The sequence below is a fragment of the Terrapene carolina genome, unplaced genomic scaffold, assembly GCF_002925995.2.
Source record: "Terrapene carolina triunguis isolate 2854851 unplaced genomic scaffold, T_m_triunguis-2.0 Scaffold130, whole genome shotgun sequence".
NCBI classification, from domain to species: Eukaryota; Metazoa; Chordata; order Testudines; family Emydidae; genus Terrapene; species Terrapene triunguis.
The window spans coordinates 7,292,092-7,364,180 of record NW_020664481.1 but is presented as its reverse complement, the minus strand read 5'-3'; the positions used below and the strand labels follow the sequence as shown (position 1 = coordinate 7,364,180).

Here is a 72,089-nt window from a genome sequence, read left to right as displayed (position 1 = left end):
CTATTTTCACTAAAATTGTGTCATTTGATATTTTTGACCCACATCAATTATGATGTGTATTGTTGTCTTTTTGCTTAGGGGAATCAGTATGTCATTGTGCTAGGGGATGTACAAACACCAGAAGAAAAGATGGTCCCTGCTCCAAAGAACTTCCAATCTAGGTATAAGATGAGAGACCACAGGTGGGGGAAATGCGATTTCAGTGTGATAAGCAGTGATCACAGTACAGCAGCTGCCAAACCATGTTTCCAAATATACTTTGCAAGGCTAGTCTGTTTGTTGGGATATTATTAATCATAATTATGTTCATATCATATTTTGCATTCCTGAGATCTCAATGGCATTTAGCATTAGCAACGTGAGCTCCACATTACTTCCAGTGAGGTAGGTTAGCATTGCTATTATCACCTTTGTACAGATTGTTCATTTTCACCCAGGCATGGGGATAGCCCAACATGATCCTCAGCTTTTTTCATATCTTGTATACATTGCCGTGTTGGACATGAATTTATGTTAAAAAAAAAACCACCCTTTATTGTGCAGAATCACTCGAGTAGAAAGGGATACAAGTGAGCCCTGTATATATACTGCATATATCTTGGTAATCAGCAATAATGGAAATGGAAGAATGTGTCTGGGGTTTTGGCAAAACATGGTGCTGGGCTGCATGCAATGAATGTATACGTATACCCAGGGCTCGGTCCCGCAGGCTGCTGAGAACTGCTGAAAGAAGTGCAAAGCCAAAGCGTTAGGACTCAGCCCTCAGAAGTGCTGAGTGGCTTCCATGTAGTGTAGGACAATGGGCTTAGCAACCCGAGTTGACACCTGCGTGTGCTCTGAAATGAGAGCTGGTGACTGGGGTCGGGGGGAGTGGGCATGCTGGGGAAGGAAGGTTTGGATGGAAAGCCAGATCTTCAGCTGGTGTGACATAAAGAAGCTTCTTTGATGTCACTAGAGCTACAGTGATTTACACCAGAAGAGAATCTGGCCCATAGGGTGACCATGGCAAAGAGGGAGAGTGCAATCCCGTGAGTTCAGTTTCCATGCATAGCAGCTAAGATTTTCAATCTCTCCTACTGCCAGCCCGGAGTAGTTGCTACTGCCTCAGAGCTGCATTTAGCAGAGACATTTAGCAGAGACTGTGTGGGGGTCAGTCATTGATGGAAAAGCACCCCAGGGTGCAAAGAAATTAGCATCCAACCACTCAGTGCTGCGTGATCTTAGATTGCAAACACACCAAGGCAAGCTCTGTCTTTTTATTATGTGTGTGTACATCACCTAGCATGATGGGACCCTGGCCTGTGGTTGGGGCCGCTAGGCACTACCGCAGCACCATAAATCAATCAGAATGATTGCTAGAACACAGGGCACTCTTCCCATGCCTAATCCACCCCAACACATCCCCTAGATGAATGAGGGTGGAGTGGATGGCATAGCCATAGCGCTTTAAAATGATCTCAGCTGATCATACTCTTTTGCCAAGCCAATACGTGGTGGTGATCACTCGATTTAATCATGGATTTCTCCATAAAAGTGCATTCTTGTTGGTTGTTATAACCTTAATACACCTCTACCCCGATATAACGCGACCCGATATAACACGAATTCGGATATAACGAGGTAAAGCAGCGCTCCGGGGGGGTGGGGGCCGGGGCTGCGTACTCCGGCAGATCAAAGCAAGTTCGATATAACGTGGTTTCACCTATAACACGGTAAGATTTTTTGGCTCCCGAGGACAGCGTTATATCGGGGTAGAGGTGTACATATTCTTCACAACTCTGAGATAGATGAGACCCAAACTGGGTCTCGTTTATGGCCTGCTGCCATTATAGGTTTTCCCTTCTAGTGAGAGAATGGTATGGTAGGTCTCAAATCAATGAAGGCTACACTCAGAAAGACCTCAAGACTTCTGGAATATGCTGCTCAAACAGTTTCACTTTTGTTTCTACTGCCTGTCCCACCCTTCTCACATTTATCTCCAGACTTCTTCTCCTTGTCCAGATCTATTTCGTCCCCAACAATCTTCTATTCATTGAACTTTTTGAAACTTTGCACTTCTAGAGAGAGGTAAGGGATTGACTCTGTGTACACAAATTTGAAGAGGGACAATAGGGTTGAGGTCTGTTATTTCTCACCTCTATATATCATTTATTTATTTATTTTAAAACATTTTTGCTGTTAACAAGCATGTTATCTCTGGAGACACAAATCCACAGTTTGAGAACTGCAAAACTAAGCATCTCTGATGGTATCTTCTAGACTTAGCACTGAGTCCCATTGGGTAGATAGAAAGATTAACCTAAATAATCTATACAGAAGTCCCTGGAACCCCATAACATTGGGTCCCTAATCCATGAACTATTGGAACTCATTTACAAAACTTTTCTTAAACATTACATGAATATATTGTCTTATACTATAGAATTAGAATTTGTAATCCCTACTCCATGATGAGATATCTTTGAGCTATAATGTATCTTTAGATAGGTTTTTTCTTCAAAAAGCATTTTATAAAAAAAATCCAATTTAAATTAAAAAAAAACGATTGTTTTGATTTTTTTTTTAAATCATTGATTTTTATCCACCCTGATTATGAGTAACAAAGCCCCATGCTCAGCAACCTCTCGCTCTCTCACAAGACCTCCTCCAGACCCTGCGGGAGTGAGTCTCTACTGTGCAGGCACAGTTACTCTAGGAATACAAACTGAGTATTTGGGCGTTGTCTTTGAATTCTGTATCAGTAGCATGAACAGAACACACTGGGGTAGCATTAATAGAACATTGACTTTTCCAGTTTGTTCCTTAACCACTACGCCATCTTCCTGTCAGTGAGGTGTGGAGTAAGATTATTATGCAATGAGAGAGTTTTTCCATCACGCAGAATTCTGGTTAATATAAGAATATAGTAATGCATAGTGAGATCCTGCTATGCAAATATTTAGCAAAGAGCTGACACTGTATTTATTCTAATCTGAAGAATCACAATGCTTGTATTTAGTTTGTTGCAGGCTTGGTGGTTAGCCAAATAGAGTCTGATATCAAAGGAAAGGTTCCCCTTTTAATGCTGTCTCTCCCTTCATAGCCTGATGCCTCTGCAGCCTTTACCGTATGTAAGATCATGTCCTTCCAGTGGTAGTAGAACCAGGCCTGTCGTGTGCTCCTTTAATATCTTTGAACCACTTTCTCTTTCCTGTTTGTTGTTATTCTTGTTGTTATTAAGGCAATTTAGAGCCAAATGCTCAGGTGACATAAATTGTCATAGCGCCATTCTGGCCTTAGTGAATTTAGAGCCTGTGAAAGATGCTGGAGTGACAGCATCAGAATCTTAGTCCCAGATCCTCAAAGATATTTAGGCTCCTAACTTCCACTGATTTCAAAGGGAATTAGGCACATAAATGTCTGTGAGGTTCTGGGTCTTAAGTCCTTTATCTTCAGAGTGAGATGTGCAAAAGCAATGACAATTCAAAGCTCCATACACTGCCCTGCCAATGTACCTCAGCTACCATATTGGGCCTAATCCAATGCCCATTAGTGTCCACAGAAGGATATTGGATCAGACCCATTGTTATGATGGTTTCTAGATGTGGACATCTGTCCATTATAAATTAGATGGAGCAACCCCCCATCCCCAACTCTTTCATGCAGGCCACTGAAGAGCTACTAGCTAGCCATGATATTCAGTCACTACCATATTCATCACCATATGAAACAATGACCTACTAGGAGTCAAAGATTCCATCCCATTACAACGCCCAACCAAACATGTCCATCCTACTTTGGCGATCGTGATAGGAATTGTAAGGGGGGAGGGATAGCTCAGTGGTTTGCACATTGGCCTGCTAAACCCAGGGTTGTGAGCTCAATCCTTGAGGGGGCCACTTAGGGATTTGGGGCAAAATCAGTACTTGGTCCTGCTAGTGAAGGCAGGGGGCTGGACTTGATGACCTTTCAGGGTCCCTTCCAGCTCTATGAGATAGGTATATCTCCATATATTATATTATTACTGATTTGACATAAGAACTGATTCAAAGACCGCTGAAGTCCATGGAAAGTCTGTAATTGACTTCAATGGGGTTTGCACTATGCCCCTAGTTGCTACAGTGGCCATTGCATTGGAAATACCTAAGAGAGAGGTAAGTAGGTAGACTGTTTAAGCAAACTATTTACACAGAAGAGTTTTTCTGATGTTAAACCTCTGTTTGGACAGAGGCTGGCTAACCTTTTTCACAAGATTTCCATGTTGCTGGTGTCAAAAAGTAATGTCATTATATTTAGCTGTCTCTTAGGGGTTTAATGAAGTTTAAAAACTATTGTGATCCGTAGTTGGAGCGCAATATAAGTGCAAAACATCCTTTTATTCTAATTTGATTGTGTTTTACTTTTCAGTAAGATGGCAAGCATCTAGATTAGTCTTTGAAATTCCCATTGTAATTAAACACATTAAGCCAATTCCATCCTTTGTGTAATTCCACTGATTTACATAGAGCTATCCCAGGGATGACTTGGCCCCTAATTTTAAAATATAATGTATATTTTATATGTGGCGTGAACAAGTTTTTACCATGCAAACTTGCAGAATGGCAAACTGAGGGAACTGAATACAGTTTCTTCTGAATGATAACAGGTCTAAGCAGAAATGGGAACTTGTAACACTTAAGGGTTTTTTTAATTGATTTTAAAGGAGGTAGGAGGTAATTGTACATGTTGAGAAAACAAGACCCTATTTTGTTTTTTCAAAGGAGATACATAAGGATTTGTTATGGTTCGTCTGAAGAAATTCCTAGCAAAAATATTTTTCTATATTTCCAGAGATACAATTTCACATTTGTGAAATACATCTCTCGGGACACACTGTGGCAATGAGATAGGACTTTTAGTTTGCTAGCTGTCAAGGATATAGAAACATAAATACCAACTATAGAGGTCTGATAAATGAGCATAGCACCTGATAAAGAAATATAAGGGCTCCCAAAAGTGCTTACCATTTCTGTTCCTACATATACCCATCCCAGAAAACTACCTCAAGTCCAAATTTAAAACATTAAGATATTCTAAAAATTGTTGTTTTAAAATTTCTTCCATTTTGGGGGCCACATAGAGACCATGGACTCAACCCTGATTCGTGGTGCAAGTTAGAGCAGGTGCAGGGTTGCTCTAACTCATATCAGCTGGAATGGCCCCAGAGGGGTCATTCTGCTGGCCCAGAATTGCTAACGCATAGTGCATTCTTCCCATGCCTAGCACTGCAATACATCCCCTAGATGAATGAGGGTGGAGTGGGTGCCATGGCCCTTTTTGCTACCAGGGGATTCCCCTATAACAAGGGGATGCCTAGCAGCCTCCTGAAGGCAGCGTCAGGCCTCTTTGCGCTGCTGAAGTAGATTTACTCTGGACTGAGGATCTGGCTCCTTGATCCCAGATTCTGATTCCAGTTACACCAGTGTTGATTCAGAATAACTCCTTTGACATTAGGGTAACCAAGATCAGGGTGTGACCCATTTGGTTGGACTTTTTTTCCCTAAAACCCGAGGGAAAACATTGAAAGAAGTATTTTAGGAGGAGATTTTTCAAAGCTACCTAAAAAAATCTGAATTACAATGAATGTAAATTAGGCAGCTGTGTTCACTAGGCAGCTTTGAATATCTCCGCCTTAATTTTTTTTTTAAACAATGCAGTTTTTTAAGTGCAAGTTTTTCTCACACTCCATCACATAGGGGGCCAGATTCTTTCTTCCTTGAGTATTATTTACTTACTGTGAGAAGTTGCATTGACCTTGACTGGACTTCTTGTGTGAATAAATCCTACTCAAGGTGAGTAAGGGTGGCAGAATCAGACCCATAGTCTGTTAGGGAGAAGGAGAGTAGACCAAATTTTGCCCTCCGTTACACCCATCCATGTTCATAATTGAGGGCAGAATTTCTTCCATTGTATTCATCTTTAACACTCTAAAGGCTAAGGGGGCTGGCAAGATACAGACCGGCCCTTTGTGGACAACAATACAATTTTCTCGAATCATAAATGAAAATCACACGATTGTTTCATGGAAGGCAAGAATCCTTTAAAGGCAGATTTCAGATTTCCAAGTAAACGTATCCTCCAACAGCTGCTGTGTAATACTATAATTTCCCATGTGTGAGAGAGAGTGGAGACTATGAACTACAGGCTTTCTCACTGCCACACACGGACAACAAACCACTCCGAATTCCAGCAGATGTTTCGCTTTGACAATGAGAACATTATACACTCGTTTCTTCCTCTATCTCAGGAAGAAATACCATTTGGCAGCAATTTGCTGGCTGGCCATGGGAACGAATCATAGATCTGATCAATGGCTCCGTGACTTGAAAATGCCCTCTGAGAAGCAGGGAGGTTTACAAGCCATCTGGGTTTGTATCTTTTAAGCCAGTGTTCTAGCCCCTGGAATAAAGTTTATTGTTTGTTTGTTTGTTTGTTTGTTTAAATCATGGATCTGTGTTTGCATACGGTCACTGGTTTATGTGAATTTTAATTTCTTGGAAAGGTTTAACAACACAGCGTCATAATGTGCTGTCTGCTCTCTTCTTTGAAATCAAACGGGAGTTCTGCTACAAAATCGATGGTCTGATTTTTATTAATTTAGACTCAGACAACCATCCATTAAGAAAGGGCAGCTAGCAGAGGGAGAAAAGGGGCATGCAGGGAGATGAAGACAGGGTATGGCCAAGTCAGAGTGCCTATGTGCAACCCAATGAATGCATTGAGACCACACTTGGGATTTCCAATGTCTCCTGCTTCCAGTCCAGAGTCACTGTAGAAGCCTACAGCTGAGGCAGTCCTGAGGCCAGCCACTGACCAAAAAGCACCCAGGGCTTCTATGAAAACCATATTGTTCCTGAGCCGCTGTTCAGTGTCTCATGATATGTATTGGCCACACTGTTCTTGTCATCCCACTCCTCTCTTTACTCTACTTCACCCTATGGTATTGTGACCACCCAAATGTCATGCTGAGCAGCCCCTATTGCTGACTCAGTGCTACTCTGTCACAACTCTCACCCCTAGCTCGGCAGGATGGAGTTCCTAGTGTCCTTGTGCAACTGCTGCAGCTGTGAATGCAACCCGGGGATTTGATATTTGCATTCGGAGTCGGAGGCTGGACTACACCAGAGGTTCGGATCCTCTCAAAAGCCTATATAATAAGACAATTATGCAATATGTAGGGGGGTTTTCGGGATGCAGAATTCTGGCTAATGTAATAATGTGGTGGTGTGCAGCAAGACTGCAGTGTTCAAATTAGCCAAAAGCTGACATGGTATTTCGTGTAAGAGGAAGAATCATAAAGCTTATATTTAGTTTGCTTTTGGGGAGAGTCAAGAAGAGAGTGATGAAAGAAGAAACTGGTTCCTTTCTGCACATTGTTTGGAAAGCAGTGTACTTACAGTAAAAACAATGTTAAAATAATTTTAAGGAACTGATTTAAGCAAAGCACGACTATTTCAGCTGGACAGCCACTCCTTGTGTACCTTGCTCCACTGCAGCCTTTATGGCATGTAAAGATCACACCCTTCCGGCGCTGTTTGAAAGCGAGATAGACCCGAAGAACCCTGCAATCCGATCATCTGATCTACATAACTCAGGCTGTAGGCTTTCATGCAGTGATTCCGGAGTCTAGCCCAACAACTTGTGGTTGAACTAGAGTATCTCTTTTAGAAAGTCATCTAGTCTTGATTTAAAAACTCTCAGCAATGGAGAGTTCATCACAGCCCTTGGTAGTCTGTTCCAAAGGTTAATTGTCCTTTCTGCTAAAAATGTCCATCTTATTTCTTGGTTGAACTTTGTTGACTTTAACTTCCAGCCATCTTGGAATCTTGGCTCTACGTAATCTAGTACCTAAAATGCTTTAATCGTCTGCTGTGGCTTTCTATTGATATTGGGTGAAATTCACCCTACTTAGAACAATTAAATATGACTTAGCATAGGATTTTTATGCACGGGGCAAATTTCCCACACTGTGGTCAGCAGTTCCATAGCTACTAATAGATCCATGTGTATAATTATACATGATTGTTGCTCCTGCGAGGCCGATCATGCAGAGGCAGTGGACTCCCGCTTGAGAGCCAAGAGACTTGGTCCCTGATCTTGCAATGGACTGGATGTGAGCAGACCTCCACTGATGTTTCACCCGGGCACAGAAGTCCATCCACACAGAGTCTGTTACAGGAATGGGTATTGGGTTTCATCCCTGGCTCAGCCACTGTCTTGCCATGTGACTTTGAGCAGGACACTGAACCTCTCCATGCCTTGGTTTCCTTCTCTGTAAAATGGGGTAATAATGCTTCCCCACCTTTCTAAAGCATGTTGAAATCTACAGATGAAAAACCACTATCAGTGTGCTATGTATGATCATCAATTAAAGATAATGGGCGCTTTGCCCACATAAGTGTTTCAAAACTAGGGCCTCCCTGCTTGCTAAGATTGTCTCCTCCATCTTCCAAACGGAGCACATTCTAGACAATGCTGGGAGGGAGCTTTTGCAGCTGGTGACAGCCCAAGAAGTGGGAGTTCAAGAATGTGATGAAGGGTTGAATGCTGACCACGTTTCCCAGGCAGCCAGCGGCCGAAACTTGGAGGAAACTGTGGAGGTCCCAAAATACATAAATCCTGGCTTTGCTGCATGTACTGAGGACCACAGTATCAAATAATAACAATAGAAGGGGAAAATTAATGTAAAGAAAGAAGACAGAACATGATTCTGCTGTCAGCTATTGTTACCCGGGGTTCTTGCAACCCAAAGCGCTTGGTAACTTTTACTCTGGGCGAGGTGGTGTCAGGAAATAAATCAGGGGAGACACAGCCATCCGACCGATAGATGGCTGGCACAAACAGGACAACACAAGAGTGCTTTCACTTAAAGCTAAATTTTACTTATCTCAAGCACTTACACACTCCCAACCCTTGATAATTACGGAAGCTGAGTGTGGCTCTCGAGTGGCACAGTGGCAGCCCGTCTGCCAGTGGGGAACACAAGATGCATCCAGAGGGAGAGACCAGTCCCCAAATGAATCCCGAAGAGTCCCCCAGAGGAGTCCACTATCTCAAGCTTTTCCCCCTTATTTATACATTAGTAATAGAATGACATGTCCCTTAAAGAAAACTTATTAAGCAAGCATTCCAATGGTCAAGCAAGAGGCTCCTTCTGATTATTGATTAACCAGGTGTGGGTTTTTCCAGAGTTTGCAGCCTTGAGACCCCAATAGACATTCCTGGGGCACATCCTGCTCTTCTAAAATGTATCAGCAACTTCAACACAATTCTTATCAGGAAGGACGCGGGGTCAGGCTGCCCTTTCTGTGGCAGCCAAAACTCCCTCCCCTCCTGCCTTGGTCAAGCTGAGTTTGCTACATGGCCACTTTACAGCTTGCTGACTAGGCTGCCTTTAACAATAAGCCATAGTGGTTTCAAGCACTTTACTGATTTGCCAAAGTCTCCCCATACACTATAGAAAAATATTGGCAGACCTTGACACAATGTCCAGTTCCGCTTATAGTCCTAATTTGTGTCCAGTTTACACATACTGAAAATACCAGTGTTTCTAAAGATCACTAATGAGCTGTTCCTGGATAATCTTGGATTCAAGAAGGACCTGGATCCCTGCCATCTCCAGCCTTCTCTTTTGATGCATGGCTTAATTAATTTTATATCAGTGGATTTAAAGTCGCTGACCCCAGCCGGTAATTTAACTTTTGATTAGGTCCCACATTTAAAAGAGATTTATATAAAAAAAAATCTTGGACCGTCTCGCAATTAGCTTTCTTCTGAGCTAGCAATAATTGTAATTGATAGAACCTATTGGGCTTGATTCAGTGACACCTGCATAATGAGTCACTCCACTGAAGTCAATGCAACAGTAGCAAGATAGTATAAAACCAGTGGAAGTAATAGAAACGTCTGGCCATGTATTTTTGAACAATGAATAAAGCGAATGAATTTGCTGAATGCTTTCATGGTGAACGTATTTCTGACCTTTTCTCTCCATTCCAAGATAGACACTGGAATTTAATCATTTCTTATCAGTGTGAAACTTTGCTGCCCTGGAGGAAAGCAATGGAGGTTAAAGATTTGAAAATATGTAACCTAGTGGGAATGACTATTTGTAAGTTTGCTTTTATCTGAGTCTTGTTAAAGACACAGAACATTAAATATCCAGCAAAAATAAAAAATAAATAGACTTTATCCCAATATTCTGCTTCCATCAGGTGAGTCCCTATGCATGGAGCTAATATGCCCACTGTATGGACAAAACGGTAATCACTTTTGCCTAAGCCACTAATGCAATTTAATGAGCCAGGCTTGTCAAACCACAGCATTCAGGGGCCTGATCTTACTCCAGGATTGGGCCCTACAGGAGATGGCTAATAAATTGTTACTTGTACAAAAAAGTCCTATTCACAAAGAATTTGAAGAAGTCTGAAGTTCTTTATCAGTTGTTGCTAAGGTAGCTACCTGGATTAAACTGATGTTTGTAGATGATCTGCAAAGATGCCTGGTAATGATATTTCGTTTTACTAATGTTGAATTTTTTCAAAAATGTAAAGTGTGGGAAACAATGCTAGAGTTCTTCTTACTACTACTCTTTTGAGGTTTGATGTGTCTACTGAATAGATGTGTACTTTCAGAGCAAGAGAGAGAGAGATTTATCTATTTTCTGCTAATCCATGTTTTTTTTTTAAAGTGGTTGGCATATAGTTTTTGGAGTCAGGTTTCTACTTTGGTTAATGAATGTACAGAGAGGGTACAGAAGTGAGAGATATAGTGGTTGGCATTAAAACGTCAGCCACAGTCGTATCCACATTGTGATTAATATACTTCCCCCTCTCCTTAAAAAAGGAGATATTCACAGTTACACTGTGACAACAGTTTGGAAAAGCTGATTTTGAAAGGTTTATGCTGCAATTTTATTCTGACCAGTGAACTTATCTAGATATGATTAAAGAACGGAACTGCTTGAAAACAATAATACTTAGCTCTTTTTCAGAAATGCATGTGCACAAAAGTCCATGTGCACTGGAGTGCCTAATTTTGCATGGGCAATTATCTTGCAGTGCACTCACTTAACATCCAACTGGCCACATTTGAGCACCATTACTGTACAGGATGGTGAGCACAACAACTGAGCACACACTTTTCCATATATTTGCTCAAACTTTTGGGGAGAAAGGCATTAAAAGAGGAATGGTATTAATGAGAGAAGCTTGGGTATTATATTACTGAAGGCCAAACTTTGTTTGAGTAATGTTTTCTCTGCCAGAATGAAAGTTATGCTGTTAAATCTCTTCCTTGAATTGAAACTGTGTGTTGTTAGAGTCTGTCTAAGACACTTAGATCCATGCACAGGCACTTTTATAGTTGCATGGATAAACTGAAATAAATAAATACACTCTGAAAATCTGGGTTGATTCATCTTCAATGTGTTTTCAAGTAACTAATTGAAACCCATCAAAACACATTATGTGAGAAAATAGTATTATTACATAAATGGTGTTAATGATTGCAAAATGCACTGAAGAAGTGCAAAGTGCTCTGTAAGTGCTAAGCTTTATTTATTAATAATATTTTATTTTATTATGGAGCCTTGCTAAAGTGATCATTTAAGATCAGATCCTACTAGTCTTACACTCATTGAGTAGTCCCTGCTCCTCAAGTGGTGCTATAAACTCCAGTGCAACTAATGAGGGAGGAAGGGACCTCGCAATATGAAGCAGAAGATGGGACAGTTGTGATCATCCTGTCTGGCCTTGGAATGGAGTAAATTCCATTCATACAGAGGGCCAAATTTTGCCCTTGATCACACTTGCACAGCCCCAATGAACCACAGTGAGGCTTTGATAAACTGGGGGGGAGGGAGGGGAGTTTATCTGAAATATACTATTAGCTTGCAGTTATTAAATGGACTATATTTTCTTGAGGCGAGCTCTTACTCACTGTTTCCCGGACTGATTACGAAGTAAAAGATCTCAGGCCCTTAACCATTTTAGGATAGTGAAATTATTTACAGTGTCACACGTACCAGGGAAGGATCCCAACATAGTCAGTATATTGTACATGTTCTTTTTTCCCCATCTTTTAGCTAAATCAGCACTCTCAGTGCAAAAGCCAGTTCCCAGAAGCATCATGTGGATTTGTGACACAACTTGGGAGGCTTTGCCGTTCATAAACCAATGAGTGGATTACACTTTATCCATATGGAGTTTATTATCTGTGACAGAAATAATATGGATAATCCTCATAACCCAAGTAATCCATGAAAAATTTAATACATGTTACTAAGATAAATTAACCAGATGGGGCCAGAAGAATTTGGCCTGTTCTTGAGTGATGGATGGGTCTGAGATGCAAAATTTGGGTCAAGAGCTGAACTTTCCTAAAGTCTGAGGTGTTTGGGTTTAGGATTTAGGTTGGGCACCATATCTTGTCGTCAGTTGTTTTAACTGGTTCAGGACACCATGCATAAGAGAACAGGACACAATGACTATCACTCATACACCGTATGAGAAGCACTGAAACCAGTACAGTACCTACTACTCTAATTAACCATATTTTGGGGCTATACATACTCATTGAATGTTTGCTGTATGCATCGTATTTCCCGCTCAGACATATGTTGACTAATATATTTGGAGCCTGCAGCAATGGAGATTTCTGTCTCACACAGGAGCAAATACAACTACAGTTTTACTACCTGCGGGAGAACAGGTGAGGGGGAGAGGTTACGGATGTGCAGAACCCATACAGGAGGGGTTGCTATAGAGATCAGCTCTCAGCATGCTGTCATGAAGGTGAATTGACAGCCAGGCAAGGGCAGGCCTGCAGGGGGAAGTAAGTGGTTTTGCAGGTTGGTTGATCCACAGGCCATTATTCCCCCAGGGATAGGCTTTGCTGTTGCTATGAGGCCTGGTCTGACCCACCAAGCAGCTCAGCCACCTGGCTCTGTTTTCCCCAATCTAACCTGAAAGAAAATGATTTGGAGTCATGGGTGCTGCTAGGAAGCCATGGGACCAGGGAGTCATGGATGGATGGTCAGAATCAGTAAGCCTTCCTCACTCATGAAAAAGGGGCTTGGTTTTTATTCAATTACTCAGCAAATATTCCTTACGACACTATGGTGTTACACAATACCTCAGCGTCTACCCACATAGCGTAAGCCACTTTCACTGATGGGAAAGCATAAATTGTGAAAGAATGTCATTTGCTACAGTAGGACCCTATAAAAGTCCAACCACCACAGAGTAAAAAGGAAGATTAACTATTGTTGGGCATGCTTCAGCAAAGCGGATTATGTCAGATGCCAATTATCAGGTAACTCATTACATTCGTCTAACTGAGGTCTGCAACTGAGCTCCAGAGTATTTTTAATTGGTCCTGTGACTTATTGTGCTATATTCAATGCTAATCCAATGAAAACCTTTGCCATTTTCACTATTGATATAATGCCAAATATTTTTTGGAGGGGCGTGGGGGGATCTTTTATTAATCTCATAATCAAATGCAAGCCAAATACTTTTGTGGCTTTGCTGCTTTTGCTAAATTGACCATTCAGGCCTGGCTGTACAGAAAGTTTACAAGAAAAGAAAGTTTACAAGCATAGTTTGGCTGTAATCTTTCTGAAAGATGGGTAAATGTATAGTTTACGGATAGTGTAATCAGTATGCAAAGCAATCTGGAAGTATTTAAAATAATCTGGAAATGATCAGCTGAGTCATTAAAGATCGAAATCAGTGAAAAGCGATACTTGTGTGGTGCCTATAAACAGTGACAATTAGGAATTGTATGTAGTTAAATCAAGCTCTCTTTTCTAAAGGTTGTATTCTGTCCTCTGAAGGAGGTGCACTTCCCTATGGAAGTGAATTGCTCCTACTTAATATGGCCCTATTTTTAAAATTACTTCCCTAGGCAAAAATTGGTTTGCTGGACATTATATTCAAGCAGTACGGTTTTCCTTCATGCGGCACGTAGGTGCAAATTGAGTCAGTCAGGATATGACTACAAAGGCAGTTAGTGCTGACAGTTTAAAGAATGAAGTTTCTCTGTGGGGGAAAAAAATCAGATAAAACATCCTGTGACGGTCCTCTCTCAGGGGTTGGTCAGTAGGGTAGCATTGCCTAGTGGTCAGGGTGTAGGCCCATGACTTACAGGGGGGTTGTTGGTAAGGGAGCCCGGAGCCCTCCCATGCCACTAGGCTCCAACCAAAGCTCTTTGAGGGCTATGAATGATCTGACAGCTTGGGCAGCTTATGGCTGCCCTCCCTGGGCTGCTTTCTGCCTGCCCCTCCCCCCGCCCCCCCGCAATGGTCCCACAGTTGCCATCTGCATTTAGGCGGAGTGAAGGGTGTCCACAAACCACAAGGCAGCTTTGGGCGGCTGTGTGTAGCTCTCTACCTCTCTCGGGCAGCAACTTCCTCCTTCAGCGGTATGGCCCACCCACCCTCCTGGTACAGCTGTGTCCTAGGGCTTTCCTCTGCTGGGGTCATTGAAACAAAATAGAGGGGAATGAACAAAACTTGGAGTCCCTATGAGAGGCAGAGGGAAATGCTTCCCTCTCAAGCTGTCTCAGCAGCAGGGCCTCCCTTTCCTCCAGGAAGGACCTTTGGGCAGTTGTTGTGTGGAGAGATTCTGTCTTGCCCTCAGCTCTCCGCTGCTGGAGCTACAGGGCGCAGGTCTGCTCTCTTCTCTGGTCTGCCCCCAATTGAGCTGCTCCTCTGCCTTTAACTCCTTCCCCATTTGGAGCATTTCCTACAGGTGTAGCAGGCGGGGCTGGCTGAGCCCAGAGCAGTTCTTTAACCCCTGCTTGCCCAGGGTGGGGGGTTTGTATACCACGACACACATCCATAGTTTAAGAGTTTATTATCTTTAGATTATTAGGAGCACGTGTAATGAGAATACCAGAAAGATGAGCTCACAAAAATGATACACTCTGAGAGACTGATTTTTTTTTATGGCTTCATGCTAAAATAAACTTCAGTAAAGAAACTGGTGCATAGTATAGACGGTCATCTGAATATATTTTCTAGCGTATAGCCTAGATTCTCTCAAAGCAGTAGCCATGTTTTTACTTTAATGTAGATAGAACGTTGATGCATTTTTATTTATTGCTTCCTGTTCTATATTAAAAGAAGTGAAAATAAATGAAGGGTGATGGCAGTACTAAGGCCACTAGGTAAAAAAAAAAAAATCACAGATAGCTTTATATTTATGACATTACCGTTTTATGATGATACTTTTTTTTTAAATTAGGCCCTGCACTTATATTTCAAAGTTTCTGTGTTAGCACGTGCTAGCAGTAGCCCGGAGGATTTAGAACTGACAGTTCATGACGAGTACAAATTTTATCTTGGTGAAAATGACTCATGAAATGTGAATACATTCTTAGATTAGCAGCCTGCTGACAGGAGTTCAACTGGGAAAACAAAAAGAATGATTGTTCTGTATTCTGGTCACAAATCCACACTCCACACACAGTCCCACAGTAGCTGGACATTCTTGGTAAAGAGCTCGGTACAGAAAGTTGCTATGCACTTTCTGCTGTGATCCAAAAGCACTTAAATTTAAGCGTGTGAGTTCTTGAACTACCGAAGACAGGATTGGGGGCCACAGTGCCTAGCAGCTTGCAGGATCAAGCCCCAAATGATCAGCAGTGAAATAGTTAATAACATTGGCATAAGGTCCATACCTCTCATAGTACCATAGGCCTGAATTTTCCGAGGTCAGCATTTGTTTTGGCAGTGTAAAATTGCACACTCAGTATTTGCACCTGTACGCTGCAGCCACAAACTCCTACTTTGCACACAAGTTGGTCCCAGTGGTTTTCTGGATGTCAAATTCTCACTCACACAGACACACAGAGCTGTGAATCTATACCAAGCTGGTGCAGCCAGTATATATATATGTAGATATAAAGAAATAATCTATAAGTGTTTCCAGCAAAATGCAGCTTAATACTAATTGGTTTGCCGAGTGCTGCTGCTTTCCCCCTGGGTTAAGATGATCAGAAAGTGTTTTTGTTTTAAAGGGAAAACAAACAAACAGTTTCCTCTTCTCCTTCACCCCTGCTCTCTGCAAGCCCATGGCACTGTTGGTACAAGGTTTATTGCAGTCTAAAGGGAAACATTTTTATAGGAGCTTCTTGTGCAAGTGTTGGCAGCACGTCACAGGTTTATCAACAGCCTGACATGCAGGGATTGAAATATGGATGATTTGAAAATATCCTGCACTAAACAATTCAAATATCTTATTTTCTAATGTATTTAAGACCAGTATTGAATGGGGTTCCTCACTGTCTCCATATATTATAGTTCAACCAGTGTATTTCACAACCAGTTACGGGGGAAACTGGAGCCACCAAGAGTACCCAGCCCAAGAACCTCTTTGAGAGTAGGCAATCCTCATCAGTAATCAGTTTATAGTCAGCTATCTGTGCCCTCTGGCTGGCTGTAAAATGGCACGTACAGTCTAATGAGCTATAGAGAGGACGTCACAGAATAATTGCAAATAGATCTCAGGGCCTGAAATAAAATTGATCCAAGTGTGGAAAGTTCTCGTGATAGTTACAATCTGTTTTTAAACAATATCCAAAAAATGAGCACATGGGACCTTTTACAATATGAAATTCATGGTTTCCACATAGCAATTGTTAAAAGTTTCTTAATACAGAACAGGGTTTTGCTGAGATCACATCTGCGTTGATTACCAGGATAAGCTGTTCCTCTGTTGCTTTACGGCCACTGCAGCTACCAGCGGTTTAGAGCTATTCAAATGATATGCCCTCTTCCGCATCAGAGTCACGTCTTTGAAAAGGACTTTCCTCCACTGCCACGCCTCTGCTCCTCTCCCCAGAGACGATTAAAGAGTGACTCTCTTCACACATTAAAACAAGTACAAATGGTGGAAATGATCAGACGCATGCTGACTGTCACCTTGCAATCCCTCTGCCTTTGCTGCGTCACTGTTCTTTTCCTGTACATTATCTATCAAGGGTAAGCAACTTGGGCCAGATGCTGATTTCACTTACCCCAGTTGTAAACTTAGGGCTTGTCCACACAAGGGACATTGAGGAAAATTAATCTGAATTAACTAAATATATGGCTTTAAAGTGGATTAGTAAAATTGCATGAAACCTCTGTTCAAACTAAACTGAAGAAAGGCCACTGTAATTCTGACTGAACCCACACAGAGGTTTAATGCAGTTTAACTAATCCACTTTAAAGTCACACCTTTAGTGAATTCAGATTAATTTTCCCGAGTGGACAAGTCCTTAAAGTAATTCCACTGCAGCCAATGGAATTAATTCAGATTTACACTGAGAAGAATCCTGTCCTGTGATTCGGAGCCACTGCAGAGGTGCCCCAATGAGACGTACCACTGGCCTGGAAACCATATTTGTCTTCAATAGAGATGGCACTAGGCCTGAGGAAACCTAACCCCAACCCTCTATTATTGGACTGCCGCCCTTCCCAGGGGCCCAAATAGGAACCACTATTGTTTTACCTTAAATTGCAACCATAGGCTGCTCAAGACAATCTGAATTTGTCCATAAGCAAAACTTCAGTGTGCTGCCCCCCCTGTAATGGTCCCTCGCTCTCCTGCTTGGAGGGAGGCCACTCAGTCCGGTCCTGTCTGGCCAGGACCAGAGTCCGCAGGACAGCCAAGAGCCCACAATAGGGCTGGGCGATCAATAGTCACAGTCAGGCTTTAGCCTGGGTTTGGGCGGCTTAACCTGTCAGCCCTTAAACAGAGTCTATAACTGAGCTGGGAGCCTGGGCTTGAGGAGGCTCGGGCAGCCAGCAAACAAACTGTCTATCAGGGCTGGCTTTAGCCTGGGCAGGGCTCAGGCAGCCAGCAAACAAACAGTCCACAGGTGAGCTGGGGCCTGGGCTTGAGGAGGCTCAGGCAGCCAGCAAAGCAAACCGTCTACGGGTGCTGGTAAGGATGGCTCCTTCTTCAGGTCTAGAGCTTCCTTGCACAGTGTAGGGAGTCAGCCACCCCGGGGTGGAGTGGCAGGAGGACGTGGGCCCACCCTACTCCACTGCATCCCAGCCCAGGGCCCTGGCAGGGGCAGGATTGGCTGCCCCTGTGTTGGCGGGGATCCAGCCGCAACACGCCGACTGAGCCATGCCGGGCTCTGCAGCCGGCTGCTCCGTGGCTGCCCCGGGCCACTTCCTGCCTCCCCGGGGTTCGGTACCTGTGACCTCCAGGCCTCTTCCGGCTCCTTCGGGGACATGGCAGCAGGCACTCCGGGCCAGTTCTCGTCAGTGTCTGGGGATCGGGAACCGGCAGGCGTAGGTTCCCCTCCGGGATGCTGCAGAACAGGCAGAGCATCCTTCGCCTCCGCAGGCTCTGCCCCAACTGTGCTGCAAGGCCGGACTTTTATACTTCCAGCCACGCCCCGGTACTTCTGGCGAGAGGGGTGGGGTGATCTAGGCTCCGCCCTCCAAGGGAAGTGTAATGGTCCCTCGCTCTCCCATTCGGAGGGAGGCCACTCAGTCTCACTACACCCCCCCTTCATAGGCATATGGCAGCATATTTGGCCCCGCCACCCCTCCATCATGATGGAGAAGTGGCCAGGTCAAATTTGAGTGAGTGGCATTGCGACCTGGCCACAGTCCACTCAAATCTGCTGCCCTAAGCAGCTGCCTAGTTTGGCTATAGCTAGAACGTCTCCCTGATTGCAACTGCTTAAGCCACTGTACTGAGGATATCTGCTATCGTCCCCTTTCTGCCAGTTCTAGTATAATACCTGTTCACTTTAACCATTAGCGGGACACCTGGGGCTAGTGCTTATATGGCCTAGCAACTGAAGCACCTTTAACACTTGCCTCTAAGTCATGGTACACCTGGTGCACTGCCTGAGAGGTCTGGCATACCACAGCACTGAGCCGCTGTAATACTTGTACCTTGGTGAGGGGGGTTGGATTGTTATGGCTGGTCCACCTGTCAGGTCTTGCATCATAACGAGTATTATTTATTATCTCTATTATCGTAGTGCCTAGGGACTCTACGATAGGCTCTGGGCCCTATTGTGGTCAGTCCTGTACAGATGAGTAACAAGGAGGACAGTCTCTGACCCAAGGAGCACGCCACCTACATGGCAGACAGGACAAAACAGGTGGACAAAACAGACAAATAGGCTGGGCATGGTCTGAGTTTGGTTCTATACATTGCAGCATCTGTGCTGAACATTTTCAGAATGACTAGCAGCTGCATTCTGCCCTCAGAGTCCATGGAAGTTGCACATGTGTATCTGAGAAGAGAATTTGTCCCAATAGCCCCTGGCATGAGACACACTGAGATACACTTTCAGCATAAACTGTTGTAGTAATAAGGGAAGAGGGAGACATTGCTGCTGAATTAACGTAGAATCCCCTTGCTTTTGTAAGAATGTTATGTTGCCTGTGACTATCATTTAATGTACAGTGGGTTTTCTGATTCCTTTTTCAAGGTGACTCTGCACATTTCAGTCCATTGGCAGGATTAGGCTTTGGGTAAATCTGAAGTCCTCACTGCAGCTTGAGTGTTTTGCTAAACTTGGAGGGAGAATTGGTTCAGAAATGAAGGTTTGGTACAGAAATCAGTGAGAATGGTGAACTGCTTGACACGTCATGTTTGCTAACTTCTTCTGATGTTCTTGTCACAGAATGAAGTGGTCCAGAACCTGACATTCACCCTCTGCCTGCTTACAACTGGCCACAAATTGCAATACACTGGGAGCCAAATCGTCTCTGCACCGTGTAAAAGATCCTCAGCCAGAAACAGCCAAACAAGCCTTTGGTTGCCCATTGATGGAAATGTCTTATAATTCGACAGGAGAAAATGAATTCAATTCCCCCCAGAATTTAACTGTACCCAGCGCATCCAGTCCAGTTGAGAACAGCGTAAAGGAGCCTTGTACCACACCACTGAGCAATGATACTTTATATTCCAACACAAACAGCCCTTCAGATTCTTGTGTGAAACCTCTCTGCGATGCAGCATCCGAAAAGAAAAGCCAGTGCAACGAAGGAGTTAAATATGTCTCCTCCGAAGGAGTCAAGTGTGGGTGGGGGGCTTTCACGCCTGCTTGTTTACAGTTCTTCAACACACCTAAGGGCGTCTTGTTATTCCTCTGTGTGGCTTCTTTTTTGCAAGGGATGATAGTGAATGGCTTCATTAATACAGTCATCACCTCAATAGAACGGCGCTTTGACCTGCACAGCTACCAGAGCGGACTGATTGCAAGCTCTTATGACATAGCAGCATGTGGCTGCTTGACGTTTGTCAGTTACTTTGGGGGCAATGGGCATAAACCGCGGTGGCTGGGATGGGGAGTGCTCATTATGGGAGTCGGCTCCCTTGTCTTTGCATTGCCCCACTTCACCACCAGCCAGTATGAAGTACACCTGCCAAAAGAGAACGGCATGTGCTCTTCCAACCAGAGCATGCCATGTGCGGAAAGCGTCTCGATCCTCTCAAACTACAGATTTGTCTTCATGCTCGGGCAGTTCCTGCATGGTATTGGAGCGACACCACTCTACACTCTTGGAGTGACCTATTTAGATGAAAATGTCAAGTCTAATTATTCCCCTGTGTATATTGGTAAGTCAAGTAGCCTACTGAGGAAGAGCCTTCTGTTCTCTTCAGTCATGTTGGCTGAAGAGAAATCAAATGCATCTGTGCTGGCCCGGAATGTAAAGTGCCGGAGGAGCTCACCAGGGGTAATCCAAGTAATTTGTTCCAAATATCAGAAGAGATGAAAATAGGAGAGGGGAAGCAACAGGCTGGAAGATGTTGAGTTTTCCCTCCAGTTATTTACAGGCAAGAAGAATGTTGTGAGTTGCCTGAATATTACAGCAACTAGATGCATTACTTTAAATCTCCAGGTTCATCCTCCTGCCCACCCACCCCCCTCACCCCCATATATATCTAAACATTGCAGAGCTCTGACATCTGACCAAGTATATGAATTACAGGTCTGACCTCACCTTCTACACTTAGAACACAATCCACTGGTTCTTTGTCCTTCCCCAAAGCATGCGATAATATCCTCAAGATCGCATTTCTCCTTTTAGTGCTACAGCATGACAAAGGCATTGATAATAATAAAGATCCTCTTCTATGCATGGCTAATCATATGGCAACGGCAAAAGACCTCTAATATAAATTGGTGTGATAGGGAACATGTTCACTAAGGGCCTAATCTGGAGTCAATTGAAAGACTCCAGTTGACGTCAGTTGGCTTTGGATAGACCTGTGGGCCTGAGCTGTAATACCGGAGGGCTGTGGAGATAGAGGAAGAAACCACAGGGGTCTGTTCAGGTCAGTGGTCCATGTCACTATTCTGATGGCAGTGATGGGTAGAGCAAAACATAGGCTCCAATCATGCAGTCACTACCATGCAAGTTGCTTGCCACGGTCAGTAGTGAGACAACAGGAGTATTCCCAGTAGCAAGCATTATGCCCAGTAGTCCATGCTAACAGGATCAAGCCCTTGACTGGTAAATAATAAAAAAAGTTGACTCCAAATTACATAGTAGTTTTTCTGCTGAAACCAATTTAGGCTCCCATCTGACAAACACATGCACGGGCATTGCCTCCAAGGGTACTGGGACTAGTCCCACATACATGATTGTCCATCTGCCTATGTCACAACCATGGGAGGAATAAATGGAAAAGGTGTGACTTGGACTATACGCCCATGCAAGTCCGTACGAATTCAGGTCTGCGAGCCTGCTTCCTCCTTTGCTGGAGCATGTGGGGAGGGAGGGTCAGGAAGGAGGCAGAGTCGCAGCTCATCCCTCTACTTACGGAGACAGTGTGAGGAGTGTCATGATTTGCTGCTGGTAAAGACGTGCAGGTGTTAGTCTTTAAGGTGCCACCAGACTCCTTGTTGTTTCAGGAAATTACTGTCTTCCCTGACTGAAAGAAGCAGGGGGTGGATCTGGTTATTCTTTTTACCACCCAGAGAGCTTGGATTTAATAACAACCAATATATTTTCATCTAAATGTTACCTGGCACCGCTGTGAGAACCTGCTCTAAACTACAGCCAGCCAGGCTCTTCTGCCCCCTACAGTCCAGAATCCCGCCTTGCAAAATGAAGGAGGATCTTTGCGGGCTGCAGTCCATAGCCTCCACAGCACTGACCGTTACCCCACAGCGGAAGGGAGCTGAGACACCAGAGCTGTGTGTGTGAGTCCAGAGCTGTAACTACCCATTTTAGCGCCCAGGGTGAGCAAGCGTATTTGCTGCCATTTTTTTTTTCCAGCATTTGTCCGGTCCATTTTTCTGCCCCTGCGGTTTTGCACCCGGGGCAGCTGTCCTGCTCACCTCACCGTGGTTACGGCCCTGTGTGAGGCACACTTCCTTCCAGAGCTGCACTTGAGACCATGGCACTTTCATACCACTCCCTTGCCCAGGGCAGTGCCTACTGTCACCCGAGGATTTTTTGCACCGTTTCATTTGAGGGCTAGCTTAAAGGAAGAGCAGAGTCAGGGCTTTCAGTAAAATGCAAAGGAGTCTGTAACACTGATTGTTTTCTTTTTCAGCTATTTTCTACACTGCTGCAATTCTTGGGCCCGCAGCAGGTTATCTGGTAGGAGGAATGTTTCTAAATATTTATACTCATATAGGCAAACAGTAAGTTGGTAAAAATAATCTTGTTCCTTTTCCTTTATGCTGTGCAGTTCCTTTAAAAAAAAATGAAATGAAACCTTTAGCAACTTAAATGGAAAACTATCCATAGTCTTCAAAGGGGTTGTGTCCAGCAGTGAATTTGTAAGTGGGCTCTGTGTGGATATGAAACCAGAAAGATGGGTTTTCATTAATGGAAAAGAATGACTCACAAGCCTTATTTTTCTAAATCCATCAGCTTTGTGGTTTGTCATGTGCTGGAGCTGAGCTGTGGTGAGCAAGAGGATTTCTTGAATGAGTTCCCCTGTGTATGCAGCATGTCACCTTTTCCAGTATGCCTCACAATGATTCTGCAGTGCCACCTAGTCACTCTTTGGTTTACTGGGGGGAGTTTCTTTTTCATTTGCAGCAAATGAATGATCCTTGCAAAAGTGTTTTAAGCCTGGCCTGTCATTTTGCTGTGACATTTGGTAGATTAGTGGACAGGATCATTTTGTTTTGTTGTTTCTTTTGGCAACGAGCCTTGTAGCAAAAGATTGATCTGCTATTGAACCCAGGCCTGGGTGACAAAAATAGAAATGAAAATGGAACCCGGAACGGATGAGTGCTCAGAGATAAATACAGTGTTAAACAACTCTGTTTTCAGGCTCATTGTCATGCGTGATCTGTTATAGTTGCCAATAGGGCTGTGGGTCTGAAAGGAAGAATGGTCCAGTGATTAGGGTGCTGGCCTAGAACTTGGGAAACCTGGATTCAATTGCCTGCTCTGCCATGGCCTTCCTGTGTGACCTTGGGCAAGTCACTTAGTCTCTTTGTGCCTCAGTTTCCCACCCGTGGAATGAAGATGATAGTACTCCCCTATCTGACAGGGGTGTGGTCAGGATAAAGACATTAAAGATTATAAAGTGCTGAGATTAGGGTGACCAGATGTCTCGATATTATCGGGACCATCCCAATATTAGGGGCTTTGTCTTATATAGGAAACTATACCCCCCCAAAGTGTCCTGATTTTTCATACTTGCTATCTGGTCACCCTAGCTGAGGTACTACAGTAGCAGGGGCCATATAAGTACCAATAACAAATTGTGTTGGCCAAGATGGTGGGGTGGCTTACAGTAGCAAGCTCACATTTGAGCATTAGCGTAGGTAGCCAGGTGTAAAAATATCTTGTTTATTCATTCAGAAGCCTGCTTGTATGCACAAATCATAGGGGCACCACATCAGAGCCCTGGTTGCAATGGTTTCAGCACCTCCATCTCCCAGTTTTGCACCCAAAAGAAGCAGCCAGATTTTCAGCAGAGCTCAGCTCCCATTTCGGCATCTAAATGAAACAGGCAGATTTTCAGAAGTGCTCCCAGCAGCGCTTGTTGCCAAAGTGGTGGGGTCTCCATAGGTCTCAAGGGGACCTGTAGAGTGCTGGGCACGTTTGGAATTCAGCTCGTTTTGCTCAGCTGCCGAGACAAGAACTGGGCTCTCTTGCAAATCCGACCGCAAATGCTGAGCACTTTTGAGTTCGTCTGATGTTATATTCTCAGCTACGTTTTGTGCTGTTTCCACACACATTGATCAGATTTCAGCTCTTTGGTTACATACAGAAAGGGGTGGAAAATGCTGCAGTACTTCACTTCCCCTTTGATTCCAATCATGAAACCCAAGCACTAAATTTACTCTGCTGCTCTCTCCTGTGATAAGACACACCGCTGACAAACCACGTAGGTGTTTGGAACATCTGAGCTTGGAGCAGCTTTGAAGCGGCAGCCCCAGGGGTTGTGGCGCCGATGGAACTCACCTGTGCCAGCCTTTGAATTTGCCTTTAGTTCAGAAGGATTATTTGTGCAGTTTATTTGCGAATAAAGAGCCCTTTGGCAGAGCTTCCATTGCACAGTTAGATGAGGGTTCTGAATACTCAGGCTTGTTCAGCCTTTTGTACTGGGTTTTGTTATGATTGACTTACAGGAGAATGCCAAGAGCTGACAGTACTTTTCACACTGCTATTGAGCACTGACTCCAGGCTGGGAACACCCAGCCACACGTCGTTTTTCTTGCCACAGTCCTTCCTCAGCCGTACAGGAGAATATGGGGGATAAAGCCCTGTAATTCCCCTGCTGAGCCTTGGCCAGATTGTTATTGCAGGGACAGCAGGGGCTACTCAGCTGCTGGCAGCGAATGAGTAAGAAGCGCTGGGAGTGGGAGGAGCCCTAGTTCTGTTCCCCCCCACAGAGTAGCTGTCTGGGCACATGGAGGAGAGAAAGCTGTTCTGGGAAAAGGAGGGAAATATTGTATTCCAAGTTCCCCAGAGGAAGGAAAGCAGGGTGGAGCTGTGACTCTCTGGGTCTGCCCCTGGGACAGCACAGCTCCACACAGCCCCTTACCCAAGGCAGGCTGTAAAGTTAAAATGTAGCCCATCGTGAGGTTTTAATAGTAAAGATAAGTCTTCTCTAGTTCCTTACAGCACAGAGCCCCCTTGGACAGTGGTTTTATTTTTCAGTAAGAAATAAAATCCAAGGACTAAAATCTGCTCTCAGATGCACCAGTATAAATCTGCTATCTCCATTGCCGCCAGGGGAATTTCTTCAGATTTATACTAGTGTCAGGAAGAGCAGAATTTGGCTCCCAAGTTTTCAGTTTGTCATGTGCACAAAATATACTTGGGGGCAGATTGCCCTCCGCCTTGTGCCAGTTTTACTTTGCTGACTTCACCTGCTACTCCTGATCCATGCCAGTGTTAGGGTGAAGAAGCCTCTAGTGTTCCGTCCCAGTTAGGTAACTGCCTTCCCCCCTTTGTTCTTTTCCAGAATGGATCTAACCCCAGATAATACTCTCTGGGTTGGGGCCTGGTGGATAGGATTCCTGGGGGCTGGAGCTGCTGCCCTTCTCACTGCCATTCCCATTCTGGGTTACCCTCGCCGGCTGCCAGGTATACGAAGAATGAAATCCTGAATAACTTCGGGTAGAACACTTGGGGATCTTCTTAATGGAGGACGGCTGCCGTGACTCATTAGCCTGTGTTTCAGTGAAGCTATTGCCTGAGCCTTGCTGCTGCTGTGATACAAACCTTGTTTCTCATTTCAGTGTCACAGATTTGATAAGTCTATGGACGAGGCCATGCAAATTGGCTGCTTTAGGTTGGAGCGGAAAGAACTTAATCATTAGATGTTAATTACTCCAGTGGGGCAGAACCCTGTTTCTTTGTTTTGTTACTAGGAGCCTGCTATTTATGCTGTCCTTTATGCCAGTAACACTTGCATTCAGGCAGTTATCCTCAGCTTGCATGCTATACATCTCTGCCTATACACGGGGAAGGAACAGGATACAATTTCACACATGTATTTTGTTCCCCATTAAGGTCTTTTGTTTGCTTCTCTGTCCTCCCCTCCATCTCTGTCTTTTGTTCCCATTTGCTGAACATTTGAGATAATGTGACATTTTCTGCCTGTCCCGCAGATGTGCATAATACTTTGATTGTCATTAACGCCTACGGGCTGACTCCTCCTATTTTGAGATATGCCTGACTAAATGTTGCCCTTCTGGATGAATGCCAAGGAATGAGGAAACAATAGGCTGGGAAAAAAGTTCTTGTATTTTAAAGTGTAATTTATACATTGATTTCACACCTTCCATTTCACAGCCACCTGTCTTCCCAGTGTTTCCTTGTCTTTCTCTGTTCCGCCCCTTTATGCTTCTTATGAACGAGTAGAGAGAAAGTGGGATAAATGTGAGACAAAGGAATTGGAGAGAGGGAGGGCTTCAAAGGAATAAATTGGAGTCAAGCACCCAACTCCCATTAACTTTCAAAGCTGCTCTTCGTTGGGCTGGTTGGGAAGTGGTAAAACGTTTGCACAAAAGTGTCCAATGGAAAAAATTTTGCAGGAAAAAAAATCCTCTTTTACGTGGAAACATTTTTGTTGAGCATTTTCTGACTAGCTGAGTCATATTAGCATCAGATTTATACTACCGTGCTTTTTTCCATCATGAATTTGCTACTTGTGTTGCACAAAACCCTCCTCTCATATAGTCTCTATTTCCTACATCAATGTTTTCAGGATCCCAGCGCTACATCATCATGAGAGTCTCTGAGGCTCATCAGCTGAAAGATGGGAGCCAAGAAATGGCATCGGATCCCGCCTTTGGGAAAACAGTTAAAGACCTTCCACGGTGAGTACCTTTGCGTGTGCATGACATTCAGAGAGCTCTTCCCAAAATTAGGGAAATGGCCCCAATTTCATCTGGCTTTCTACAATAATAATTGAAATACTTTGCAATACCTGGGGCTTGATCCTGTAGGATGCTACTGAAATCAGTTTGTGTTGATGACACTCCGCATCTTCCAAGATCAAGCCAATCGTCCCCAAAGCACTTTACAAACATTAATACTATAATGCTCCTGTACAGATAGGTATCATCAACCCCATTTTACAGATTCAATGGTAGAGCCAGGAATAAATCTAGGAACTTTAGTCACCAAATGCAGCTCCATAGTTGACATGGGGACAGTTTACATTCCTGGAACTGTTTGTGTTTCAGCCTTTGAAATAAAACCCAGTTCAATGATGGTCCAGTGCATACAGCATCACAGTGTGTTACAGCAAGTGTTACCTGTGAGATTGTTTTCATAAGCACAATTTTGTGCCCACAGAGACCCACATACCATCCGGGATATGTGACATGGTGGGTTTTACAGCAGGTGGCTTAATACCAATCACCACTGTAGGCTAAACCAGTGTTTCTCAACGACCGGTACGTGGACCGACACTGGTCCCTGAGATCTCCCTGACACAGTTTAGGAAGGAGCAAGCTGGTCCCCGGTACCAAAAAGTTTGAGAAACACTGATCTAAACTACATGCACAGGCACTATCTTTTGATTCTTCCCCTTAAATTGGTATTATTGCTTATAAACTGCTCACTCTGCATCACTGCTCACTTGTTTATTGTCCAGTGTTTCCTCATCTTTGTCTTCTCTGAGCTTTTCTTATTTTCCTCTTATTTTAGTCCCATGTTGGCTTCCTCATATGTCCCTATAATGTTCATCTTTGTTTCCTTTTCTTGCTCATAGCAAGTCTAATACAGTATCTCTGTTTCGAATCTACTTCCTGTTGTCCTAGTTCTATCTCGGTTTCCTTTCTGTTTTATTCCATTTCCTTTCTCCTCTGTCAATCAGCTTCTTTGTGTTTTTCCCTCTGTTCTCTCCTTATGCAAAGTAGCCGTGGCAGAGTGCAGGACCAGGACTAGGACCAGTCTTCAGCTCTCTGTGTAGGCACACACACAGGTTATGTCTATACTATGGCCTAGGGGTGTAATTCCCCTGCTTGTGTACACATATACTCGCACTAGCTCTCATCAAGCTAGTGTGACTATAAAGAGCAGTGTGGCCAAGGTAGCATGGGTAGCAGCAGTGGAGGCAGGGCTGAGCTGTGCCTCATCCGCTACTTCCCATGTTACCGCAGCTACACTGCTATTTATAGTCACAGTAGCTTGATGAGAGAATCAACACCCTGAGCTCATAGTGTAAACGTAGCCACACACACACAAAATCCAGTTTAATTGGAAATTGTTTTCTGGAAATGTAAAGCAGGAAATGTCAATGAACAATTGACCTAAATAAGATACAGGTAACATCTTATTACTGAGAGTCAGAATTTCTCTGTGCTGTTTTCAGTTAGCATTTAGCTGGAGGCGTGTGGGAGACAGAAAGGGCCATGATACCAATTGGCAATGTTTGGGAGTTACTGAATGATGCTATTGCACGTAACGTTTGAAGTTCTGTTTTAACTGAATGTACAGGAGTTGGATCTTGGAGAAATGCTCTGTGTTAGTTGTGATGCACTTTTTTGTAGAAGCTGAGTATAACACCAGCAACTATATGTTTACTTCCTCAACCTCTCCAAGTATCATTCTTAGATACAACTACAGTCGACAGGTTATACCCACACAATGCAAACAAAAATAATAGCTGCTGCAGAACCATAATCCTGTTGCTAAGGGTCATTTGTGAATTTTAGAATCATTAACTTCCTCTGCACATGAAAAGGAGGATTGAAACAGAGATGCACAGGAGAATTTACCTCATACAATAGCCAACTTTGATTGACTCTAAGCAACTATTCACACAGGGCAACACCAAAGCAGTTCACCAGGGGTTAAGTACGTTTTGTTAAGAATATTGCATTGAACCGATTTCCACCTTGTTATTAAATGAAATTCTTGACCGAGTGCCATTTTTGGAGGTCATGACTCGCCACACGGAAATTAAATTCAAAAACTGCATTTAAATAATGTTAAGGGAGCTGTATCTAAACTTCAGTGCTTCACACTCCACAGGCCTCACCGAAACAAAACTCTGATTGACCTCAGGGGAGCTTTACCTCAGTGAGGGCTGCAGGATCAGTTCATTGGCCTTGAACATTCCTTAATGTGCCTAGTCCCTGGAGAACATATGGCAAATAATTAGAGGTGGGCAAACCAGATCATATAAAGTAAGAGCCAGTCTAGACCTGAATGTATTTTTATGCATCTTAAAAAATGAGTCAGTTGTCCCTTTTATTAAAAAAAAAAAAACCCAACTGTACATGCTTCTGTGTTTTCTGGTTTGCTTTGAGAGAAGAGGAAATGCCCTAAAGGGAAGTTGTTTTAGAGGAATGGATCACATCTGTAAATGAGGCAGCTTTGGATGAATGGGCTGATGTGCCAGTTACAAGGGCAAAAGGCAGCTTAATTTTATAGGAGCACTGTTCCAGTTTTATGTTAATTAGGGGTGGGACTCTGGCACATTTACTCATGTTCTATAGAGTAAGAGGATTCCATTGAGATATGTGGAATTACCTGTAGAAGAAGGTGCCACTCAGTGAGGTCCAAGTAGCCTGATTCTGCTCCTGAGAAAGCATGTACTGCTTAATACATGATGCTATTCTCGCAGCCAGCAACAACCAAGAATGAAGCCAATAGGATGAAACAGTCGATCAGTGAATTGCGGCTTGATTCCTGGTTCAGAAAGGCTTGATAAAAGTAGCATTTTTTTTCTACTTCCCTCTGCCGATTTCTATCGCATATTCCACTTTGGTAGTGCACATGAAAAAGTCCACTGGTGTCAATCCAATAGAGATTTAAACAGAATATACAAGAGACACGCTTGATAAATAGTTTGCTGGGGCCGATCAGAGAAGGGGAGTTTTATACAAAGTTGATAAACATCTGTTTTATGAGGATTGCTCATTGGTATATCAGGCATGTACAATGCACTGATCTCCAAAACAAAGAGCTGAGGTCAATATTACATTCCTGCCCTTTGGATTACCTGGCAGCCAGCTTTCCGAGGAGTAGGTAGCATGGAGTGGCTGCTGCTCAGGGAACCTGGGAAGCAGCTGCCCCGGGAGTTCAGAAGCTGCCTGGGAAACATACGGAGGCTGGCCCACCTACCTGCCTGCCTGGTTTCCATCGAAAGTTTTGACAGACTCAATACACTCCCACATTTTGATTTCATCTAATCAGCATTTTCCAGCAGAAAAGCGTTCCATCCGAAATGTTTTGACCAGCTCTACTTATGTGACATCTAGTTTCATGGCAGTAGTTTTGCCCCCATTCCACATTCTCTCCAAAGCAATAAGCAACTGTCAAGTGATTTTGACATAAAACACACACGCACATCATCTGTCTGTATGGAGAGCTCTGATGAGTCCATCACTCACTGTCATTCCAGAGATAACCAGTATGTTCCAAATTGCTTTTGGCAGGACTTTTCATTACACATAACAGCCTCAGAGGGGAGCAATTGGAGTAGGCTAATAGAGTTACATGACAGAATTTCAAGCCAGTTAACAAAAGAAATCCCAGCAAAGCAGTGTAGATTTCTAATTCAATATCCCAGGAGAACTGAGACTATCAAGCAAGCCTGGGGCTTTTTCTGTATTCAGCAGAAGGATCACTGCTGAATCATCTTTGTGCATAAATATGGCACATGGCAAATTGTCTGGAATATCTGCTTTCCCCTAATAAATTCCAGTTACTTGCTAAACATACTAGTTAAACTTAAATGGTGACCCACTTTGTCTGGCCTGTGGTGATTGCTGCTTTACAGTAGGACAATAAGGTCTTTATGAAAGTACTTAGAGCAAGAAATAAACTTATTAGGTTTGCATTGTAGAATAGTAAATGTGTGAAACACAAGAGTGCTGGTGTGAGACACAGTTTTATTTCCTGACCCCAGTCACCTGGTCCAGATCAGGGTTACAAAGATTAAGATCACTGCTTACTGGTATAATTCCCATAAACTGTAATGAGAATTGAGTGTATTCAGCAGCGAGCAGAATCAGGATCTAACAGGGTATTTATTGATATGTTGTCCTTCAATTCTGACCCAATTCTGAAAGGTGCTGCGCACCCTCAGATTTTATTGCCCTGAATGGGAATTGAGGACACTCAACACCTTGCAGACACAAGCCCCGAATTTGCAAAACTCACCATCTAAATTGCACCCACAGAATTTGTGATTTCACCATTTGTGTCTGCAAGACCCACATTATTTTGTACCTATGATGTCAATGACTGCATATGCGACACCCGTTGTGCATATGCAGGTCCCTGTTTACTTATGTAAATATCAGCTAGGTGGGCACAACAGATGCATTCGCAAAGTCTGCAGGTGCAATCCAGGTATTCAATTTGGAAAATCATCATTCTACATGAATAGGCAAGTGGAAAAAATATTGAGACACCCCTACAACATGGATCAAGCTCAGTGGACAAACTCACGATTTTCCACTTCCAAAGGAGGAGACTGCTGACAGGGGATGCTACCCAACAACGTTCATCCAATAGTCCCCATCCTGAGTAGGTGGAGAGGGAGTGGTCAGAGAGGGGTGCTGCTCCTTGGCGCCATGGCTGAATCAGCATGAGGAGAGAAGCGTGCTGCATTTTTAAAGAGCTGCATCAACTATTTCCTTTCTTTTTTCTTCCAATGAAAGGTGGGGCAGCTGGGTACCACCCTTATGCAAGGATGAGCCTAAAGACCCCCCTCTAGCCCTTTAGATTCAAAGAGACAATAACAAAGTAAAACTGCACCACCCAATGCAATTGCATCATATTTGTCTTTTCTGTATGCCTCTTGGACTCGACAGATCATTATTGCTGCTTCTGAAGAACCCTACCTTCATCTTCCTCTGTTTAGCTGGAGCAACTGAAGCCACGCTCATTGCGGGAATGTCTACTTTTGGACCCAAGTTCCTTGAGTCACAGTATAGTTTAAGTGCCTCTGAAGCTGCTACCTTGTTTGGTAAGAAAAGAGATTTTCAATAATGTCCATGTAAATTTTATATTGTCTAAAAATACTAAAATCTCATGATCAAGGAGATGATCTCTTTTATCAGAGTCAAATGCAATACTGACACTATGCGGTAATTACACTGTGTGTATCATGTAAAATGTGGCTGCAATCTTAGATATAAATGGCTCTTTCCGACCCAGCAGACCTGCACCATGTGTGTAGTCAGTGTTATATCTACTAACTTTAGTGGGAAATGTTTTTCCAACTTTTACACCAGTTGGTCCTGCCAAACCAGCACAGAGTGAGCTGGGGTTTGTTGCTTTTTGTGCACCATCAAGAGAACTGTCAATAGTGGTATCTAAGTATTTACTCAAGTGCAAATGAGGAGAGCATCTGAGCTGCAGAACCTGTATTACTGGTAACATACAGCTGGAAAGAACCCAGCTTCACTCTCAGACCCCAGGCTGAGTTTGCAGGCCAGCCAATTAGAAAAAAAATATATATGTATATATATATATACACATACACACATAGGTTAATACCTTTAAATTGGAAAACTGAGCAAATTTGATCTGAATTCAGTGGGATACAATAAACATGCTATTCTTGGAGAGTCATTTTTCAGGGCAGAACTGCACTATATGCAGAAAATATTTCCTTATTTTCTCAGATTTTCCCAGAGCTGCTACTGAAGGCAGAAGGTATCTTTTCTTTTCTTTTCTTTTCTTTTCTTTTCTTTTCTTTTCTTTTCAAGTCCTATAAATTCCTATCAAGAAACAAGCATAGGCCAGTGGCACAGAAGGAGTTACAATTGTGCCAACTCTGTAGTGTATTTATTCAGACAAATAGAAACTCCCTTCCTGATATTTATAGGCTTGGTTTTTTCCCCCTAGGTTATCTTGTTGTGCCAGCGGGGGGAGGAGGCACATTCCTGGGAGGATTCATCGTGAATAAGTTTAAGCTTCGCTGTTCCAGAATCATCAAGTTGTGTTTACTTTGCACAGTGACAAGTCTCCTGGCTGTTTTCATATTTTTCATTCATTGCCCTAACATGCCTATGGCGGGAGTAACGCAGATGTACGACCGAAGGTAATAATAATGATCACAGTGTCCGTCAGTCGTGTGTTGTGATGGTACAGAAACACAAGGATAAACCTGAGTAATCAACACTGAGATTAATATTAATGCAGTACAGAATAATGTCGCTGCATGGTTGCAAAGCCAACCTTATAGGCATGTTCCAAGTGTATGACTACACACAGCCTAGCACCTTCCAGTATCCCACTACCTTAGCATCCCCTCTCACACACCCCTGTGCCCTCCTTCTCCTCTTAGGTCTGATCTACACTTGGGGGGGGGGGGGGGGGTTGATCTAAGTTACGCAACTTCAGCTACGTGAATAAAGTAGCGGAAATCGAGGTACTTAGATCTACTCACCGCAGTGTCTTCACTGCGGTGAGTTGACTGCTGCCGCTCCCCCGTCAACTCCGCCTGCGTCTCTCGCTCCGGGTGGAGTACTGGAGTCGACAGGAGAGCGCTTGGCGGTCAATTTATCGCGTCTAGGCTAGACGCAATAAATCGATCCCCGCTGGATCGATCGCTGCCCATCAATCCAGCGGGTAATGTAAACAAGCCCTTATTCCACCCCACCCAGCCCTGGAAGATATGGTTAAAGGAACATCTGCTGACTAATCCACTGTTTCCTTTAGAATCTTACTGGAAAGCAGCCTAAACCTGACAGCAGCGTGCAACACCGAATGTGACTGTCTAAGGGAGATCTACAGTCCAGTCTGTGGAAGTGATGACATCATGTATTACTCTGCCTGCTATGCAGGGTGCAAAAAAAAAAAGTCAATCCTCGATAGTGGCAAGACGGTATGGTTTGAAGAACCCAGGTGTTAGCAAAGAACATTAGTTAGCACATCCGCCTTCATAAATTCTGGCCAGCCTTGATGAAGTTACATTAAGTTTATTCAAGTTTTGAGTTTTGCTTTAAAGCTGATATAAACTGTAGAAGGACCCCCTGTGAATACATGGCATTTGTGAGCGTTGGGCACCACTGAGATGCAAGTACTCTGGTTATGCCTCTCTGCTCTGCACTGACCTAGTCCTGCTGTTCCATTTTGGAGTTTGAAGTTCCAAATGTTATTACTTAGGGGTCTAGACTCCATGCAATGGGTCAGATTCTGCTCTCAGCTGCACTGATGTAAATCCTGCATAACTCATAGATTCATAGATTTTACGGCCAGAAGGGACCACCATGATCATCTAGTCTGACCTGCACATCGCAGGCCCACAGAACCTCCCCCACCCACGCGTGTAATAGACCCCCAACCTCTGGCTGAGTTACTGAAGCCCTCACATCATGATTTAAAGAACAGAGAATCCACCATTTACTCTAGTTCAAACCCACCTGTGCCCTGTGCTCCCTCGCTGCAGAGGAAGGCTAAACCCCCCCAGGGTGTCTGCCAATCTGACTTGGGGGAAATTCCTTCCTGACCCCAAATATGGTGATCAGTTAGCTCCTGAACATGTTGGCAAGACCCACCAGTGAGACACCTGGGAAAGAATTCACTGTAGTAACTCAGAACCCTCTCCATCTGGTGTCCCATCTCCAGAGGTTGGAGATATTTGCTACTAGCAGTTGCAGATGGACCACATGCCACTGTAGGCAGTCTCATCATACCATCCCCTCCATACATTTATCAAGCTCAGTCTTGAAACCAGTTAAGTTTTTTGCCCCCACTGGTCCCCTTGGAAGGCTGTGCCAGAACTTCATTCCTCTGATGGTCAGAAATCTTCATCTAATTTCAAGCCTATATTTGTTGATAACTGAACTGAGCTCTGAATTTACATGGGTAGAACTGGGAACTGAATTTGTCCCATTATGTGCACCTAATTCCCATTATCAGAGCAAAGTTTGTCCCATTGTGTGCTCTTAATCCCCTGTTAGTATTTTGTGCACATAGGGGACAGTGTGTGTAAGGGTGTTCACGCTATGCAATAACTAATGTTTCCAGAGTTCAGAGCAGTCTTGTGAAGTTCATTGCCACCCGACCTGATAATATCTGCACTGGAAACTGGCATAAGGCCAAATTCTTGGCCCTGCTGTGGTTGCCTTATTCTGCTCCAGGAGCAAAACCCAGCTGTAAAAACAGCTGATCTGACCATGTGCAATTCTAGTTATGGGCCAAATGATGCCTATAGAAACGCTGTCTCTTTGGGAAATTGACGAGGTGTTTGTTTCCCAGGTTTACTATGAATGTAGCTGTGTCCTGGAGAATGATCCCAGTGGTTTTGCCCAAGCGATTCCAGGAAAATGCACTTCCTCCTGTGAGAGAACTGTCCTGCTGCTTTTCATGTTTTTTGTGATTTTCTTTACATTCCTATGCAGTATTCCAGCGCTGACCGCAACTCTACGGTAAGCAGCGGAACCTTCTCTTTACCGTACAAAGCCCCCGTTTCAGCAGAAAGTAATTGAACGCAAACGTTTTCATTTTATCCTAGCAATTGTGATACAGGGCCTGATGAAAATGGCCCAGTTTTCAGGGTGTCGAAGATATCGAGCGTGATTCTCCATTCAGTCCAGTTGTGAGCACAATCTGAGCGCTTGCGCCTGTATGTAGCTCATTTCTGCCCTCAGTGAGGTAGTTAGATGTGCAAATATCCAGATTTGCCCTCACAATTCCCAAAAGCCTGGACACAAATTTTGCTGGTGCACATTATGTCCACAAAAAGGGAGAATGAGCCTCATTCTGGCTGAAAATATATCCCTTTATCATCAGAGTACACTGTTTGATGGTATTATGGGGTGTGGAGAGGCTCTTCTCTTTGGTGCTGGTGAGCTGCTACTACTTCATGTCAACATTTTAAAATTCTAACTTTGTGTACTCTAGGTGCGTCTCCGACCGACAGAGATCATTTGCACTAGGAATCCAGTGGATTGTAGTAAGAACTCTAGGTATAGTATGGAGTGAATGTGTATGTCTTTCCTATTGTATTTGTAAAACACTTATCACAGGAGTGTCCATGGGCCAAATACAGATAGTTTAAGGGCAGGGGAATGGGGATACGTGATGTTTGAGTGGAGGATGTTTTCTCTCACCTACCTACACTATTCATAAACATCCAATACTGTTTGCATGTAATTTGCAAATAGGAAAAAAAAAGAGCTAAATTTTGCAGCTAGATTGTTCACCGTGAATAGCTCACCCAGCTCTAGAGATAACTTAATACAGAACAGCAAAGCTTCATACAATATCATTAGCTTGAGTTTAGTAAATTCAGGGCGCCAGCCAGGACACCAAAAGTTCCTGGGGGTCCTGGTGGGGATGCAATTTTGAACTCTTACCAAGTGCCATGTGCTGAAGTGAGATCTCTTGTTAACCATGTAAGCTGGCTGTTGGACAGAAAACTAAAACTCCCATAACATGTTTCCAAAGGAGTAAACAATAGCAGTGGGCAACTGCTCATTCCAAGAAGAAAATGGGCTGTGTTGTCCAAGGCCCTGGATAACTACATAAGTCATTGCTGAGTTCATAGGCTGGGGTTTTCAAAGGAGCTGATGGGCATTAGTCACCCAACTCAGTAGGGTTTGGGTGCCTAACTCCTTTAGGCTCTTTTGGAAATTCCAGCCATACAGGTTGCAGTGTTAGCTTACTCAAAACCTGCAAAACCTGACACATTGTTTCGAAAGTGCTTTGGGCTACCTTGAGGATGATAGATAGAAGTTATATCAACTGATGTTCCATTCTGTCTTCATGCAGGAGCCATTCCCGGTCCTATTGCCTTTGGCTCAATGATTGATCTATCATGTCTGGTGTGGCAGGACCAGTGTGGAGAACAAGGTTCTTGCTACGTTTACCAGAACTCCGCCATGAGCCGATACACTCTGGTTGCTGGAATTGTCTACAAGGTGATGCCCAGTTACTATTTCACTTTCACATCTCCTAGCCTGTGCTTTTTGCTGATGACTGGTTAGATGAGCAGCGCCAACTGTGGCAGAATTTTGGAAACCTCTGTTATGCTGTTCTGATCACAGCATGAATCCTATCGTCACGCAACTTTGGTGTGAAAACACAGCAAAGTGTTTGTTACTACATGCAAATATTCCATTTATGATTCACAATTTAACAACTCTCTGGGTACCATCATTCTCCTGACTTCATATTATTTTCCAAGCTAAATGTTTTTCCTCTAAAATTTTTGGGGGAAGACTCCACAAAACCCACATTTTATTAAAATCACTCACTCTAGAAGTGGAGTTGAGTATATAAATGCAGTCTGTTAGCTAGTGTGTCCCAGGTCACTCTGCTCATGCTGTAAAGAAGAGTAAATAGCCATTCTCTGATCACTGCTCGAAAATGTCAAGAGGGTGAATGTTTCAGTATTTAGGAGCAGAAAGCATTGTTTTAGCTCTGTCCAAATTGGCACCTAGCTTGCAGGTCACAATAGGAATCAGCAGCTGTGGTGAGAAGGTATGTGTATAGCAATGCTAGTATACATGGCAAAATACTATAGGTCAGATCCTCAGCTGCTCTAAATCCATGTAGCGCAGAGCAATGTGGTTCCAGGTGTTTTAAATGGCTGGAGCATCCCTCTAAGGTCCCAGTGCACTACTGTCATGGAGTCAGGTGATCAGAGAATCTAGCCCCGGCTACATGCAGTACCTGGGCATGCAGGGTTGTACACTCCCCAATCCAGTCTTCCCCCAGCTACTCAGCAAACATACCTACTGGTGACAATGAGGCCTTCGAAGCCATGGAATTGCCCCTTGATGTATTCACAATCTCGCAAGCTGGGAACTTGAATCATACATAATTGTCAAGCACAAGGTAAAGAGCAGACCTGCCCCCCCCAATCCAAACAGTCCTTCATTTAAAAACAAATCCCAGCTGCAAGAAAACCAGTTTGTTTCCAAAATAATGGCACGGTTCTAGCCACGGTCCTTTTTACATACAGGGTTTGATGCTATGTGATGATAGGTCATGACTGCAAAGTTCAGCTTCAGAGCTGAACTTTCCTGAAGCTGCAGTGGTTAAAATGGAGGGTTTGGGGTCAGTCTGTTAGAAAGATGACAATGGGAGGCCATGTGTGAAGTTTATATGTGATCTTCATCATCGTCAGGGATTGTTTGATGTGGATGAATCCCCCTCCATAATGCTAATGGGTAGTCACTACCCCCTACAGCATAGTACAGTGTCGGTCTAAAAAGTATGTCCATAAATTGTGTGTGTAATGGCATGAACTTTTACTTGTAATTTGCATCATGCTAAGCACTACTCACCATGGTACCAAGAGCTTCTAAAATAAGGCTTTCGGGCCTCACCCTTATGCAGTCTTGCTTTGCTGCCTCTACATTCAAGGGAACTATGCGGATTAACTGGCTGCTCACTGAGGTTTCATGCATATTTCTAAAAAGTAGGCATGCACACCTGCTCATAATCAACTGGAGCATATTCCCAGAGCCACATACTAATATATTTTCCCAGCTAATCTCTTCCTTGTCTTTATAATCCAGCCAAATCCTCCTGCACAGCACACCTGCATGTCAGATTGTCTTTATGACTCCCTCGGAACATGTTCAAACTCTTTGAATCTGGATCTGGGAAGCCTGGAGGGAGCTACTCAGCCGCTGTTAATTGACGTAGCTCCATTGGCACTAGCAACACCACGGTCTTCACGGTTGCTATGCTGATTTACATCCGTTGAGGATCTGGCCCTGGGTTTTTAAATAAGTTAGAGTCATGCTGGGTATTTAAAGTGGCTCTACCAGTAACACAGGATGTCTTGATGATTACAGGTGGTTGGAACAGTCTTCTTCCTGCTGGCCTGTTTCCTTTACAAACCGCCTCCCCCAGAATCCCTACCAGGGAGCTCAGATGCATTGGAAAATGGGAACTGTGTCCTCCAGGAGAACAAATCTTCTCTCCAGACCCAAGCTGCTGACTAGCACTGTAAATACTGCAAGGGACTTTCTCAGCCTCAGAAATACCATGTCAAGATATTGTTCTATTCCTGTTTTTATGATTACTATTATTATTACTATTGCTTTACACTTTTGTGTTTCTATTTAAAGAAGGATATTTGACGTAAGTTCTGGTTTGGCATAACATTTTCTGAATGGCAGAAGCACATGAGAGGATATGTACATTGATGCCATATGAGGATCTGTGCATTGGTGCTAGACACTGTTATTTTACTCACTGGTAGCTTTATAGCACTTCTGTAACAAACCTGAACCACACTAAAGAAGCCAGGGTACCACTGTGGGACCAAATTCTCAGCTGGTGTAAACTGTTGGATTATTAGGGGGTAGCCGTGTTAGTCTGTATCTACAAAAACAACAAGGAGTCTGGTGGCACCTTAAAGACTAACAGATTTATTTGGGCATAAGCTTTCGTGGGTAAAAACCTCACTTCTTCAGATGCATAGAGTGAAAGTTACAGATGCAGGCATTATATACTGACACCTGGAGAGCAGGGAGTTACTTCGCAAGTAGAGAACCAGTGTTGACAGGTGGATGTCATCCACCCTGATTGAATTGGCCCTGTCAACACTGGTTCTCCACTTGCGAAGTAACTCCCTGCTCTCCATGTGTCAGTATATAATGCCTGCATCTGTAACTTTCACTCTATGCATCTGAAGAAGTGAGGTTTTTACCCACGAAAGCTTATGCCCAAATAAATCTGTTAGTCTTTAAGGTGCCACCAGACTCCTTGTTGTTTTTGTTGGATTATTTGTGGTCCTTGAGCTATTGTGCTGTTTGACACAGAAACACATAAGATATGGATCTATGCAATGTTTTGTTTGTTCTGCTCTGTAAAGACATTGTTTTTAAGTACGCAGAAAAATCAGAACTAATTTAATTTTTCTTAGACTGCTAGTTTAAAGAGAAACCTAACATAACGACAGACTTTACTGTATGAAGCTAATGAAAAGATCACCCAGATTCTCAGCTGATGTAACTAGACATAGCTCTGTTGATTTCAGTGGAGCTACGCTGATTTGCACCAGATGATGATCTGATCCATTGTTTGCAAATAAACTGGGCCACATTTTCAAAAATGCCCTTTAAATATGCACTGCAGTATTAACCATATGTTGTTGGCAAGGCCAAGCAATGGATTTTCAGCATCTGATGGCCAGATTTCTGGGTGGCTGTCTCACCCGCACCCACGAAATCAGGCAGGTGTCAAAATCTTATTATTTGGCTCTTCAAATGGTTGCACAAGCGAAAATTGCAGGTAACAATTCAGCACTTGGATTGAGGCCCCTCTGAAGATGCAGGCCCCTGAAGTCCTTACCCTGCATAAAACTGTAGTGAAGAATTCTAGGACAACCACTAACGAGCTGTTTAATCAACATGTAATGGTCACTACAAAATATTTAGAAAGATTTTGTAGCTACTTTGTATATTTTTTTATATTTATGTTTTTGTAAAAGAGTGAAGAAGGTTGAAAAACTGTTTATAGTTTTTTCGCAAAGGACCAAACTTTCCCGAGCACAGCCGTCACCATTAAACACGGCCATATACCATGCCTGGTGTTTCCCATTCTACTGAGGGTGATACTGTGGTGGAGATACGGGGTTGAAGTAAAATGTCCGTTCTTTCCTTGACACTCACTGGGAATGGGCTCTGAATAAAAGTTCCTCTGCCATCCGTGAATCCTCCTCCTCCACCAAGGCCATGGATTTACTATGCAGAAGCAGCCATTAAAAGGCCCATATTTACCAACCGTTGTCACACCACAGTGTCTAGGGATGTCTACACAGCATTTTGGAGCAAGCCTCTCAGCCTCAGGCTAGTTGCACTATTGCTCTACAAATAGCTGTATAGTAAACAACACATTGAAGTTGTGGCATGGGCTGGAGCTTGGGCTCTGAATCCCCCAGCCCCAGCCGCAACTTCAGCAGCTTCAGCCCGAGCTGCAAGTTTAAAGCACTGTCTATACCGCAACTTTTAGAGGCATTGATCTGGGCTGAAAGGCTCACTCCAAAATGCCATGTACACCTACCCTGAGAGAGAATAGCTAGTATTGGGAAACACTGCAACGTCTCTGGTATCATAGCATGGTAACTACTGCTGAACACCGACATTCTGGAAGGCATCCCTGCTCAGTAGCTCTGGGTAGTCATGGACCCATTGGTAGTGCCTGCCCAGAATAAACCCCTACGCACTGGTGCATACAGAGCCCTTGCAGTGTTCTGGGTGTGGTGTCCCCCTCTCTGCTGCTTGACACCCACTCCCCATCTTACACACCTGTGGGGGTTTAAGGGGAGTGACTAGGCCCAAAGAGATTAACCTTGACCAATAGTAAATGGTTTTTCATGCCCGTCAACAGTTTTCTCAGGCGCCTGTGAGCAAGACAACCACTATCTAGAGGAGTCTGCCACTCCAGTACACTAGAAACAAGAAACTCTTCCCAACACTTTGGGTACAAGCAGTAGCCTGGTGAGTTGCATGATGTAATTTTGGGGAAATATTTTGTGCATAATGTACTTATGATGTTAGAAGTGTTTATATATATGACATGCTTTAGTGGTGTTTATAAAATGAAATTTGTTTGAATTTATCATTTCAAGAGCAAAAGAATAGTGGTGTTTTATTATGTTAACGTGGGACTGAAAATCCTTGATTTTAATTAAATAGCAAAAAAACCCTGTTCCTATTAGGGCAATATTTGTATATAAAAAATATGTACGTGCACATGGTATCTGACAGGACATTTCCCCATCTCATGTGAAGTATTGTATTCCTATGATTTCACAGAAATATAAGCAATATTTAACAGGTCCTTGTGTGTGTCTTGATCAGCTTCATTTCATTCTGAATGGTGCTTTTGAGGTAAATGGAATGAATTAGCTTAGCCATAGCTATAATGGAGTCACAACTGGAAAAGTTGGGACATAGACACCTGCACCTCTCAATGAAACCAGTGAGAACTGTGGTGCTAAGCAACTCTCTGGACACAATACTTTTTAGTGCCAGATAGCTCTTTGGATTGTGATTGAAGTTTTGATACACCACCGCTTTGGTTCTCTTTTTAACTACTAACCCTTTCTTCCTGCGCTCATGGAGGAAGGTTACACAAGTGGGAGTAAGGGAATGGTTGGGGTTAAGGAATGTGATCCAACACAGATTGAAGACAATGGAAAGCCTCCTGTTGACTTAATTGGGCATCGGACCAGGCTCAGGATAAGCAGACACCTAAGAGGAGCTATCTGATTCTGTTTCAGAGAAGGTCCATTCTGCCACTAGACTTCTTCCATCTGTCTAGTACCTTTGGGGAAAAAGAACACTATGAGGCCAGCTCAGGTCAGTGGGCTTTTATGGAGAGAAGCCTTGGTGACATGGGAATTGGATCTCCTGAACTTCTTAGGATTCATCTTACAGTACTGAGCTCAGACCACAACTAGGTTTCTTGGTACTGTTCATCGCTAGTTGAGATAACGTGGAAGGACAACAGCAATTCCTAAAATCAAAATGTATGGAAAAATCTAAGAACCTGGGACAACCTTAGGTCAAGGACAAGGGTGGCAAACAAGAGCCTATGCTTGGATCTTTGTGGGAAAAGGAGGATAGGGCAGCGTGTGAGCACAACCAAACGAAACAGAATGTCAGTGTGCTTTTGCTCTGAGGAGAGATTTCTCTTCTGCGCTCAGCCCAGTTGGGACTCATTTCATTTTCTTTTCCTTGTTGTGCCAACCTGAATGCAATGATAGGTTTATTTTTAGAAAACAAAACAGTTTTTTTTCTTGTGCCAAGTGCATTGTTGTCAAATATTGAGGGACACATCATCAGCTGGCGTAAAGTGAGGTAGCTCCAGCAGAGTCAATGGAACTATTGCACTTTTCATTCGCTGGGGACCCGGCCCTGATTCTGCATAAGCAGGACCAGCCGCCTTGCAAGGGCAAAACAAGAGGTCTTTGGTTATCAGAGAAGAACAAAATGAGCAAGATCAGAACCTCACTTTCCCCCCAGTGAATTGTTTTAGGACCTGATCTTGAAATTGGAGCTGTACACACACAGCTCTGGGTCGACGAGGAGCTGCACTGACTTCAGCAGTGCTCCATGTGAGTGTAAAGGTCATCGTGCGTTGATTCAACTGCAGGATCAGGGCCTTCGTTAACAATTACCACCTGCTAGGCCGAATTTTGACTCTTGCTCTTCCTTTTGTTCTTCTCGATTATGAGGACAAATAACAGCTTTGTTGGGCTTTACAGCCCTCTCCAGGTTCTTGGATGTTTAAAGCATGGCATTGGTGAACCACAGTGTACAGTACAGCTACATTAAGAGATACAAAGGCAATCAGATTGCAAATGTCTTTAAATCCATTATGTATATGTGTAATATAAAAGCCTGCATTGTTTTTGTATTGGTGCATTGAAATAAAATATTAAATTAAAATTGCTTTCCATTTATTTTTTAAGATCTAGTGCTGATTTTCTGGCAGGCCTTCAGCTGTTTCCGTATGTTGGCTACCGTTAAATTATGGCACGTTATACTTGGCTCAGCAGGCTCCCAAACTATGGCATTCCATAATTACATTTGTCATGGCTTCAAATGAGACTAACTACATGTCAAGTCCCTTTTATGCTTGTATCAATAAAGTATTTTACTAGATCAATCGGGTTTCCTTCTCCAGGCTCTCTCCACTCAGGTTTCATGGGAAAACTAAGAGCAGCTTTTCCAATGGCGCAGATGATTCTTTAAAGTGTTTTAGTTAGAGACAGGCCTAAGCTGTCAAATTTGGATCCAAATTTCAATTCTTCCCCACCCCGCATTTCCCCAAACCTAAAGTTAGGGGTGTTTGGCTCTGAGATCTTGGCTTGATGCATTACAGAGATACAAGCCTAGTATAAATGTTGAATCTATATATAAAACCAGATTGCAGGACTTATGGGGACAGCTCCATGTTCTACTAGACTTCTCTGATTTCAAGAACACTGCATTGTTTTGAGGTGTCACAAATGAGTGGAGCCATCTGGCTGGATTTATCAGGCCTAATTCCACTGTATCATCATGTCCACTATTACTGGACAGGAAAACAAAAGAGCATGTCAAATTCGCTTCTGGGTTTCTTTATTGTTTCCATAGCACACGCGTCCTGGGAGGTAGGGGGGGAAAGCATGTGTTTTTAATTGGCTCACCATAAAAATAATTATAGAGTTAATTTATGGACAAAGTTTTCACATAGTATTGAGCTTATTATATGAAACCCAGAACATCTGCGGTAATGTCTGTCAATCTCCACTGAGCTCACCCATCCATAACCTGTCTCTTGAACACATATTTATGGCTTTGTTGTGGCTCTGTGAGCATCTGCCACAGTGGGAGTGGATTCAGTGCGGGGGGAGGGAGGGGGGGACAGGAAGGTTCTTGTGCTCTCTGACCCTTGCTATCCACACACACTGTACCAGCCATCACCTGCCTGATAGTATTTTGTTGGCTATCTCTGGAATGGATGATACAGGCAAAGTGAAATACATGCCCCAGAAAATGTTTTGAGTTTTATTTCTCGATTCACAACATTTGTGTAGTGCTGCCACAGCACCACTAGATGGCGGTACAGACAATGCCTTTGTAAAATTCCAGTGTCAAGGACCAGGAAAGGTGTGCAGTATGGGTAACCAGTGAATGTTATTTGATATTATTTACTGTTTGTATTATGGTAGGGCCTAGGGGCCAATGGAGAACGGGGCCCCATTGCGTTAGGCACCATACAAACATAAATTAATAGGCTTTATTCCAGATTTACACTGGTGAACTTGGGAGTTCCTCAGTTTCAAAATAAATAAACCAATCAAGGTTCATGCTAAACCTTTAGCAAATAAAAGTGGAAACCAAAGACATTCCCATGGGGAAAAAGAGATTTCTGTCCATGATTGAGCATACGATCAGAAAAGGGAACTCAGAGAAATTCACTTTATTTTTTTAAAGCCACTTTTGATGAAATTGGATTCTAAAAAAAAGAAGGGCGGATAGATAGAAAAGAACAAGCCCAGGAGCAAACCCACCCCAGTATTGTAAAACTAAAACTAACCCCCGGTACTGAATCGAAATGATTTTTAAAGGGCAGGATCGCCATAACCGATTTTGCCAGAAAATATACAGCTGTTTGTCTCTGCAGCTTGCGACTGTAAGTCGGCCTGTAACTGCAAAATGGCTTTATGATGAAGCTTAATACCATCAGAACAAAGTGTAATAAGAGCTCACTCTTTACTACAGCTTTCCCACAATAACAACTCCTGGGAAAGGAAAGAGGAAGAAAAGAGAATATTAAAACAAACTAACAGAAGGTCCATGCACAAAGCTGGGAGAGACAGGATGAAAGCTCAGTAATGTTTAAACTGCAGGCTTTACATGTCTGGGGAAGGGGCTCAGATACCCCCGCAATGATCACAGTATAAATAGCTAGCTACATTTGGGATTGCCGTTGCAAAAAAACACCCTGAGGTTTTCAAAATTGACTAGCCATTTTGGCAGCCTCCATTTTTGGAGGACCAACTTGAGCTGCCTTCAGGGTATTTGCTCAGCACTTTCCAAAAATCACGCCTCCTTACGGGGTCTTGATTTGGACCTACAAAAGCTAAGGGGCTTCAGGAGACCCCAACCACAGTAGCACTCATAGAAGGCCCCTGTATGAGAAGGGGCAGGCTGTGCAGTGAGACCCCCACACCCCTGTGTGTTGCGAAGCACAGCTCCGCCATGAGCTATGCAGCAGGCTCAAGGCGCTGTGTGGCCAGCGGATCTTATGACCTCAGATCTGCTAGCCAAAACCTCTGGAGAAAGGTAAAAGAGCAAGCAATGGTTACCCTCTGTACACAGCCCATGAACTCAGACTGTTTGCAGGAAGCAAGATTTGCCCTACATGGGAGAGTTTGACTGGGGAATTCACAGCCTCCTTTCACACTGTCGTTGGGCCCATCCATCCGCTGAAAATTAGCATCACAGTTCACAATTTATATACCCTGATGCAGTCTGTGTCGCATGTGTTACCATCTGCATTCTAGCATGCACAAATCTGGGAACACAAATCTACACAGTGATGCCAGGCAGCCAACGTCCAGCAATGTAGTGGAGAGGGGATATCCTATGCCAGAGTAATACGCAGCCCTGAACTCCTCTTCTGCTCCTTCGGACACGATCTAGGAAAAAAAGAAATCCAGCCCAAAAGCTTGGTTAAAAAAAAAATCCCGCTGCTATGCCCATCTGTATAGTCATTTAATTAAAACCAGCCACATTATGACTGGGATGAGCTATTCCTAATCAATAGCCCATCCGAGATCTGATGCTGTGTGCATGGATTTCTGAGGTGCTATTTGACACGGCAGAGTCAGGTAAGGCAGTTCTCTAGGGGCAGCTTCCGAGTGACTAACTGACCGTCAACTGATTTACTGGGCTTGTTTTGCCAAGACGTGTAACAGTTACAGCTCTATCAAACCTCAATTCACATGTAATGTGCTCTTGGTAGCATCGTTTAAATGATAAGCCCCCTTGCCCCTGTTTTCTTGCGCTCGGAATGGTTCGGAAAAAAATTGCTTTTCTGATGATACTTTCCCTGTTTGGTCTCTCTCCAAAGGTCACTCCTTTTATTTTTTACATTCTTAGCCAAATCCCTTTGGCCCTTTTTGAGTTAGACGAGGTTGAAAATCAAATGCATGATTTTCCTTCCAGAAATTCATCCTGCCCTTCTCTTTGTGGTCTAATCATTGAACATTTCTTCTTGACACAATCAGAGGAGACGTAACAGGTCCATGAGAAGGAATGCAGCACAATCAATGTAACCCCTTGCACCTGCCCCGGCTGCTTTGCAGCAATGGCGGGCATCAAATCGAAGTCTTGGTTTTACTCCAGCATCAGGATCAGCTGCAGACAAACCATAATCCTGATCCACCTTTTTTCCATTTGCCCCTGAAAGATTATCTCCATTTGCTTAGACACTACACTGCAGCTGAAATTATTAACCCCTCCCCCCGCTTCCTCTGCACTGTATAACCTGATAGTAGATGGGAAATGGAGGGACATTATTTCAAACTCTAATCTGCTCTCCCCACAAGAAGAGACTGCATCTGTATTACCATGAACATTCCCTGCAGCTTAACAGACTTATCCCTTATAACAGGACTGCAATATAACCGACACCATACTCCAGCTGGCGATACACGGGCTTTGGTTTTCCAAAGTACCCTTTACTGAAGAGTCGACGGTTAAAGCTCAATATTTATATACACAGAGTCTGACCAGCCCTCAACCTGTGAAAGGTGGGTTTCGGAATGAAGCCTCAGACACATAACGTATATGTGTCACTTCTCCCTCCCCACCCCATAAATCCATTTACATGGGCCAGGCTGGAATCTGCTCCCTCTAGACTAAAGTATGAACATTACACAGGGATTGTATTAACAACTCATCAACATAATGGGCGATTTGGCTGAAATGGAATGAAAACTTGGATTACAGCAATGACTGGGAGCACTTGGCAAACCTTTTAATTACCGCCGTTGTGCTGGAGCGCCTGAACTGTTTGCTATTTTGGGGGCAACAGTTAAATGTATTAGTGTGTTGGGTATGTGTGTGTTCTCAAATGGACTTAACAAGCAAGCTGCTCTATGGTGCTTGTTTCCCGGTTGTTTTTCACCCAAGCAACCTGACAACTAGCAATACTGCTCAAGCCTCCTTCATGCGGGTTGTATTAATATTACATCCCTGCTCAGCATTCTTTTTATGTCTATATTAAGTTCAAATGAAATGCTATGGCTGGGACACCCATTTTCCTCCCACAAAGCCGAGGCCCCCTCACGTTTTTGCAATGTTCCTCTGAATCCGCAGCTCGCTCCTGGAAGCCTGGCTTTGTTGTCGAAGGTGAATAAACCCTGCTTCCATCCCTATGCCTGCACGCTCAGGATTTCAGACACCGTTTACTTGTAGCTATTGGGTCCCACCTCCCTTCCTGAAGTTATCATCTCTGATAGCGTCGTTTGAGAACTGAGAAGGGTTGTGAGTAGAATTGGTTGAAAGGTTGAAATTTCGGTGAAAAATGCAGGCGGAACTTGAATTTCAATGGGAAAAAAAATAACAGGAAAACAATTGGGACACAATTTTCTTCAAACTGTTTTTGATTTTTTTTTACACCAGCTCTAGTTACAAATTATGCATGTTGTTAGCACAAGCTACTGGGTACAGCTGAAATCCCCCTTTACATGCTGTTCGCCAGGGCTTCAGCCACGAACTAGAAGAGGAATGTACTTTCTGGCCACACAACATTTGGCAATTGCTATGTCAACCTACTCAAAGCAAAACAAACTCTGTGTTTTTTCTGCTTTAAGTAGGTTGGCTGTGAAGCTTTGGCTATGGAAGGCAGCGTGGCTTAATGGACAGCACGTTGGCCTGCTACTCAGAGGATGTGGGGTCTATCCCTGGTTCTGCTGCTGGGTGACCTTTGGCTAGTCATGTTGCCTCTCTATGCCTCAGTTTACCTTCTGTTAAATGGGTACTTATCTGCTTGTAAAGCACTTTGAGATCTGCCAATGAAAAGCACTATATATAGGTGCTATTAATAACCTGTCAATAAGCAGATGCACCATGTGTGAAAAATAGCTTGTCAGATGGACACAGAATAAAGTGGCCAGGACAGAGTTAGGGGCCACTGAGGTGTGTATAAAGAAAGAGATACTTGCTTTTAAAAATGAGTAACAAACCCTACGGAACCATTTGATGTTTTCTCTTCTATCATGTTCCAAGTCTGGCGTCTCAGACTGGTTACATGTGCTGCACTCCATCAGGCTCTGCATCAGATTCACCAGATCCAGGGGAATAATCAGAGAAATTGCAGTCTAGGATTTCTCGGGCACTATCAGTGGTGAAGCATGTGCCCGAGTGAAGTGTGATCTAGTGTCAGGCAGATAGAGGACTCCCCATTCCTTTGGAATTATTTATGAGTGAAGCTAGACAATATGGTGATAAGGGGCATGTAAATTTCTAGCTAGACAGAGTCAGGATGTGCTAGTCTCAAGCAAATTTCCCAGCTGGTGTTTCTTGCCTTCATCCTGGTCAAGCCCCTTTAATATTTAGGGGGAAATTGTCAAGAGGGTGTCAGGCCAGTTTCTAGATGTGTGCCTGGAATCGTATGCACACACAATCAGTTGCCTGTATTTGCAAAATTCCTGATTTGAGCACACACGGACACCTTGTATCCACCACAAGTGGGATTTTGCAGCTCCCATAAAATTGCCTGCGCAAAATTAGTTTTCAAAATATAGACTTTAAAATCCTTTTCTGGCCACAGAGGTGCAGCTCCTCTGAGCACATATCTGTAGCGTGCTTTCTAGCTTGCTTTTCCTTGCTAGCCCAACCTCTTCCCCTCCAACACTAATTCCATTCAGAATGACATCATGGGAGAGACAGGAGAATAGGAAGGAAAAGTTTCCACTCATTAGATGGTCCTAGTGTTATAGCCTGCCTGCCTGGTGTCTCCAAACATACTGGTCTCCCAGGCTTCCTCTTCTGGGTGAATCAAATTCAGCCAGGGAAGAAGGAGCTGATGGCAGAAGACACAAGTTTGGAAGGCAATGGCAGAGTGGCTTGTGATGTTATTTAAACACAAGCCAATTGGAACAAACAATGCTCCTGCGCCCCGGATTCACTCGGTGGAAAATATTTTAATGCAGCAATTAAAATATTGGGGAGGAATAGCTCAGTGGTTTGAACATTGGCCTGCTAAACCCAGGGTTGTGAGTTCAATCCTTGAGGGGGCCACTTAGGGATCTGGGGCAAAATCAATACTTGGTCCTGCTAGTGAAGGCAGGGGGCTGGACTCGATGACCTTTTAAGGTCCCTTCCAGGTCTAGGAGATAGGACATCTCCATTAAAAAAAAACAAACTGGTGTATGCTTTTGTAATGGCTAGTTACTGACTGTGCAATCAGACTTGTTTAGATTGCAGGTTGGAACCGGAGCTGTTTGTCGCTATCTGGCAGAAGTGATGTGCCCACTCTGCATAGCACAGCCCTATCTGCCACCTTCTGGAAGTCTGGGTTCAACCAACAGATGCCCCAACAGGGCGTAGCCCTCCGAAAGGGGATTCCCTGCTGGGCATTTGCAGCTGGGTCAGTGCAACCTCATTATGCCATCTGAGGGGTGGGCTGGAACTGTAACCCACCTTGTGTGTCTGGCCCGTAGTGGCAAGCTGCAATGTTCCACTTCAGACCTGGAATGAGACCTGACTCTCATTAACATTCAGGAGTGTTTGAACGTGGAACTAATTTCTCAACCCCCTGGGTGTGACAGTGTGGGCCGGCCCTTCCAGGGAGTGGGAGGTCAGCCCCACCTGTGCCTAGTTAGCTGCCTCTCAGGTGATAGGGCTCACAGGCCTGGCTCAGATGACTCAGCAGGTAACTGACACAACACCTCTCTGGGGGAGTTATAAGGAGCAGCCTGCACTTGGTATGAGAGAGGTGCTGGTGGGAGTAACAGGAGAGAGCAGCTGGAAGGGGCCTGTAGGGAGCAGGAACAGAAGCCGTGGCTGCGAAAGGGGTGGGAGACACACTAGGCAGTGAGAGGGCCATCAGGGACTGCTGAGCTGGGACAGAGGGCTGGAAGATCTACCGTGACTTGAGCTGACCTGCTCTGTTTTGCACAATCAAGAGCCTGAAAACCTGCTGCTCCAGGGAGCTTGATGTGACATGCTGGCTATTGAGTTCACACGCTGGCTCATTCTCCTTTTGGACCAGCTCCAATGGGGCAATGGGTGCAAGTGAGGGGGCGTTAAGCTCTGTGTTGCTAACAAGTCAGGGGCCATTTGGTCTACCTGCTGCGGATGAATAACTGTATCTGAAATGTCCCGGGCCTCCCTTGCTCTATTAGTCTGTAGGCATACTGGGCAGATCCTGCTCCCATCCAGGTCAATTACAGAGCTCTTCTTCCTATCTGTAATGTAAGATCAAGCTTGTATTTTAGAGATTGTCCAGAAGACACACAAGACAGCTGGTTCTCATCTCACATTTGTTCCTTGTGGTCTAACTCCAGCGGCTTTAGTGGAATTACTCCCAACTTACGTTGTGTAAATGGGGTCAGGCTCACTCTCACAGTCACTGAAACCTTCTTACAACTCTGCCCGTAAAAATAAACTCCTAGTTTTTAAAGCATAGATGAATTTCTCTCCTTAAATGTATCCAAATTGCATGGCCAACAAGGAGGCTTATTTCTGGAAGAAATGGCCTGGAAAAATCATGCCCAGGACATATGATCATTTGACTACTAGACCTGTTTTCAGTGCGTCCCTATCACCAGCGCCTCCTGTTTGTGTTTGCAAATATCAACCGTGTTCTCTGAAAAATTGCTAATGTGCATGCCAAAGAAAATGCACAAACCTTAGGGCCGCAGAGCTCTGGCTGTAGCCTGTCCACGTTAGAGCATAAGACTTGCAAATTGCTAATAAATGAAAGGAAACAGGAGCACGAGGCAGTAATCGGTTGTACCAGGAGAGAGAGCAGCAAGTCTTTACGTCGCCATGAGCAGTGAAAGCGCTAGAGCAAACGGGACAATACAAAAAAGGATTTGCAAATGTTTTTTATGAATAAACAGGGCTGTATTAAGGCAACCTGGCACCCTAGGCACCCAATATGGGGGGGGGCCATGCCCACTACTCAACTGAGCATGGACAGATGGGGGTGGGCTTCTCCCTCCTCCGCAGTGGTGGAGGTGACAACTGGGCCCCAAAGCAATGGCAGCATCCCTGACCTACATGGCGGGGGGGCTGATTTGCTCTGCTGGCACGTGTGGCCCAGGCACCTTCCTCCCTAGCGCTTGTGGCTGGTGCTTCTCTCTCTGCTGGAGGCTGTCTGCAGACTCAGGCAGATGACATCACTGTACTGCTTACACGCTGGTCATGTGTTTAAACGTTTCTTCACATCCTGGGGGGGTTAGACTATAGTATTTGAAAATGAAAACGGAGATTCTGACTTCATCATGGGGCCCGATGCATGGGTCTGTGCATTAACCTAGTCCTGCAAAGGGGATCTGTTTCCCTGTTATCCAAGGAGACCATGTTCCAGGAGTATTCAGGCCTAAGGTCCAGCGTTTACCCATGGCTTTACCCCTTCTGACATTGACCATGGTTTCTCCGAGTTCTCATATGGAATATAATTTAAGGAAATCTTCACTGTTTCTCCTCTACAAACCAATGTCTAGAGAGAAGCACAGCGGTGTTTCTGAGGGAGAGGCAACTAGAATTCCATGGACAAAGAGCCATTTGGAACTGGCCTCTGTTCTCAAGAAAGAAAAAGGCATTTTTCTGAGAACACGTGAATCTTAAGAAAATGAGAACCAGAGATATATTTGATGCTAAATTTGATATTTAGCAACCAGCTAGGTTCAGTCAGAACATCAGTAGATACAGAAAAGAGTCAGGAAGCAAGAAATATCAGAGACAAAATCTTTTCTATTAGATAAGGGGAAAGGCAGGAACAGGGGAGACCCTTTGTCAGGAGATAGGGCACATATAGTGGGAATTGTCTAAGAGATGCACATGACCATGATACATCTGAAGAAGTGAGGTTTTTTTACCCATGAAAGCTTATGCCCAAATAAATCTGTTAGTCTTTAAGATGCCACCAGACTCCTTGTTGTTTTTGTGGATACAGACTAACACAGCTACCCCTTGATACATGACCATCGATATCACATTCTGCACTCAGAATCTGGCAGACTGGGGCTATGGCTGTGAACAGGGTTTTTGTAACTGGGCTTCTTACAAATAGGAAAAGTGGTTAACACATACCCATTCCTATATGTGAATACTTAGAGGTCTTTCCTATGTTCTAGTCTGGCTGTCCCATCTAAGCAGGCTTCCTAGAGCTTTGTGTATTGACATAAACCTCTATATATGGTGGGGAGGTGGCAACTTATCATTCTACATGTCCTTGTGTTGTGTTCACTGGGATGTGATAGGTTGTGCCAAAGCCCCCTGGTGCCCAGTCCCCTTAGCTGCAACCGCACCCTCTCCTCTCCTCCTGTAACATGAGAGCGTCAGATGGAGGATGTCAACTGTGTTTCAGCCACAAGAGCTACTCACTGTATTATAACCTCATTTCAGTTTCCAACTTTGGATTTCCCAATGCTGAACAACTGATCAGACGGGCAAGCTGAGGCCACAGATGACTGTGCACTTAGCTTGGAAGGAGAAGGCTTGAGCACCAATCGGTTTTGACGGCCAAGCTGTTCTGTAGCCGAAGCATAGGACTGGGATGGGGAGCCCAAGCTTGATGCTTGTGCTTCTCAGGTCCTATTCTTCTCTCACTTATAAAGGTGGAAATAACTCCGCAGAATTCAACTGAGTTATTGGATGTCAAAACTGATGTGAGAGAAGAATTCAGCTGTCAGAAAACAAACCTGTAGATGTCATCAAGAAACTCTTGGTTTCTGGTGTGGAACACAGCTGTCACTTTCCTGAGATTATACCAACTATTTCTTTGGGGCATAGAAACAATAATGTGGGGCCAGAACACGTGCCTATGGAGTTCAACAGAAAACCTCCCATTGAACTGAGCAGGCTTTGGCTTCAGTCACAAACTTTGGCTTGGGTTTAGAATGAGATTTTTAGGAATAACTTCTTTTTGGCTTGCTTGAAAACCAAGTGGAGCTAGAGAATTACAGCAGGTAATTTGGGTGGGTTATTTGGACCAGACAAATTTCACAAACCGATGGTTGTACAGTGATTGTTGTGTTGTTGATGTGAATTGTATTATACTTAAAGGGAATTGTACAACAGGATCCAAAAAAGCAGAACACCCTAACTTTTCCTTTGGCCAGAGGCATTGTACTTGGAACAGAATAAATGCCATTATAATGATCTTATCTTCCCTGAAGCTTCAGTGTTGTTTTGCAAATGCCAATGCCAGAGGCTGAAAGCAGTAGACATTTAGGGTTTGTTGTTCAGAGTGTGTATGCTACATGGAACTGAAATGCGAGCCAAAAAGATGCCAGTCTTCACCAGTCTGAGCATTCCCGGGGCCAGAGGTGACTTAAACCATTTTGCCACCCTCCTCTCAACTGTGCTGGGGGTGAGCTTGCCATAGCTGAAGACCGGGTCCAACGCCCTGGTTTGTACCATGCACCATTTACACTTCAGACGTTATATTCAAGCAGAAAAGTTAAGGGAACAAAATCATATGTTAGCGCAACAAAGTTACTGATCTCCCAGGTTTTCTTTACTGGTAGAGAATGTCACCCTGACAGCAGAGACAGGTTTATCCCTTGAAGTTACTGGTGCAGTATACTAGATCTGCTTAAGACAAGAACACTTCCATACTGAACCAGCTGACTTACCTGACTCGATGTGGTAGCCAATGCACTTGGCATAGGATCAGTGATGGCAGAGGAGGCATGCCCCTGAGGCGGGAACACTAGACGCAGTTTGCTGGAAATGTGTAGATGGCCATGCCGGACTCACAGTTCAGGCATGAGTTGCATGTATCATTATCAAGTGACATTGCAACACAATAACCATGTACAGTGTGGCTAGTAGATGGGGCTGAGAAATCTTCTAAAAGTTTGCGCACTGGGGTTGAGATTAGCAGAAGATGCTAATCATGAGGCCAACAGTTTCTTAGTGGAGAACATTTTAGATGCTCTGTTATAAAATCCACATTGGATAGCAAGAGCAGTCAGTGCAATAAAAATGCACTGCATAGGAAGTACAGCAACTGCAGCTCTCATAAACTGTCAGACATGGTTATCTGTCCTGCTTATAACTAACATGATAGACCAAATTTTCTGACTGCTTTAGCAAGTTAGAAAATCTTATGTGATAGGTCTCAAGGATATTTAGGCTCCTAAGTTCCATAGAAACCAATTGGAGTTAGGTGCCTAATCACCTTTGAGTATCTTGGCCCATGTATATAACAGGAAGAGTATGACAGTCGAAATAAATGAAGCTTTCAGAAGCCCAATCTAAATTCTATCAGCTCACTCCATTTATTTGATTCTATCTTGTGGAAATGTGATGAATTGCAAGAATAGCTTCCCAAACTCTTATCAAACATTTTTCAGTTTAAACACACGTGTTTTTAGGTTGATCAGAATCAGTTAGATGTCTTCTGACTAACTCTTTTTTTTTTAAATGGACCTGCAGTTAATGCTGAATAGCTGCTCAGCTGGAACAGTGACAGACATTAATGGTTAGTTCAGTGCATGGACAAAGAACCAGCTTCTATGAAAAAAGCACACATCCGTAGAAGAACCAGATTCTCACTCTTGGGGTGGAAAATCTGCTTTTTAATGCATGATTAGTGTTTATTTAGCAACATGTTAAAACATTCTATTCCTCTTCACTGCATGATAACACCCATTTCCTATCAAGCAAACCTTATAAGTTATTCCTGCATTTTGTACACTTACATAACTACTTCTTTAGGATGGAATGGATTTCTCTTTTTGCTCCCTAAAATATTTAAATGTCCCGTACCCAGAGTCACATAAATAAGAGCTGTGATGTTGTTCAGTTGAAGGAAGCTACCAGACAACATGGCAGGTTTAAGTATCTGGCTCTTCTGGTGAGGGAGCATTTGCTGGCCCACTGGTTAGGGTTGACATCTAGATTCATGATTGCTTCTGGTGTGCCATTCGGGTACCTGTTTTCATCTTGGATGAAGGTCTTATGCTGTTTAGTCATACCTTTGTCATCACTATGTTGGAGATCTCTATGGCTTGTCTTGGCAGCTGCCTCTGGAATGGGCATGAGAATGGTCCAGTGGGTTTCATGCACAACATGAATCCACTGAGCGACAATCCCCTGTGGGGGAAATCAGCCACTCAATCCCAGGACCCATTTTAATGGACACAGCCTGGCTATGTAGATCAGTGGTTCTCAAACTGGGGCCGCCGCTTGTGTAGGGAAAGCCCGTGGCGGGCCGGGCTGGTTTGTTTACCTGACAGGTCCACAGGTTCGGCCGATCGCGGCTCCCACTGGCCGCTGCTCCAGGCCAATGGGAGCTGCTGGAAGCGGCGGCCAGCAAATCCCTTGTCCCGCGCTGCTTCCCACAGCCCCCATTGGCCTGGAGCAGTGAACCACAGCCAGTGGGAGCCGCGATCGGCCGAACCTGCGGACCCGGCAGGTAAACAAACCAGCCCAGCCCGCCAGGGGCTTTCCCTACACAAACGTCGGCCCCAGTTTGAGAACCACTGCTGTAGTAGCTGGGAGTCCAGAGGTCAATAAACATGGCCTCCTTGGACCACCACAGGGAGCACCTTCTGCAACTGGGAAATCCCCTCCTGGGAATGTCCCACTGGTGGTCCCCAAAAGTGCACAACAAGGGACTGTCAATAAACGAGCCTCAGCTGATCCCAGCCAGCCTGTCGGTGCATAGGGAGAGGAGCCGTCCCTGAGGAGCATCCCAAAGCCATATGGGTGCTGTCCTTTGGGATGCACGTGCTGTATATCTTCAAGAAAATGAAGGGGCTCCACTCCTATTTTATTAATCTAATTAGACAAACAAATGTTGTCAGTGTTCCGCATGTCTAATTCATTAAGGTCATCATTAAACAGAATGCTGCTCGCTTTAAGAATGTCTCTTCTCTGCTAGCGCCTCGTTTGCCTTCGGTTGGAAATATGTCAATTAACTGGAAGGTTTATATATAAATATGCAAAAATTTGTGCCATTATAAAACATTTGGGAGTTTTATTTGCACAGTTTTAGTGACTTGGGAAAAGAGAGCTGAGATTAATTACCTTGTACTTAGCGTTTATCAACCAAGCGTTTGTTTTCTTAATCTTACTGATTAAGAGAGAGATTCTCTCTCTGTTACCCATCATTAGTAGCTCTTTGCTATAGGAGCAGTGTAAAGATATGTCTTCACTGCAGAGTTAGCCTGAGCTCTTACTTGGGTGTTGCCCCTAACACCTCTCCTGTCCACACACACAACCCTTTCAGAGTTAAGTGGTGCTTTCAACTGCGCTATTTGGCGTGGCCGGGTCTGCGAGACAGAGCCCAAGTTCCGCTTTCGCTCAGGCTGGTAACCTGCCCACTTTGCAGTGAGGACACAGGCTAAACTACTTGAGTGCTGATAGTCCTCCAGTGCCTTCCCACAATTCCCTCATGTACCGAGAAGGGCAGACAAGTTTCCCCACAATTCATTGGGAAAGAATCATAGAGCAGCACAGCTTACTGCAGAACAAAGACCTATGGGCTATGCCTGTAGAATTCAAGCAGCATACATGGGGACTAGGGCTTTGCAGTGAGAGTGATCACACCCTGGGCGAGGCTAACCTGGGTGCTCATGTCTGAGTGCCAATCACCCAGGCTAACTCTTCAGTGAAGATGTACGCTAAATATCTTGCACAGAGTGAGCTGAATAAACGGATTCACTGAGATCCAAATCCTGTTCTATGTCAACAAGAGTGTTGCATGAGTAAGGCAAGCAGGATTTGACCATGGTTTTCAGCCTAAACTCAACTTCCCTCTTTGCGGGAGCAAAGATTTGTGGGCCTGGTTTTGCTCCTGCAATTATTTGTGAAAATGATTTAGGTCATTAGACGTTTCAGTACCTGATTTGTGGGTGCAATCAAGTACTTAGACATGAACTGTGCATGCAATTAACTACCCGCATGAATTGCAGGCACAGAAAGGAAGGACAGTTTTAAAAAATATCTGGCCTATAATATGTAATACTGAGTGGTTTGATATTGTCAGGCTGTCCAGAGTGGCTCAAGGCCATGATACCAACCACAGGACAGACGGTTAAGAAGCAGGGCAGACACGCCAAGTTGGTTGTGAGCTCTAGACATAGATTTCACCAACAAAGTATCAAATATGAACATGGAGTCACAGACAGTCCCCTGGGGTACTCTGATCTATCTTGTCACCCAGAGAAGCTTGCCTTTGTGTTGGGTGATCTCTTACACCAAAAATCACATTATTCAGGTTACTCCCAGTTCCAAAGGATCAGTCACTTACCCCAGGTCAACTGCACTTTAGATCTTACACCAAAGACAAGGCTTTTAATAAACTAACTGAAGATTTATTAACTAAGGAAAAAGAAATGAGAGTTATTTACAAGGCTAAAGCAGATAAACATACATAAATGAGTTATAGTCTTCGGTTCCAAAAGATGGTAGAAATAATAAGCAAGCTCTATATATGAGGGCTAAGCCAGGGTAAGCACTTGGGATCTTTTGCTTATGCTTAGTAATTCTGGACCCTCAGAGTCCAAGCAGCATAAAGATACAGTTTTGTCCAGTCAGGGATTTTTATTCCCTTCCCCCAGAGTTTAAGCTGATGGGACAAGTCCACATACAGGTCTCCTCTTCATGGTTGTAGGGGAAGCAATTAACAAATTCATTGTTCTTTGATGTTTCACAATGGCTCCGATCGGTTTCTATGGGCCTTTTTGGTGGGCAGCACCTAACAGATAAAGGCTTCTTTCCTCTTTGATGAGTTACACAGTTACAGAAGCTTACAATGCAAACACTCGATATAACCTTACAGCATGGGGTACAGATGTTATAAGTGAGATTAATACGTGCAGCAACTTGCAAGCATTTCGTAACGTCTAAACACTACATGCATTTCTATAAATCTAACACCTATTTTAATAATGCTAACACACAGGTGAGACAGACTGGTTTCCAGCTCTGCATTTGTCAGTGTTCCGTTAGCATGGCCTTGGCAGGAGCTGGCCCTTCGTTTGCCAGCGTCACAGATAAGTTCAAAGAAAGGAATGGTCTTATGATAAGAAGCACAGGTCTGAGAGTCAGGAGATGATGGGTCTGTTCCTGGTTCTGTCATCCCATGTCACTTTGGGCAAGTCACTGAACCTCTATATGACCTACTCTTCCCATTGTCATGGATGAGGTAATCTGTATCTACCACACAAAAGGTGTTGTGAGGCTTCATTCATTAATGTCTGTAAAGGGCATTGGGATCTTCAGATGGAAGGCATCATAAAAATGAAAAAATCCTAGTTGTTTAATGTTTGTGCCTGGAAAACACAATAGGGGAACGTATAGGGCCTTGTATTAACTTCAGAGGAGTTTTGCTTCAGCAAGGACTGTAAGATTTGGTCATTGATGGTGGAGATAAGGAATAGTACTTGTGTGAAGGTGGGAACCCTTGGGGGTAACATAAATCTCATACAAAAGAGAATAGGGATATAGAGAAATATGGTAATGATGTCTATTCTAGTCTACATTTTACAACTAAAACTCTGACATAATGTTTTTCATTGTGCAACATTTGGAATAGTCATTCAGAGCTCTACTGATCAATCTGAATTGGGTAACATTGTTGTGACCTTCTCACCAGACACCATATCGAAAACACGGGAATTGGGTTTTATGCCTGTTTGGTTGTTTTTTGTTTGGGTTTTTTATTAACATTTTATTTAATCCCAAGAAGAAATAAAGTAAAATGTACTTATTCCACAAAGGCTGTGTTTCTTCCTCCTGAAGAGGAAGAAAGTTGAGTTCAGTGAGATCTCTTTCCCATTGGTTTCAATGGGAACAGCGGTCAGTGGGCACGTTTAAGATAAGTTAAATAACTGCAATGTGAATATGGGTTTACTTAGAGATGGGCCCACGGAACAACATGAGACTCTGGATTGGGAAACGTGTATCTGCAGTTTTGGTTGGGCTCAGTCATGATCCAGATTCACATTCCAAACACCATAGAGTCCAGATTCAGGACTGTTTGGCTCTGGGAGGATCTATAAAAGTTAAATATGAGTACAATGTTTGTTGATCAGTCCACAACAACAGCACAGGAAATACAAAACGCCGTATGTTTCCTTATCATTTATCTCATTGGGGAGAATGAAGGGTACATGGCATTATATCCTCTCTGTAGCCTTCCCTGAATCAGGTGGCACAAGCTGTGCACACAAAGAAGGTTCCAGATTAATCCATAATATAAATCTACGGAAGCACCTGGATTTATATTACACTCACACACCAGATGCACATTATTGATACAACTATAAAAATCAAGACAGACACAAATCATTAAGGAAGTGTTACATGGAGCTTAAAGTCTTATAGCTGGGAGCAAAGGTCAAAATGTAAAGAGAAGGAAGGGTGGATATATCAGAGCATTGGCATTGTAACCAGTGTCTTCACACTCTGCAGTGTATTTAAGCATTTTGAGATCTGTGGCAGAAAAAACACTATAAAAGCTAGGTATATGTGGAAATCCATGGAGAAAAGAGCTATATGAGACCCAAGTATGTATTTATTATTATTTACTGTTATTACAGCTATTAAAGAGAGAATATAACAGTTCACATCACTTGTAAGGAAGGAGCTTTGAGAGCTGCACTTACACCGAGGATTAATTTGGCCCAACGGATTTATTCCACACCAGCTACCTTCTCAGTTCAATAGGGGTATTCTTTGACTCTTTGCATCTCAATGTAGAACAGATCTTGTATATGCATTAGGCCAAATGGAAGACAATTTGCCACAGCTGGTTCTGTGCTGATTGCTTGTCCATGTAGATCAGACAGGCTGTGAAGGATATCACCTCGGGCCATTGAATTACAGAATTCAGAGTTTCTCCATATTACTAGGTTTGGGTAATGGTGAAGGCAGCATCTGGAGCCCAAAGCCGTAGTGTTCAAGCCCGTGGTATTGCACCCAGCCATTCGGAGTTCCATTCAGCAGGGAAAGAGGTACTGCATTTTACAGCTGGTTCACCAGGACGGAGTCTGTGCTTCACCATGGTGCGTCATTGCATTGTGATGCCGGGGTGACTAAAACCACCATCGTGTCATGGTGTAGTGGGAAGTACTAGCCAAGGAGGAAGCCTCTGCACTCAAAGAGCCCCTTCCCAGAAAACCTGTAAGAAAGGAGAACCTCAGTACTTCCTCACAGTCAGACCAGAAAAGACTCACCCTCTGGGATCCCATCCCAGAAACCAGCATGAAGGAGAGGGACGCTCCCTTCAATGCATGTGAATGAGAGAAAAGCTTGTGCTATCAGATCCCATCTCAGTGGATGATATATACCTGTCTATGCTCTGAGAACTCATCCCCTAGGCAGAGAACAGCTGCTTCTTTGTGAATGATCCAGAAAAGGGCCTGCGTGACAGCCGCTTGTTCTTAGTGGAGAGGTGGGATTGGACTGGGGACAAGAAGAGGGCCGGCTGCTTTTCTTTGGCCACTGGGAACAGCATGCAGTCTGGGCGGGCACTGCCAGGACATAGGGAAGAAGAGGTCAGGGTTTGACCTCCAAGCTCACTGAAGGCTTGATACTGCACTGTTAAAGTCAACAAAAGTTTGTCATTGACTTCAAGGAGCACAGGATCAAGCCCAGAGCTATGTGGCCCACAAGAGTAGACACAGAACTCAAACCTCTCCATGTTCCCTCTGCTCGGAGCGCTGCAGGATGCCACCTACCCTCATCAAACACACCTGACTATAGCATTTCTCCTTCTCTGCAATTTAACCACCCCTTCCTTTGCATGGCCTTGCTAACATTTTTCAATCTCATGGCCAGTTTGTCTGTGGGAAAGGTCATTAACTCCACTGCAGTTCCACCGGGAATAAATTTGGCCCTAGCTTTTTCTATCTCTGTTGTGTGATGGGTTTGAAATTGTACTGGTTTCCCATCTGCGACCATGATTGTTTGTCTATTCTCTTCTGAATCGGTGTCTGTTTCAGCTGCAGGAAGTATTAATGACATCAACTGTTCCTGCTTCATCATGTATCCTGTTTATTACAACTGACCTTTGGTGTTCTAGGGTTGGGGAAAGCTTTTACTAGACAGGGCCTTAATTAGCCTCTTCTCTTCCACCTTCGCCTCGTCACTGTGATTCTAGTTACAAGTAACAGAGGAATAGCTCTTCAGTTTGCATAAGGTTTACCAAATTTTATGCACCTGGCACCATTATGCCATCTCTAATTGCTAAATCCCTGGTCTATTTTACCCAATGAACTTTTTTCCCTACCCCAGATACCCAGTGCCGGTATCTGTCAGCTGGCTGAATTTTAGTACAGAGCTGCCAGCAAGCTCTTCCAGCCCTCAACAGCTGCTGTTATGTATGAATATTAAAGAGGGAAACATCAGATTCTAGTAGGTTTAGAACATCAAATTATTCCTGCTCCAGGTGCCAACATGCAAATTCTGGCTGATTCTCCCCTCAGCCTTCTACTGCTTGCGGGATGAGGAAGGTTATTGCAAAAAACTTGCTCAAATTGTTTAAGTTCCATATGTTTTTTTTTCCCAGTAGAATGATCTTTCAGGGGAGACCCAAAGCCAAAGTCTGGACTGTTCATAGTCATTCATTAATGAACCCATGGCGTGTCTTTCAAGACTAGCAGGGGTTTCCAAAAAGTGGGTTAATCAACATCCAAATTCTAGCGGGGGGAATTATATGTCACCTGTCCAAATCCCCTCTTGGTTTAATTGAATACAAAGTTCACTTCTTGTCCTAAAAGGGCTATGTCCACCTTTATAATGGCTGCCACATCCAACCCCAGAGGTGACTTTGTTTTGGTAATGCGTGAAGTGAACAGATCCCTAAAGCTGTTTAGTATGTAATTCTCTAAGACACAAAGGTGCTATATGAGCGGAGTGTCCAGTGTTAGGTTAACACCAATATCTGATAAGCGCCCCACCCCCTGAAACAAATGTGAGAAGTTCAAAACATGAACCAAAAGCTCTGAAATTCACCATTTTTTCCCCAGTGTTGCAAATTGTGTCTGCGTGGAATCATGAGTCTCAAGGATCACCCACCCCCTTTGAAGTCTGACGGCCGGGACTGCAGGGCTTCAGAAAGGGGGGGGGGTACTTTCTCTGATATAATACAGGGGAAACTAATTTTGGGGTCCAATTTTCAGACAGTTTGCGTCCCATTGCACACACAGCACCCCATTTGCACACTCACTCCCCAAACTGCCTGCTAATCAGGTCAACCTGCACATCGTCCAGGCTGTGACAGATGTGAGGATGCTCAATGGTGAAGATAGGTTTGTTCCCCCAGAGTGTGTTTTACGTATAGGATTTCTGAAATACACCCTCCAAGAGCAGACCTTGCATCTGACACACCTCTTGGCAGTGGGGACCCCCCGATTCAATTTCCTAGGCCCTGAAACTAATGCCATCTTCCCCCACGCTGCCCCAGCAGCTCTTCCATGTTCCCCATAATCCCACTGGAGTTGTGAGTGTTCTGGTTTACAGTTTATCTCTTCAGGGGCACATGATAGTGACAGCCAACAGACACACAGACTTTGCACAGGATTCTAAAACACCATTTCTCATTACTTAACTGGATGAGAGGTGCACAGATCTAGACACAATAAGCTCACCTAAATGCATTTACCCGCCTCAGTTTCTGCACCACCCTGCAAAGTTCTTTGGGCTTGGGCAGACTTCTCTGGGGTGCCCAGGATCCTGCAGCTCATGACTTCTATTCTGAAACATGGAGCCTTCTATATTTCAACTGGCCTTCTCGGACCTTGGCTGCTCTGCAGTTAAACAGGACCCCCTGCTACGAAAGCCTGCCTGTCGCTTCTTCTCTCCTGCCCGTAAACTTCCTCTTCCTATCTGAGTGGGTCTCTTAAGTTTATATGTCCTCCGACCAACACCTCATTTCTTTGTTCTGCTGCTGGTGTTTTTCAATTCTCCCCTTCACCAACCCCCTGCAGACAAGCTGGGGGAAGTAGCTTTGCCCAGCTCCAAACAGCCACTTTCGCATAGCAATGGTTTGGTCAGAGTACAGTCTTTAAGATTAATGACTCTCCCTGGCCTGGCAGAAGTGTGCTTTGAGCTCTATCAGCAAGTGGTGGATTCCACATCCACATGGATGCATTCCCCGGTACAGCAATTTTATAACGACAACTTCATAGCATTAAGCAGAATCTATAAGCTGTACAGACAGATTCCTCAAATCGTCCCACCACCACAGGGACATTAGCTTAGATAGTCTGGCTGGTCAACTGGGAGAACCAGTCTCAGGCAGAAGGAAGCCTGCCCACCTAGAGCCCGTAACAAAGGCTGTTGAGCAATATGGAACTTAGGCTCAGGCTCAAAAAGGGATGGTAGGCCTTTAAGAAAGGGGGAAGACAGACTGGGGGACACACTCTCTGGTAGCAAAACTGAGACCAGGCTGGTCTAGTCAAACCTGCACGGTAAGAAGTGGTTAGCATAGATGGGATGTTGTACTCAGAGCCCAGTCTATGTGAGTGGGAGAATTGCAACGTTTCACCCAAGACAGGTAAGGGCACAAGGCCTCACCTCTGAGGGGGTGCACTCAGAGAGTACGTCTACACGGTGTTTTGGAGCAAGCCTCCCAGCCCGGGTCGACATATGTGGGCTAACAGGGCTCACGCTAGTGCTCTAAAAATAGCCGTATCAACAGTGTTTAGCGGTGGCAGCTCAGGCTGGAGCTTAGACTTTGAAGCCCCTTCTCCCCCACCTTCTACTTCAGAGCCTGAGCCACAACTTCAAAAACACCATCTCTATGCAGCTGTTTTTAGAGCACTAGCGCCAGCCAGGCTAGCCCAGGATTGTCAGCCCGGGCTGGGAGGTGCGCTGCGTAGACACACCCAGAGAGACCAGAAAGGGGACAGAGGTGCAAACTGCTCCACAACCATGAGACAGGCAATGTCTACACTTATGGCCGTGTGTAGAGTATAGGCACTACACGTGTACCGCCGTCCTACTGCAGTGAAAGGCTACACCAGGGAGGAGGTGGCGGGAAAAGGCTTGGGCAGCAGGGAGGCAGCAGAACACTACACTGCTATTTTTAGCAGTGTAGACACAGGAAGAACTGCTTGGACATGTCGAGAGCCCAAGTAAGGTATACCCCCTGGGGGGGTCAGGCACAGAGGGCACTCTCCTCAGCCGTGTCTCACCAGCTACACTGCTGTTGATACCCATGGTAGCTAAGAGTGCAATGTCTGTATTCCACACCCCTCTGAAAGCAGAGATGTACCCACAAGCAGGTTGTGATCAATGCGCCCATAGCAATTATAATCACTGGGAAGCTCCAGAGCTGAGAGCAAGCCTGTCTAGAGTTGAGCTAGAGGACTAGCTTCCCCAGCTGGCAACTGTAGCAGATTCTGTGTGGATCTGGCAGAGACTGGGGTACACAATACACACTGACCGGTGAGTTATGCACACTGTGTGCTTCTTGGATGCACCCTTTAACAGTTCCTCTGTCCAGTAATCAGCCACTTCAAAGCTTAATCAGCTATTTTATTTTCAAGGATAAGCCATAATTTGTTCAAAAACAAACACTGCAAAGCAGAATAGATAACGTCAGGGGACTTAATGTACAAATTAAAAATTATCGCCAGATTTGTTTTCTCTTTCTTTGAAGCAGAGCCACTTCCCAAAGCACTTCTGTGATAAATGGGGGGCGGGGGTAGCTCCCTTTTATGGACACCCCCCCGGCCAGTTAACTGTAAAATCCCTCTTGGTAGCTGTTCTCTGCTTGCTTTACCTGTGAAGGGTTAAAAGTCCCCCAGGCAAAGAAAAGGAATTGGGCACCTGACCAAAAGAGCCAATGGGAAGGTAGAACTTTTTAAAATGGGGAAAGAAACTTTCCCTTTGTCTGTTGTTCTCTCCGGGCTGCAGGGACACGGAGCAGCAATGCTGTAAGCAGCTCTAAGCCAGGTATGATTATAGATTATCAAGTCATACCTCGAACCTACTTATCTGAAGCCTCAGATATGTAAGTAAATTAGGGAATATCTATAAAGATGCGCTTAGGGTTATTTCTTTTATTTCTTATTGGCTTGTGGACTCCTCTGTGCTAACCCCAGATGCTTTTGTTTGCTTGTAACCTTTAAGCTGAACCCCCAAGACAGCTATTTTGGGTGCTTGATTTTTGGAATTGCTCTTTTAAAATCTAGCAAAAGCCTAAATTCCAGAGGTATTTTCTTTCTTTTTGTTTTTAATAAAATTTAACTTTTTAAAGAACAGGATTGGGTTTTTGGTGTCCTCAGAGGTTTGTGCACATGTTGTTTAATTAACAGGTGGCAACAGCTAATGTCCTTTGTTTTCTTTCTCAGCTCTTCCCTGGAGAGGGGTGAAAGGGCTTGAGGGTACCCCACAGGGAGGAATTCCCAATTGCTCCTTCCTGGTTTCAAGGGTTTTTTTTGCATTTGGGTGGTGGCAGCGTTTACCAAGCCAAGGTCAGAGAAAAGCTGTAACCTTGGGAGTGTAATACATGCCTGGAGTGGCAAGTATTAAATTTTTAAAATCCTTGCGGGCCCCCACCTTCTGCACTCGAAGTGCTAGAGTGGGGATTCAGCCTTGGCAACTTCCAATTACACTTTCAAACAATCCCATTTGTAGAGTTATTTTTGGCATTCATTGACTGTGATGCATTATCAGAAGCCAAGGAAAAGGTACCAGGGTTTGGAACATTATGATTTGAATCTCACTTCAATTGTTCAATGAATCACAGTTTCCCAGGCTGCTATTTTTGTTTCCACGTATACTTGTTCTTTCTTTTCCCTGGCTTCGCTTTTAACTCTAGCCTTCCCTAGCACTGTATTTGGTTTTAATTTAAATTGCAGGAAGAAAATAACAGCCCAGTTAGTGGATTTGAGATACATTGTGTTGCAAATGAGTCCTAGCATCAGTGTGCAACTACCTTTGGTTTGTCATCTGTTCTTCTTTATGGCTCCATAGCCCAAAGTCAATGGGAGCTCAGGGCATCTGAAAATCAGACCTCTTATTTAGCTTTAAAAAGGAGTTGGGGACTAAACCCCCAATACATCAGAGCAATGTTCAGTACCCCCAAAGTGGGAAGGTAGAGGTGTCTTCACAATACCTACCACTGATCCTAGGGTCTGAATGAACCCCTGGAACAAGTTACAGCAGCATCCCAAGGAGCTGCTCTATCAGCCAAGGTCTCTGAAGCACATCATGCTCTGTCCCTACCTCCTGACAAGTCCCCAGTCCCCGCATGCTAGGAAGGAACTATCTATGCCACAGGAGGCAAGTCTTGGTTAGCTATAATTATGCCTCTGGCAGAAGAATCCTCCGTGCTGCCTTAAAGCAGATTTAAGTCCCCTTTGTGCCTCTGTCGATGAGCACAAGGACCTTGGGCGGGGCTGAGGGCCCTGTTCTTTTGGTGACGCTAGTGTAAACAGAAACCGTTTCTGATCTGGGACTTTGTCTGCATCGTGTAATAAAATCTTCTCCGTTCACCTTGAAGGTTCTTTAGAATCACATGCAGGTTCACAACACATCCCTGAGAGATTTACTAGCCTTCGCAGAATTCTTAGAAAAACCCCGTCGGTAGATTAAAAATGAGCTGCTTATATCCTGTACGTGGATATTTCAGAGCTCCTGGATCCCCACGTAAAGGTCATGCACTTAATAGTCTGAGGCAGATGGGAGACCTCCCCAGATCCTTTGCCACTCGCTTTGCTCAAGCATCTGTCTATCACCATGAGTAACATCGGAAACAATGGTTCCATCAGTTGGCCTTTACCTTTCTTCAACCCCTTAAAGAAAAATCTCTCCGTGAGGCTGGAGATTTTTAGTCTCTAAACTTCCTGTTATTCACTCTACATGGGAAGCAATCACCATGACAACATGTTTTTTGCATTGTGTGCTAGCGGTTAAGCACATGACATTGACATATTTGTTTCTTATTGAATGAAACATTTTTATCTATTGGCTGCAAGCTAGCTGGGCAAACTGCTCTGGCATTGACCAGAATTGCTGAATATAGTTGAGTGTAAGGTTGGCAGAACCGCTCCAATGCTGGTGAAATAGAAATTACACACTTCACTGGGGGTTGCAAGTTGAATGTGGAACTCATCGCTGGCAGTTCTCTTAAACTTCATGCTTGTTAAAATAGATTAATTCCCTTCTGTCTTTGTGGTTCAATGGCCTCCTGTCTTTGTTTCCTGGTTTTCTTTTGTCTTGCCCAAGCATAGACAGACACACTCACATACACAAAATATAGTTTTGAAATTATGAGCTCCCACCCAAAGTCTCGCACCAAGATTTGAGAATAAGTCAGCGTTCCTCAAAGGGAAAGCAGGGACTTCGGGGAATTTCCACATACTGTGGAAAACAATTGGAAATCCAGATCTGAATGTTGTGACCTGATCCCATGTCCGTATATTAGCTAATCAAAGTTTCCATAGCAAGTGAAATGTTCCTAAAGTCCTTACATTCCCTTTGAACAACTCTTGTTTTATTCTGAAATCATGACTCAAGACTTACCAGACACATATCGCAATATAAAGAGAGGGAAAACTCTAGTCCTGTATCACAGTGGAATGTTCCAAAATAAAATCACTTCCTCACCAATCACCTCTTTCCCAGCACTTTGAGAGTTGCACAAAAAGATATCACTTGCTTAGCAGCATTGGAGAAAGCCTGGATTTTTTTATTGACTGGTGCTGAGATAATTGGGTCTTCATAACTGAGCCGATAATATGATCAAAAATGTTCCTTATTTCCTAACGAACAAGCCAGAAAATTGACCTCCAAAGCTGTTGCAAGGAAACCTGGGTGTGATTTTTTTTTTCCTGCATCAGCGAATGAATGTATGTTGAATGAAAGATTCACAGACTGAGAGGGGAAAGTCTTTCTGGAGTCCTTCAAGGTGATGGCATCATCTTGCAGAGGTTTCATGGTGCAAATTGTCTGCATTTTTCTTTCACTCTCTCTCTCTCAAAAAAAAGTCAGAACGCGGTTGATACTAGATCCAGAATTAGAACATCCCATAGCACTGTGCATCAAAGGCAAATACAAGCACAAAAAAGGGAAAGGAAGAAATTGCTTGTAATGAAAGATCAAGTTATGAATTAAAGATAATGGAAATGTAATTACTGCAGAAGCCAGCTGAGAGCATCCAAATGCTAAAATGGATTAACCATGAAACACTCATTAAAGTAAGTGTTATCACATTTGCTTCTCTAATATCCTGTTTATAGAGATAAATCTAAACACAAATTGTGGTTTTTAAAGGGGGAGAAAAATAATTCCCCCCCCCCCAAGTGTTTTGATTTGGGATTCTTTTCATATGGTGTACATAATTAAAACTCCAGAACAGCTGTTTGCAAGGAGTGAAAATACATCACTTCCAATCTGCAGCAGCTCAAATGTTATAACTGAAAGCAGGCAGTTAATAAGGCACTGGAGAGAGATCACTCATGCTAACCTTTCTTCTTTGCAGTGGAATAGCAATATTAGCATAAGTGTGGCTTTCTTTGACTTCGACTGCTTTACAGAGCTAGCTGCTGCCTAAAGCATTACTCCTCTCTAATTCCCAATGCACAAAAATTAAATAATCCCCCAGCGACCATCTCACTGAGTAAACAGACTTTGTGCAGGGCATTTTCATTGGGGTTAAGAGAACCCCATTTTAGCATTTCCAGTCAAAATAAAAAGTTCAAGGGGATTTAGAATGCTGTGTTCCGTTGTTACTATAATGAGACTAAACGCCTGCTTAAAGTTAAGCACATGCTTAATTACTTTAGTGGCTCAGATCCATTTTTGGTCAATCTCTAAATTTTAATGCCTACAAAAATCAGAGTGGGAGCTGGACAGTTTTGCTTACCTTTCAATACACTAGCATGAGATATGTGTAATTAATTTAATTCCCCTCAGGACAATAGTAATCACCTGGTGGGATTAATTATGAAAACTCATCTCCTTTTAAGCACTGACCGAAAAGAATAACATCTGGAAGACTGAAGAACAAGTAGGCTGGCCATGTCGCGAAGAATGGATGCAGGAAGGCAACATGATGGGGATGGACATCTGTGGATGGTGAATCCAGCAGCAAAGAGAGAGACGGGCTAGTCATCTTTGCAGATCCTATGCATTCACTTTTGGCCCTAGACACTTAGAAAGTGTTTAAAAAGGAGCTGGAAATTTTACCATGGCACATGGTTTTTGTATTTATCTCATCAGAGTTGTTAATAATGAGTGTTACTGAATGAATAGAGGATCAAGAGTCCATCTTCTGCTCCTCACCTGGCGTCATAATCTTTTGTCTATGGGGAATCCCTTCCCTCAGTGACCAGTGATGCTGTCATTGCATTGTGTTGTCACTATGGACCAGATTTTCAGATATTCTTAGTGCCATCAGTGGAGACTGGCTTTTTCAAAGGCACTCCGCTCCTAAATCAACTGGACAGATTTTCAAACGGGCTTAGCACCTAGCAGCTCCTGTTGATAAATTCAGTGAGAAGATGAGCCCTTTTGAAAATGTGACCCCTTCTTTGCCTTCCCCTGGCATATAAACCACAGGAATCCTCAAGAAACAAATGTCCAGATGTTCAAAAGATCTCAGAGCTCAGCAGCACCCATGGATCTTCTGAAAAAACTAGTAACGTCATTTAGGTACCTAGATGGGTGTAAAGCTCTTTTGAAAATCTGGTCCAAAGATCTTACTGTCATGCAAATGTCTGGCAGGAAAGAGCAAAGGGGAGAGACAGAAACAAAAGTGCATTGCGCTGACGGGAAAATTGTTTCCAAATAGAGGACTCCCTCCTCAACTGTGTTGGACTTACCTTTCTCCACCACTCCCAACTCTTATGGGCTTGCCTATATGGCATCTTACAGTGCGCCAAGCCAGGGTGTGAATCTAGAGTGCACCAGCCTGCCTTGCAGTAACATCCCATGTGGACACAGCTATACGTTGCTGTGGGATTCCCCTGTGATAGAATGGCTTCAAGGCTTCCTTGTGCCACTGGACTGGCCCAAAGGTGTCTTCCCCTAGGCTAAGCATCTCGCTCAGAAACGTTTCCAAGTCTGCCATTGACAGGTTACACTTCAAGAGTTAATAGCATAGGGTAGGATTTTCAAAAGGGCCTAGAAGCATAAGTCCTATTGAAATCAATGGGACTTGTGTTCCCAAGCCACTTAGACACTAGGGATGGGATTTTCAAAAGCACCCACTGGGACAAGGACTGATCCTGATCTCTGTACTCAGGCAAAACTTCCACTGTATTCAATGGGCATTTTGTCTGTCAAATGTTAGTACAGTGCTATTTAGTCATTATGCAGTAAGCACCTAAGAAAATCTCCACATGTAGAGCCAGATTTTCAGAAGCTTACGTGTGCATTAGCATGCCTATTTTGCATGCCCACATACTGCAGTCATGTGCACGGGTCAGGTAATTGTGCCAACAAATGACAAATCATATTGGTCATTTGCACATTGAATTACCCCGACTGTGTGTGCACACATGGTAATTGTGTATGAGTGTTTCTGCATCCGAACGGATCCCATATCTATGGATAAGACACAGGAGCGTCCGAAAGTCTCATGCAAGTTACATGCACCACTGCAACAGTAGCCACTCACAGAACTTTCATTTATGTCACTTAGCTTTTTGCGAAGATTTTTCTGTGAATTTGCATAAGATCCTGTAAATCACATCCCATTCTGTTTGCTCATTTTGATAATTACCACCAACAAAATTAAAAGGGATAAAGGAAAAGAACACCAGTTGGTGTGAAGGGTAGATAATTAGGTATGATTACATTTTCTCGCTGCTTTTTTGTATTTGATCTGTGATTATAAAAATAAACAAACAAATACCCCAAACCTTCTTTCTATAGTAAATTCTCTGGAGACGGCATATGACAAACAGCCTCATCATTCAGTGCCTTAAAACCACTTGATATTTTTCAGTGTCAATATCAAGATTGGTTACTTTGCATTATAAATCCCCGAGGATATTTTAGACGTGGTTATCTTTGTTCAGCACATTTCATAGGGCGATATGTTCCACCAGAGGTAAGATACATACACACACAAATAGCCTCCCCCCCTCCCACACACACACACAAAAATCTCCTGAATAAACAAGGCAGGATTTCTTTTTGTGCAACTCTAGCTCTTGTTTAGGAAGCCTATTTGGCATACCAGAACTGATATTTGAACAGCTCTTCAGACAAATCATCAACACGAATCACACGTCAGTAGGAAAAACAATTATTTTCTTGCCACCTGGAAAAGTGACTCTTTGCTTTACTTTAAGCCTGGATCATCAGATCTCAACTTACGCAAAAGCTGCCTGTATTTATTGGGATTTTAGGTCAAGGTTTGCAAAGCGACTTATGGGAATTCCACATCCCATTCGTATTAAACTGAACAGGCTTTGAAAATCCCACTCTTTTTGCATGACCCAAGAAATGTTTAGCCTATTCAACCAGAGACAGGCAGGCATCCTTGTATCTTTTCTGTGCAGAATTGCTGCCTTAAGGAGCCAGGAAGGCCT

At 43.9% G+C, this 72,089-nt stretch overlaps 1 protein-coding gene across 1 annotated transcript; it reads left to right on the top strand.

Annotated features, from left to right (window-relative positions):
* The first annotated feature begins 19,807 nt into the window (after positions 1-19,807).
* SLCO4A1 (solute carrier organic anion transporter family member 4A1) lies at positions 19,808-39,177 on the top strand. The gene is made up of 11 exons (XM_026652864.1): positions 19,808-20,600; positions 22,548-22,638; positions 25,428-25,549; positions 26,676-26,787; positions 31,744-31,898; positions 32,783-32,978; positions 33,599-33,764; positions 35,141-35,310; positions 35,786-35,850; positions 36,656-36,804; positions 38,692-39,177. Exons 1-11 carry the CDS (start codon positions 19,808-19,810, stop codon positions 38,839-38,841), a joined length of 2,169 nt encoding a protein of 722 aa, XP_026508649.1. The 3' UTR covers positions 38,842-39,177.
* Positions 39,178-72,089: the final 32,912 nt, after the last annotated feature.

Bases quoted from the DNA above. Each gene is read 5' to 3' on its own strand.
- SLCO4A1 (XM_026652864.1), top strand. From the start codon at position 19,808: ATGGAAATGTCTTATAATTCGACAGGAGAAAATGAATTCAATTCCCCC. The intron at 26,788-31,743 runs GTGAGTACCTTT...TGGACTCGACAG, and splicing joins ACAGTTAAAGACCTTCCACG to ATCATTATTGCTGCTTCTGA. The intron at 35,851-36,655 runs GTATAGTATGGA...GTCTTCATGCAG, and splicing joins GATTGTAGTAAGAACTCTAG to GAGCCATTCCCGGTCCTATT.